Here is a 72,089-nt window from a genome sequence, read left to right on the forward strand (position 1 = left end):
TGCCTTAGAGAGTTTGCAGCCTGGCTTCCTCTCAAGAGGCTGCTGGTGTCTGCCTCAGGGGGGAATCCAAGCATCCTGTTCTTACGGGAGAGGAAGGGACCTTGAGCGACATCGTTTCTTTCAGGTTGGGGACGTGATCTTTTGGACAGCTCAGCCATAAGCACCTGGAAAATGCAGGCAAATGCATCCCCCTTTACCCCCCAACCAGGGAACTGTATTTTGAGGCTTAGTAATTTATGTCATCTCCCCCACCTTAGTTTAAATATTTTGGAGATAAGTTCCTTTGCTTTTATTGAATCATTGGAAAACAAGCAGAGGCAACCCATGGTTATCACATCAATGGAATTCTGTTAAGCTTGAATAGTATCTACGCCAAACTGGAGAACAACTGACAATGTTGATTTCCACTAAAAACTGAATTCTCTGGCTCTTTACTATTCACACACACACGTGGGTATACACATGCAAGTGTACATATACATGAGTGTGTGTTGTATGGTAAAAGGGACCCCTCTCCTGAAACCTTCTGTTTGGTTTCTATTTTGAACGGACTCTCAACATTGACCAGCAAAGGTGAGGGTATGCAGCCTGCATCCTTCCCCTGGCTCTAACATCCACAGGAAGCATTTTCAGGACAAAGGTCAGTTCCCCGCCTTGCAGAGAAACCACAGGCACCTTGAGATTGTTGGGATTCCTGATTCCCGAATTTGGTTCCATGTCCCTTCAAACACTCAGATCCCAGGAGATGCTCTAACTTGTATGCTCCTTAATAAGGTTCCCCACGACTTCCTTTGTCCCCTCCTGAATTATACCCACCGGAAGTCTCATTGTACCCGTGGGAGGCAGCCTGCTGTGTGTGTGTGAGAATCACCCCCATATCAAGTGAGGTTCCTCCATTTCAGATATAAAATCCCCACTCTGTCTGGAACGCTGAATATCCAAAGGGAGAGAAACAATGAAAAATATAGGAGGAGCAGGGCTCTGAGGGACAGCTGTGTATCAATTAGTGCATCAACGGCTCTCTGGCCCCAAACAGTTGGTTTCGAGCTACCTCCCCATCAAGCGCTTTGAAAAACAGAGGTTAACAGAGGGGCTCTTCCTATAGGGTGTCAGCCATCTCTTTGCAAACCCCTTTGGAAGCTGATGCCTGGGCCTCTTGGCTTCATTCTCCAATCAAACAGGAAAATTGGGGGAACCTCACCAACTTCCATTCGCATTTAAGACACAAGAGCCACTGAACACCTGCCTCTGGAGGTCAGGCAGTGCTGTTTATACATGTACTGTAGTCCTGTGGGCAGGGGACACATGAGGAACTCTGTGGCTGCCATGTCATGGCTGGAGGAGGCTGGTTGTCATGCTGCTGTCCATGGAACCCTATAAGGGAACCACTGAATGCTTCCCTTTTGAACAGCCCAGTCATTCAAGGAACTGCTTCCATGCTTTCTGCAGGACCTTGCCACATTGGGCCTTTAAATTTCTATTTCTCTGGGATACAAATGGCTCAAGAAGCTTGGAGGGAGGCATACTCATCCAGTGTCTGTTCTTCCAGCTATTCCATCTTTATGCTGTCACAGTTTCCTAATCTGAAACACTTACTTTGCTTGAGGCCAGGCATGTTGTTCTATGAAAAACATTTCTTATTTAAACATTATGCAGGAATCAGGCTTTTTTTTTTTTTTTCCTCCCTCTCTCTCTCATCACTTTGATTTTCCAATAGCTATGGTTTTTCATCACAACTGCTTCTCAAGCTTCTGGTATAGTCATTTATTTTATGAATTGGGGGTAGAGCATGGGGGAGGTGGAACCCATTGCTTTTCTCCATCAATGCAAACCTCATATAGGTTTTATCTCTGCCAGAGTCATGGCTGAGGAGATACACATATGTATATATATATATATATATTTGGTGTGTGTGAGGGGGCAGGGATTATCATATGGATAGATTTCTACGTATTGCTAAGTTGAAACATCATTTCGCTTATGGTTTTCAAAAGTTTTGTTCTGGCAAAAGAAAAGCTTAATCTGAAGGTATGTCCTATGCGATTTCCTTTCTGTGCATATCATTTCTAGACTGTGATTTCCATTTGGATAACAAATGGTGCGGACCACAAAGCATTAGTACAAATATGACAATAGGGAGGACATTTTTTTTGCCCTCAGAAGCACACTCCAGGAAGGAGTTCCTTGTGACTCCCACAAGCAGAAGATAAAAGTAAAAGTTCATGGTTCACAAATTTGTTCCAAAGTTTTTAAGCGTCATGTAGAAAACTGTCAAGAAGATGGCCCTCCCTCACAGTATAATAATATTTTTAAGTAAAATCCCATGTCCCCATCTGATACAAGAAAGTTCAACAACAAAAAGAAGGAAAGACGGCGTGAGGATGAGCTTCTTCGATGTTGCCCCTTAGATGATGAAACGCGGAAAACTGGAAAAGAACCTGAAATCCTGCACAGACACCCAGGAAATAACATGGGTTATTTAACATGGGGTGGCAAATCTCAGTGACTAAAACTCATAGGGAAATCCAACCGATCTCAGAGAAAAGACTGAAATTTCTTGCCTTCATGTGTCAAAAAGAACTGCAGAGGTCAAAGGAATGAGGTGCAGATGCAAAGAGATATAAAAATAATGAGCAGTGCTCATAACAAATATGGGCGGCTACATTCAGCATCTTTCGAGTATGTCCAATCTCAGGCCAAGGGCAAGAAATGTCCACTGTGCTTTAAAAGGTCTAGGAGTAGAAAAAATCAAACCTAAGTCTTTCCTAATTCCACACGGCCGTTTTGTCATGAGATGACTAACAATGTCTGTGGGGTCAGGTTTATTAGATTTGTATGGAGCTAGTACCAAGCGGCAGATAAAAACTGTGGTCTTAGGATTTCTCCCGGACCTACACGTGGCCGATTTGGAGATATTGCCTGGCTTGAAACCCAGCTGCCTTTGCTCTCTCTGGGACCTGTTGGAAAGGGATCCCCGCCAGACCTCCACAAATGAAGCTTTGTTCCCTCATCCGCTATTGCTGATCCAACTCACGGTTCCACCGTTCAGAAAACAGAAGGCATAAAGGTGAATACAAACATGAGAAAGGAGTTCACATCTGGTCTTGCAGCCTCTCCATGTAGTCTCTAAAGCCCTGGGACTCCCCCAGCCCCATGTCTGGGCAGACCCACTGGATGCTGTCATCGCTGTCAAACAGGATGGAGTTGGTGTAGGGGCCGCCGTCCTCCGGGAGGATGGTGGTGTAGGAAGTAAACTTGACCCTCTTCCTCTTTGGGCCCGAGGAACTCAGAGGTTCGTTCTTAAGGTCTTTCTCGTAGACATAGTCAGAAGGTCGGAGCAGCTGACTATGGAAAGTCTTCTGGGACCCACCGTTCAGAAGGAAGTTCCTCTCCTCGAACGGCAGCCCCCTGTCCACCATGGTCGTGCCCTCCTCCGACGGGAGGGTCACGTCCACGGGGTTCTCCAGAAGTTCCACGTCATTCCCGAGCCAGACCCAGTCGTGGGAGTGGGGGATGTTGCCTTGCTCGCTCACAGCAAATCTTTTGTGTCTGTATTTCCAAGCAAATGCCACACAGTTGATCAAGAAGACCAGGATGGCCAGGCAGAAGACACAGAGCAGGGCATACATGCCAATCTCCAAGTCGGTCAACCCCCTGGAGGTCACTGTGAGGTCGCTCGGATTATGGAGTTCCGGTAACTTCCCTTGAGTGGGGAAGCTTGTGAAGGTGTCTGGACCCCTACTCTTGAGCAACTTCTTATCCTTTCCTTCCACGGGAGACAGGGAGGTTGTGCTCTTGTTGGCACCTTCCTCTTGGCCAACAGAGGCGCCATGTTGGAACCATTCCTGAACTGCTCTCTCCTGGTTTCCTTCACGCTCTATGGTATTACTGAGGTGGTCTTTATATTCCCGGTTTATGCCCTCAATATCGTTGGTACCTCCTTGGTGCTCATCGATACTCGGTTCAAATTTGACCTTGACGTTCCCTTTACCCACAGCAAGAACACTCTTCCTCTTGGTCTTCTGACAGGGTTCACTGATCATCATTTCCAGTTTAATCAAGGGCCCCTGCCCTTCACCCTCTGCAACCACAACCGGCCATTGGGACTGAAGGTTTGCCTGGACAGACACCACCATTTCATCCAATGAGGAGACAGTAACGGAAAAATCCTTGGGATCATAAATGTCTAAAGGTGTCACCGATCCATCACTGAACAAAATCCAAGAACTGGCTATTGCTTCCTGAGAAAAATGAAACCACAGTATCATGTTATGATCCAGTTCCTTCAAACTTGCAATCTAAATGCAATTTCCTATGTAATATTATTAAACACAGAAACTGAGAAAAATAAATATTTATCCTTAGGAACAGCGCTGGGCATGCCTTCAACCAGCATCAATGCCAAGCTACAGCCCCACGGAAGTGAGAAGCAGACAATATACTTTAATGAAGGCATTAGAGTGTATATTAATTTATTGCATGCCCTATGACAGAATTTGACTTTGACCTTTCTAAAAACATTCTGAAAGATCAGGCAATTTATCTGAATCAAACTCAGGTGCAACTAATCAGGCTCCTGCTCAAGATGATATCACTTTGAACATTCTTTATTAGGAAGCCACTGCTGATGAAGCAAAACATGCACGGGTTGGAAGCACTTAAGGAAGGATGCATTAGGAGACCAGCTGGCTTGAAAGGCACACTGCCCTGGGATCTCTATAAATGACATGTAAAAGTTGAAAGAGGGGAGAGAGTTTTAGAGCTGGCCATAACTGTCCACAGTAGCGACTGGCCACCTATTAGTTGAGCTTATTGAGATGCCAAAATGGAATTTTCAGTATCAAAAGGTGCTTGCTTTGGCAAAAGGAAAAGCCTGCAATCCTTTGGTCAAGGTCTAGAAGCGGAACTTTGGAAAAGACAGTGCAGTTATCCTGGTATGAATCAAGGGAAAGAAAATGGACCAAGATGATGTGTGTAAAATTCCTTCACTTGGAGAGGGTAATTGAACAGGAGTGTAAGGCTAGGCTGCTCTAAAGTGTGTGGCATAGGAGTTCCCGTCGTGGCGCAGTGGTTAACGAATCCGACTAGGAACCATGAGGTTGCGGGTTTGATCCCTGGCCTTGTTCAGTGGGTTAAGGATCCAGCGTTGCCATGAGCTGTGGTATAGGTGGCAGATGTGGCTCGGATCCCACATTGATGTGGCTCTGGTGTAGGCCGGTGGCTACAGCTCCAATTAGACCCCTAGCCTCAGAACCTCCATATGCCGTGGGAGAGGCCCAAGAAAAGGCAAAAAGACAATAAATAAATAAATAAATAAAGTGAGTGGCATATGAACATGTGGTTAGTGGATTAGAAGCACAGATGGGTAAATGTCTCTAAGCCACTGAGGATTGGACAAGGCGCAGGAAGAAGCTTCAAGAACCACCAGTCCTAGCTAGGTGTGCTCTTCGGATTTCTTCTGCAGCATGTGACAGTGAGAGAGTGGTCTCCGTGGACCGTGGACAGAAGGACTCTGCAATCTTACCTGCTGTGGGGCTTGAAGAACATCCTGGGCAGCCACTTTTGAGATGATGGCCCTTCTGTCCGCCCTGTGAGGCTGCAGGGAAAGAGACAAGCCAGCCACCAGCTGCACCCCCAGGTCGGAGATGGTGACACGGTCATCCAGGACAATCACCGTCTTCTCAGCCAGGATGGAGTCGGAAAGAGGCGACAGGACCTGTGGGGTCAGTGAGAAAGCTTAGTCTCTGCCCCAAGCACCGTTCAGAACTCCTTAACTTTCATTTCCACCAAAGTGTTCTCCCAGTTTCCTGCGACGTGAGTGCCTTTACAGAAACTGCGTACGTGAGCCTTACGCTCCTGTTCAATTACCCTTTCCAAGTGAAGGAATTTTATATACATCATCTTGGTCTGTTTTCTTTCCCTTGATTCACACCAGGATAACTGCACTGTCTTTTCCAAAAAAAAAGGATTGGTTTATTTAGAGGTAATACTAAAAACCACCCATCTTGGGGACAAGGCATCAAAGGGTAATATTTTCCCAGCAGCTAACGAATATTTAGGTGCCAAAAATGGCAGAATTGTGACAAAGCCCTTTAAAAGGCTGGTGCTCAGTCCCCTACTGCTCTATTCCTGCTGGTGGGTAGTTAGATGTTGACTATAGACCACTGATCACTGCTGTGTGGGCTGCAAAGCCATCATTGGTTAAGCCAGGTAGGTAGAGTGGGAATGAGAATCTTTCCAAAGAAACCATTCCTTCTTATTAAGTGTCCAGCTTGCAGTCGGAGGCAATTCATGGATGGAGAGAAATAGCTAGTGGGCAAAGTTTCTAGAACTGCATTCCCCCACCCCACCCCAAAAAAGGTCCTACCTAATCTCTCTCTCTCTCTTTTTTTTGTCTTTTCTAGGGCTGCACCCATGGCATATGGAGGTTCCCAGGCTAGGGGTCTAATCGGAGCTGTACCCACTGGCCTACACTATAGCCACAGCAACACAGGATCCCAGCTGTGTCTGCAACTTATACCACAGCTCACAGCAATGCCAGATCCTTAACCCACTGAGTGAGGCCAGGGATCGAACCTGCAACCTCATGGTTCCTAGTCGGACTCATTAACCACTGAGCCACGACGGGAACTCCCTACCTAATCTCAAACCTGTGAGTATGGTGATAAGTCACTCCTCTGATTAAGTTATAGTATGTGGCACAGTTGGCTTTAAAATAGGCAGATTATGCTGGATCAGCCAGGAGGGGCCGATGTAATCACATAAGCCCTTACAAGTAGAGCACTCTCCCTGGCAGGTGGAAGAAGGGAGTCAGAGAGATCCAGAGAGTGAGAAGGACCAAACACATCACTACTGGTGATGGAGGGGCCCCGGGAGAAGGGAGGCCGGTGACTTCTAGGGGGAGAGAGTGACCCCTGGCTGACAGTCCACAAGGAAACAGGGTCCTCAATCCCATAGCATGAGGAGCCGCATCCTGCCAGCAATCTGAGCTGGGTTAAGCCCAACCTGGCCAACACTTTGATCACAGCCTGTAGTCCCCCAAGCACAGCCAAGCTCACCCAGGCTCCCAACCCAAAGAACTCTGAGTTACTAAGTTACTGGTGGTTTAAGTTAGGACCTCTGTGGTGATTTGTTACACAGCAACAGAAAAGTAATACAGGAGTTCCCTGGTGGCTCAGAGGGTTAAGGATCTGGTATTGCCACTGAGAGGCTTAGGTTGTGCTGTGGGGTCAGTTCAATCCCTGGTCTGGAACTTCCACACCTGGTGGGTGGAGCCAGAAAAAAAAAGAAAAGAGAGAGAAACATAACAAAGTATGTTGCTCTCACTAACTAAAAAAAAAAAAGTAATACAAACTGTAATGTTGACTCCAGCTTTGTCAAAAACTAATTTGGACAACATCTAAAATATAACTTAATTAGAGTTCCCATTGCGGCTCTGTGGAAACGAACCCAGCTAGCATCCATGAGGGTGTGGGTTCAATCCCTGACCTTGCTCAGTGGGTTAGGGATCCAGTGTTGATGTGAGCTGTGGTGTAGGTCGCAGACAAGGCTTGGATCTGGCTGTGGCTGTGGCTTAGACTGGTAGCTACAGCTCCAATTCAATCCTCAGCCTGGAAACTTCCATATGCCACACCTGCAGCCCTCAAAAAAATAAAATAAATAAAATAGAATAAGACAATTAACTATGAGCAGTAACATTTTAATGTGTTATTAAAAAATATGCTGCACTATTTCCACATAATGATCCTGTCAATGTTGGCTAGAAAATACTTTTCCTATTACTATAATAAAATGGCCAGTAGTTTTTATTATTTTTAGTGCAATACATGTTTTCAAAAATGCTTTTGTTTTCTGTCTAAGACTAAGTGGTTAACTTTCAAGTTTAGAAGAGTAAAACTAGCTTTTTTTTTTTTTTCCCTGGTTTCACCCTTGACATGTGGAAATTCTGGGGCCAGGGATACAATATGCTATACTATTGCTATACTATAGTATATGCTATACTATAGCATAGTATAACTGACTCACTTTGTGGTACAGCAGAAATCATCACAACATTGTAAATCAACTACGCTTCGATAAAACTTTAAAAAATGGAAAAAAAATATATTTTCAAAGGTTAACCCTACTCCAAAAAAGAAAAAAGAAAAGCTTTCCTGGGTTCTACCATCTTCTATTACAGAAATGGGAAAAGTAAATTATTATATTGGGGAAAGATTGCTTCCTCTGTGAGTTTGACTGGTAAAAGACATGAAATACTTTCTTCTCTACTTTCTCTAAAATGCACATTTTGAGTTTAAGTTGTTAGAATTGACGAGCCCTCTGTTACTGCCTGTGATTCTCTGAGACCTGTGCACACACCCCTGCAGGACAGCACCTGCCTGGACCCTCGTCAATACAGGCTGGGGTTGGGTGGTGGGGTAGGCATGGGGGTGGGGAGGTGGGGCTTTGGGGTGAGGGGTGGGCATGGGGGTGGGTTGGGGGCAGGGGGGAGGGTGAGGTGGGGAGAGGGGGTGGGGTGGATTCGGGGGTGGGGTGGTGAGGTGTGGTTTCCCTGTACCTGCACGGTGGTGATGCCTGGCTCCCGACCCACCAGGGTCCTGCCATCCTGTAACTGAGCAATTCTCGGCTCTTCCACCTTCATGAAGTCCACCACGAGGTCGGTGATGTCAAACTGCCAGTCAGGGCCCAGCATGTAGCTCAGCTGACCCAAGTCGGGCGCCTCGGCCACGAACTGGGTGAGGACGCGCACCAGGGCGTGCTGGTACTGCAGGGAGCACCCCCTCCCCTTCTTCTCCTCGTCCTCCTCGTCCTCGCTGTCTCGGGTGGGCCTGGGACACACACACAGCAGAGTACACGTCATCGTGGTCCAGAAGCTCCTTGCCTACCTCCTTATCCAGATTCCCCGTGACTGCAGCTTGACGTGAACTAGACTTTCTCTGCTCACCATCGGTTCATTCTGCTCCGTCCTTCATTCAATGGGCACTTTTGGGGGAGTCCTTGGGTGCCACACGTGGTGTCATGTGCTCAGGACACAGAAGCCCAGCGCGGCCCCTGCCTCACCTGCCCAATGCCGGGGAGAACCAGCCCCACGCTGCACGAGCTGTGTCTCCATCCCCGTGTTCCAGACATGTGTGATTGCAACAGCTCCCCTATGTGGGGATGATGCAGAACTCGGTCTAGAGGCAGGAACAGGAGGCCTGGGGTCAGAAGAGCCATGTGGGGCTCGTGTCCACTCCTCCTGGTTGGCCTTGAGCTAGCGGTCAGCCCCTACACGGGCCAGCGCCTCATCTTGGGAGGGGGAATGAGGCTGCTGCCCTGACCTCCCCGCAGGTGTGGGTGAGGAGCAGCAAGGCAGCTGTGATGACACGTGAGGTTGGCCCTGGTGAACCATCACTTGGGGTAGTTTCCACATCCAGCCCCCTCCCTGGATAAGCCCCTTTAATCTCTACAAAAGCTCAGGGCCCTAAAGGTGAAGAGGACACCTCCCTCCACCCCTCCCGCCCCCCATCTAAGAGGCCTGTTTTTCAGGCCGCTGAAACAACTGAAAGGGGTCTGGCACCTGCGTCCTGGTTTCTCCCTCCTTCCTCAGCACCCCAGCCCTTCTTCCCGCTTGCCTGCCCATGATCTGCCCCGAGACACTCTCCCCGGCTCAGCTGTGCCAGAACTTTCTCCTCCAGATGAACCTGCCTCGTGTCCTTCATGTGAGGACCTGGTTTAGGAGCTGCTGACTGGTCTGTGACCATCAGTGGGCAGGGACTTGTGTCAGGGAGGAGTGGACAGTGACTCACAGGCACTGAGTAGGACCTACTATGTGCCTGTCTGGCCCTACATGCTCACGAAAGGACAGGAGCTGACGTAGATGGATGTGAGCCACATGCCAGCCACACATACTGCCCCTTGTCATCTGCATGGCCCCCGAGACATAGGTGTTCTATGACCCTGATCTGGCCAGTGAGAGAACCAAGGTACAGAGGGGAGAGGCAGTTGGACCAGGGCCACCAATTTGCTACCTAGAAGCAGGGTCCAAGCTAGGCTGCCGCCCCCCTATTGTATAACAAAACTCCATTTCTCTTCACGACAGCTGTGAAGCATGTTCCTATTTCCACGTGAAGAAATCAAGACTCCGAGTGATTAATATGAGGCCCAGATAGGAGTTCCCACGGTGGCTTAGTGGGTTAAGGACCCGACGTTGTCTCCGTGAGGATGTGGGTTCGATCCCTGGCCTTGTTCAGTGGGTTAAGGATCCAGTGTTGCCATGAGTGGTGGTGTGGGTCGCAGACATGGCTCGGATCCTGTGTTGCTGTGGCTGTGGTGTAGGCCGGCAGCTGCAGCTCCAATTAGGTTGCAGCCGTTAAAAAGGAAAGAAAATGAGGCCCAAACAGCTGGTCATTGCAGATTTGGACCAAGCTCCTGTCACTTCAGAAAGCCACTTTCTTAATGTCATTCCACCTCCTCGAAAGGTTCACCCTCAAGGGTGCAAAAGTAAAACTAGCTTCCACTGGTTCTACCATCTTCTATGAGTGATATATAAAAAGTATATGATCTCCTTAGAGGAAGAGGGTTTAGGCTGTGTGTTTTATTCAGTCTTGATAGGTCAAAGACATGAGATCATTTTTTTTCAACATTCTGTAAAATTCAAAAATTAATTTGACTTTATATTACACAGGAAACATTTTCACCAGCACCTAGCAATTTGGGTTTCCCAAGGTGAGGGGCAGATAGCCTTGCTGGTGAGATTGTAGGTGACGAAGTGACAATGCACTAAAAAACACTGACTGACATACCAAAGAGTTAGTCCCATTTTATTTTTTTACTCCTTATTATGTCACAGGGACTGTCCCTGTTGGGTGCCAGATGGTCTTTAAGAATTCTCTGACATGTGCCAGTCTCTACGGCCCAATAAAGACAAACTCAGACAAACAATACTATCTACTCAGCATTTTATTTTCTTTGCATTAATTTTTATTAGCTGGCTTTTTTCCTGCACTCATGACATATGGAAGTTCCCGTGCCAGGGATGGAATCTGAGCCGCAGTTGCGACATATGCTGCAGCTGCGGCAATGCTGGGTCCTTAACTCACTGAGCCAGTCAGGGCTCAAACCTACAACTCCGCAGGAACCCAAGTCACTGCAGTTGGATTCTTAACCTACTGTGCCATAGAGGGAACTCACAGTAGGCTATTTTTGATAATGATATGACGTTTCCCTTAAATAAATGGATAAAACTAAAAAAATAATATTAAGTACATTCTAGGTAGTACTCAAAAGCTGCAGTATCATAAAAGTAGTGAGTGAATAAAGGGCATTTATAAACACAATTAATAAAAACAATTGTCTTCTATTATTTAAAAAAACTTAAAATTTTTAAATCTACAAATTCATTGAAAGGGTTTTTTTGTTTGTTTCTTTTCTTTCTTTCTTTCTTTTTTTTTTTTTTTTTTTTTTTTTTTTTTGCTTTTTAGGGCCACCCCCATGGCATATGGAGGTTCCCAGGCTAGGGGTCGAATAGGAGCTCTGGTGGCCTACACCATAGCCACAGCAATGCAGGATCTGAGCCGCATCTTTGACCTGCAACACAGCTCACAGCAACGCTGGATCCTTAACCCACTGAGTGAGGCCAGGGATGGAACCCGAAACCTCACAGTTGTTAGTCGGATTTGTTTCCATTGCGCCACAATAGGAACACCCCTTGAAAGTTTAAAAATTGTCCAGGGAGGTCCTGGGCAGGGAACATCTTGTCTATTGTACAATGTCCAGACAGCAAGCTGACATTGGTACAAAACACAGAGGTTATTCCAACGTCAATAGCTAAATGAATACGTGTGTGTGTGTGTGTGTGTGTGTGTGTGTGTGTAGTGCTATGTGATTTTGTCTCATGTACATTCAGGTAACCATCACCATAACTGAGATACAGGACTGGCCCATCGCCACAGGGGTGTCCCGTGTAATATATACATTACCCCCAACTCATGGCAACCACTAACCTGCTTTCCACTTCCTATAGCATCATAAATGTACCACACTGCAGGTAAGCTTTGAGAGGGCGGGTGAGGATTTGGAGTAATGGGATGACTAACACCGTGCTGGTGGGAATGAAAATTGGAAGAGCCTCTCAGGAAAACAGTTCGGCAGTTTCGTCTAGAACAATAGGCCCTTACCATAAGACCCAACAATTGCACTTTTGAGCTTTTTCTCCAGGAGAATGAAAACTTATATTCACACAAAAAACTTAGACATAAATTGTCATAGCAACTCTATTCAAAATAGCCCCGAACTGGAGTTTTCTGCTGTCCTAGCTGTTCCTTGGTGATCTGGCATTGTCATTGTTGTGGCATGGGAGTGATCCCTGGCCTGGGGAACTTCTACGTGCCACAGGCACGGTCAAAAAACAAAACAAAACAAAACAAAACAAAACAAAAACCCAAACTAGAAACAACATAAGTGTCCTTCAGTGGATGAATGATTAAGCAAATTGTGATAATAGCTGCCATGGGATACACTCAGCAATATAAATAAATGAACCATGCAACGACTTGGATGGATCTCAAGGGAATCATGCTGGATAAAAAACATGTCTATATTTAAAGGTTTTGCATTTTATGCTACCATTTATCAGCTGGAGAAAACTTTATGCTCTCATAGGGCTCAACTTGGGTCAGGCCCACCCCCATCCCTACCCCCCCGCCAGATAATCTCCATATTTTAAGATTAATGGATTTAGAAATTTTTTTTTGTCTTTTTGTCTTTTCTAGGGCTTCATCTATGGCATATGGAGGTTCCCAGGCTAGGGGTCTAATTGGAGCTGTAGCTGCCGGCTTATACCACAGCCACAGCAACATGGGATCCCAGCCGCGTCTGAGACCTACTACACCACAGTTCACGGCAACGCCGGATCCTTAACCCACTGAGCAAGGCCTCATGGTTCCTAGTCGGATTTGTTAACCACTGAGCCGCGAGGGGAACTCCTGGATTTAGAATTTTAATTACACGTGTAGTATCTTTTCACAGCAGTACCAGGCTAGTGTTTGATTAGATAACTAGCCAGACAGGAATCTTGAGGGATGTCATCTTTAGAATTCTGTCTACTGCAGGATGTATCATTTCATTGAATTATTGGGAAAACTCTATTCAGTAACTCTAGTGTCATCTCCAATTTATAGATGAAGAAATAGGAACAGAGAGGTTACATAACTTGTTCGAGGTCGCACAGCTCTATGGAGGAAAGTCAGGGTGAAAACTCTGTGGCCTTATTCCAGAGCCCACAACTTAGCTATCGCACTGTGCTCCATAGATGATGACTGACATTTACAGCAGGACACTGAAAACAGATAATGTAGGAAACAATCATAGAGAACAGATTTGTGGTTGCCAAGGGGGAGGGAGGAGTAAGTGGGATGGATAGGGGCTTGGGGGTTGGTAGAGGCAAACAGTTCCATTTAGAATAGAGAAGCAATGAGGTCCTACTGTACAGCACAGGGAACTCTATCCAGTCTCTTGGAAGATAATATAAGAAAAAGAATGTTTATATATGTATGACTGGGTCATTTTGGTGTACGGCTGAAATTGACACAACACGTAAATCAACTAAACTCTAATAAAAATAAAATAAGAAAAATAGTATGATGGTTCCTCCAAAAATTAAATATAGAAACCACATGATTCAGAAAAAAAGAATAATAGGGAAGCAGGGAATAAAAAAAAAAATAGCTATACCCTAAATGCCAGGCCTTGTGTCACGTGACTTTTATGTGTTGCATCATTTTATTGAATCCTAGCAATTATCCTATGAGGTAGATACTATTATTCTCATTATAATTTCCTCATGTCAACGTTAAGTACACAAGTCAGATCCATATGCACCCCAACCTCATTATTACCCACTGTGGATGCAGCATTCCCGAAGCCTGGGTCCCTGGGGACCATATGCCTCAGAGGTGAGCCCCGGAGCCCCAGATGCACAATCCTGAGGGTCATCCCCCGTCCCCTACCTCTTGGTCTCTCACCTTCGGTTGGAGGCCACCGGGATCCTCCATCCTTTGACCTGGCTCAGCTCTGTGTCCGAGATCTCCACCTGCAGTGGGAGTCTGGGCGCCCAGACCGTGACCTCTAACTGGGAGGTGAAGTGCTGGTGGGTGAAGTTCACGATCGTGTCCACTTTGCTCTTCATCTCCTTTCCGTTCACAAAAATGGAATCGCAGCCATCGGAAACCTTATTGGAAGGGGGGCGGGATAGGGGTTAGAATCTTCAGATCCATCAGCAGGAAGAGCACACGCAAAACCTGACAATGAAAGTTCATGAACTGCAACCGCTCTGATTGATGGGGGCTCCGAGACAACCTGGAGAACACGGCTTGAACAAAAGGTAATTTGTAGGCACTAATTAGTGACAAATACTGATAAATAGACTCCAGGAAAGCCATTTTGTATTACGAAATCCTGACAACGAAAACCATAAACATAATTTAATGGAGTTGCATAACCTTTGTTGCCTTTTCTTCGTGGTTTTTCCCTCTATTTCACCTCCTTTATGTACTCAAACCACCACCAATCAAACCCCAGGTGTGACATATTTCACTCTTGCGCTGTATCTGAAGATGCTTAAAAGGTATCCATATGTTACTAAAGCAACACTATTCGCGCCGTAAAGAGAATTTTTTTTTTTCTGAAAAACGAAGTGAGCTTTGCATTAGGTTAAAATCCTTGTAGGAAAATACTTCTGAAATGCACCAGAAATGTGGATTTAAGTACTTTTGTCTCATTACACTGTAATGTTGCAGAATGGTGGTGAGGATTTGGCATTTCGTTTTGGACTTTTGACTCATCATATGGGGGCCTCCTTTTAATGTACATGTATTAGCAGGTTAGGGAGTAGACAAGGTGAGCTCATTTCACTTCACGTCTTCCAGAGAAGCAAGGAAAATGTTGAGGACTTTCTGTCCCAGACCACCAGGAAGATGTCACTGATGTGTCTGGGTCGGGAGGGGGAGGAGGAAGCAAAGGTCACTTTATGGGGAGAAGACTCGAAACGGACAATCAGTTCAGCAGCAAATCACAAAACTGCCAGGGGTCCACGATCTCATTTTACAAATGAAGAACCTGAGGCCAGCTATTTGCCATAGCTGGTTTAAGTTCACACACTACTTTTAGGGTTTCGGCATGGGACTGGCTGCTGGCAGTGATCCCCGATTTACCCAGAATGCCACAAGGAAACCTGTTCTCCAAGCCACAGAGACTCACTCTTGGCCTCTTCCCTGCCTGAATCAGTACCAATTAAAGGTCCCCTTTCCAAGCTCCAGATGTATACGTTCAACCTCCTCCTTGACCAGGTGACAGCTCAAGAGCAATGTCAGCAGGGTCCATTTCCAAACTCAAAGAAGGAAACCCATATTGTTTGAGACAAATTATCATCATCTCCACATCCCCCCAAAAGAGCATGAATATGAATTTGCTCCCATGAGAAGGAAAAGATGAGCCTGGTTCACTGTAGAGTGAAATCAAAGACCAAGGAGAAAATAACTAATGTGATGCTTAAACCTCTCCTGGCATCAGCATTGCAGACAGAATCCTTGTCATTTCTACCTCACAATGTTGTCAATGTCTTTAGGAATCTTTAAGCATAATTCAGAGGCCACTAACAGGAAGATGGGCTGAAATCACAGGGACCCTGACTCAATAACCTAGGGCTACCGAGCAAAGAATAGGGCTGCTGGGGGGTGACTGTGCTTTGTCAGAACTTAGCCGTCCAAAGTCCCCTGCCCTCCAGGCTACACTAGTCTGAGCCTCAAACCTACCCTCAGAAGGCAGTGGAGAATGGCAGCTAAGGTCTTCCCCACCCCCCAAATTCCAGCAGGAGCTGAAAAAGACATTTCAATCATTTTTCAAAGCTTAAAAGAATCTACTTTCCCATCCCTCTCTTTGTCTGCTTTACTTTTTAAAAGGGAGAAGAAAAATGATGAACCAAGCAAATCAGCTATCTTTGAGGGCATGTTTGAGTGACGTAAATCTGCATTATTGTGCCCAGGATTGTAAAGAGAGCAATCAGAATGAGATTTTCAATTAGAGCAGAAAATGGAATGGAGGACTGTGTTCTTATTTTAAAATCCTGTGATGCTGCCACAATGCCAAGCCTGACTGCCTTTCCTTAGGTACTTAAAAAGGGGTGGGAGAACCGTTCTAGAGAAATCCTGCCTCTCCTCCAGAGCGCTGCACTAGGAGACATTGAGTAAGACCCCCTATACACCCCTGGACTCAGTGGCAATATGCAGACCTAACACAAGAGAATAAGGTTCCTTACAGACAACAATGTTGCAATGGATGCATTAGAGAGCTCTACCCTCAACTTCTCCCAACTCAGCATCATCCATTGCTAGAACCTGCCCCCACCCTATTTCCAACAGCATAGACCTCCACTCTCCTGAATTTGCAGGATTATTATAATTTACATGAGATGTGTGTGTGCATGTGTGCGTGTGTGTTATTTCCTCTAGAAAGAATGGTTTAATATTTGCTAATTCAGTGTTTGCGGTGGCTTTATAGAACATAACTACCGGAAATAATGAGAATCGATTGCCATAGGTATCTCTTATTTGTATAGGACCTCACTGACTGCAATTCCCTTCCTCCCTCCTGATGCATTAATCCAGTAATAGCTCTGTGCCGCCGGCGCCATGATCCTCATTCTATGTGGACTGAATCCAGTGTAGAGAAAGGAAGCACCACTTCCCCAGAGCTCTACTTGTGTGTGTAATGGTGCCAGCCAGCCCGCAAGACCGCTGACACCTTGGCCCAGTGCTCTTTCCCCCGACTGCTCATACCAGCCCCCTCCAGGGACTCCCCATGGTCCCAGGACAAAAATCCAGACTCCTGATCACATTTTAAGGATCTGGCACTGCCTCCTTCTCCAGGCTTACTTTGCACTGCCCTCCCCACCTCTTCCATAGGTTCCCCTCTCCTGGGGCTTCTCTCCCTTGAGCTTATCCCTAAACAAAGGCCTTGCCATGATCTTTTCAGACGGAGACCTGCTTATCCCTCAGGTCTGAGGGAGATATAACTGCTTGTCTACTGGTCCCCCAACCACACAGCAGCACGATTTCTCCATCACACGCATGTGCACATCTTCCTCTTCTCCAGTCATTTATTAGAACCCCGAACTCCTTGCCAGTGATTGGCTGAGGGAAAGGCATGTGGCACAATTCTAGCCAATCAGGTGTGAGGAGTCGTCTGGGGGTTCTGGGAAGGATCTCTGGCTCCGAGATGCAGAAGAAGTGGCACCTGCTTCTTCCGTCCGATATTATCACACCAGGGATGACAACAGGGACTGCAGCAGCGATCTCAGAGCCTTGGGGTGGGGGGCTGTCCAAGAACCGGGCTGACACTGTGAGCATGGAAGGACAGAAAGACGGAAGCAACCACGTCCTGTGACCTGGATGGACCGCTGGACCAGCCTACCTGGAACCAGCTGATTTTTCAAATTCTTATCAGATGACTTTCTTTCTGTTGTTGTCAAAGGCATTTTGGTCCATGGATTTTTTGGTGGTGGTTATTATTGCTTGCCACCAAAAGTGGCATAAATTATGTAGGAACTCAGCTCAGATGTCACACCCCAGAAAGGATTCTTTGAGACATTTCTAATTTAATCTTGCACCCCCTCACCTGGCCACTCTCCACCAATAGCAACTATTTATTCTCCACTGAATTTACTGTCTGTGATACTATATTTACGTACATTCTGTTTACGGTATTTCTATCTTACTGATGGTTTATTACCTACACTGTTCATATTGCTTATATCATATGGCTTGCACTATATCAGTTACACTGGGTTGCTCTGTGTTGTATTTTAAATTTTACTTCTCAATATCTATCACTCTCTGAATGCTCCTAGTTGTTTACTTGTTTCTTATCTCTGTTCTCCACTTGAAGGTGATCTGCTTGAGATCATGGACCTATCTCCTCTAATCCACTGTAGTACAGGGATGACCCATAGAGAGTGTTCAATGAATAGAAGTTCAGTGTGAGTAGGTTAACAGTTTCCTCTGGGCCCCATTCATTCCTGTGCCCCAGGAGTAGCCTGTGTCTGGGTAAGAAAGGGGAGGAGGTGGCTTAAACAGGGATTAAGTTTAGGATACCATGAAAGAAGACAGACCAGTATGAAGAAACATAGTCTAAGTGCTCAGGACGTTTGAGATCAAAGAACTGATAAATTTGGATTCCCAGGGGCAAACGTGGCTTTTTGGCTGCAAAATGAGATCTGTGTGTCATGTCACACAGTGAGGCCATGTGTGTTGTGGGCAGGGACAGGTAGACATTGCAAGGTAAAGATCAGAGTCAGGCTCCCACCACTCACCCAAAGAGAGCTTCAGGGCTCTCTGGGCCCCCCAAAGGGACAAGGGACACCAAATGCTGGGAATCCTAATATAAGAATTGTTGAGGACAGGAACATGGGGATTGAAAATGGCGGTTTGTGCCATGTTCATCTGAAAGCATGTGCGAGATGGCTCGTAAATGTCATCTTAGGAAGGCTGCCCTTAGAGGTTAACTGTTTTACTGTCAAATCACACTTTTGCAGCTATAGTACTTTAGAGTAATACAGGCAAATAGGGGTCTCCCGATGCAGGTGCGTTTCCTTTGGGGCTATTGTAAAATATATCATTTGCTTCATTTTCTATTTAGAAAAGAAGCAAGACTTGAGTCTATGTATCAGCACCCTCCCTCTGAGTTTGCTGACACATCTGTCTGCACTGATAGATGCTGCCCCTGCTTTATAAGGCTTCTCTCCTAACCCCTCCCCCATCTCGAGAAAGGTGTTAAAAAAAAAAAAAAAAGCTACATAACCATGGCAATGGCAGCAGTCTAGCTCCTTGGCAACTTGGTAAGAGCAGTTTAGGAAGTATGTAAATAGTGTTTGTTTAAGGTGAATAAAATGAAGCGTGCCAGAGTTCTGCTTGTGCCTCAGTGGTTAACGAATCTGACTAGAAGGCATGAGGCTGTGGGTTCGATCCCTGGCCTCGCTCAGTGGGTTAAGGATCCAGCATTGCTGTGAGCTGTGGTGTAGGTCGCAGACATGGCTCAGATCCCGCTTTGCTGGGGCTCTGGCATAGGCCTGCGGCTACAGCTCAGATTAGACCCCTAGCCTGGGAACCTCCATATACCACAAAAGTGGCCCTAAAAAAGATAAAAAGACAAAAAAAAAAGTGTGGCTTCTGCAGTGTTGTTTATAATGAAAGTAACAGTTTTCCATACTAAATGCCAGTGCATACAAATGAAGCACTATGAATCCTAAAGTAAACTTAAGTAGCATTTAAGAAAAGGGAAAAATAATCATGATATAACACAGTGAAAAAATGATGAAAAGATTTAGATGAAAAATTATATGGACACACTAACCCTAATTTTATAAATATATGCTACATGTGTTTGCATATTAGTAAAAAGATTTGATCACAAATTTCAAAGCTGATCTTATGGTTACCATATAAGAAACTGTAGAGGGGAGGTAGGAATTAGGAGGATGGGAGTAACATATATACACCGCTGCATATAAAAAAAAAAAATGAGTAAAAAGAACCTACTGTACAGCACAGGGAAATCCACTCAATAGCTTGTAATAACCTATATGGGAAAAAAAGAATGGATACATACGGATGTATAACTGATGCATTTTGCTGTACACTTAAAACTAATAAAACATTGTAAGCCAGCTATACCCCAATAAAACTTTTTTAAAGATTTGAATTAAAGGGGAAAAAAGCTATATAACCAAGGAGTATGTTTCTCACAGATTCACAATAAATGCTGAATTCCATATTAAGACAGGCAGAAAGAAACTGTGTAAAGAAAAAAACTTTGGATATTCATTTGCCATCAAATTAAAAAAAATTGTCTTTTTTACTAAGTTTAGCAAGTTCATTATGTCTGAGGAGCAGTGGGGACTCAAAAAATACTATTTTACCATGAGTTTTTTTCTATCTCCAAATACAAAGAGGAATAATAATAGCTAGTATGTATTGAATGGTTACTGTGTATCATGCATTCTTTTTTGTTTCTTTTGGTTTTGAGGTTTTTTTAATAGCTGAGGAGGAGGCATATGGAAATTCCCAGGGGCCAGGGATTGAATCCAAGCCGCAGCTGCAACCTATGTCACAGCCAGATCCCATAACCCACTGTGCCAGGCCCAAGGATCAAATCTATACCTCCACTGCAACTTGAGCTGCTGCAGTCAGATTCTTAACTCACTATACCACAGCGGGAAATATTCTAGCCTTGGTTTTTTTGGTTTTTTTGTTTGTTTGTTTGTTTTGTTTTGTTGGCTTTATTTGAAAAAAATGTTTTATTAAAGTATATTTAATTTACAATGTTGTGCCAACTTCTGCTACACGGCAAAGTGACCCGGGTGTTTTTCAAACTTTACTTAGAACGATAGCCATTCAATCCTCTAGATATTTTGTTTGTTAAGGGTTTCATCTCTATACTATAGATGGGAAAACTGAGGCCTCAGAGAGGCAGCTCATTCCGGGTTCACAGCAGGTGAGGGGCAGAGCAGGGACTGCACTCAGCCCTCTGAAAGGAGGGGGCAGAGCTCCGCACACTGTGTGTCACTCCTTCCCGGCAAAAGGATGGCCTGATTGGGAAAAGCTCGACATAAACACACACTGGGATTTTCATATGAACCTCACTGAGGTGTAATTTCTGTGCAATATACCAGATACAGGTGGATGAGTTTGATGGTGTGTACCCCATGAGACAGACCACTACCACACTCAGACACAGAGCATGCCCAGCATCCCCAAAGAGACATGTCTCCTTCTCCTTTTCAGTTCATTGCTCACTCTCACCCCGACCCCAAGCCACCACTGAGGTGCTTTGTGTCATTAAGCAGGAGATACGCAGGAAGTCCCCTTGTGGTGCAGAGGGTTAAGGATCCGGCATTGCTGCAGCTGTGGCACAGGCCGCAGCTGCACTGGGATTCGATCCCTGGCCTGGGAACTTTCACATGGTGAGGGTGTCGCCAAAAATAAATAAATAAATAAACATGAGGTATGGATTAGTTAGAGACTAGCTTGATAGTTAGTCCTCAAGCCCAGGAAGAGGGAGGAGGAAGCAACAGCTCACTGCCCCGGGTGGACGGCCAGGAACCTGGATCCTCATCCAAACTCTTCCTCTCATCAAGCCTGAACAGGTCTCTCCCCATCTCTGGGTTCAGTTTCTGCATCTGCAAACTGGAAGGTAGTCCAACTTTCCAGCATGGACACCTTCCCGTCCTATCATTAGAGGATGGAAAGAGGAGGCTCAGAGTCTGGGTCTGTTGCCATGGCTCTGCTCTGCCTCAGATCCCTCCTCTGTACAATAAGAATGAATCACTCATTCATTTAATAAGTATTTATTTCAAGTCTACTATGGCCCAGGAACTGTCCTAGGTGCTGGGGATAGTGATGCACATTACAGACGCCGCCCTTATGGGACCGATAGTCTAATGGGGGAGACAGACAAACTCAATCCACGCGTGGATATAAATGTCATGTCATACTATCAGGTAGTAAGATAAGCTTAAAAGGAAAATCAAGCAAGGTAAGAAAGTGGACAGTGATGACAGAGGGGGCTGTTTTAGTTAGAATGGGAAGGGATACAACCAGTAACAGGCAGGTCTATGAGACCCTCACCAAGACTGAAGGTTGTTCTAAGCCCCCATTCCAAGGAGATGCCCTCATTCAGTCTTTCAAGGTCTGATCATAAAGCTTTGATCTTCAGTTCTTTTATTCTCTCTCTCTTTTTTTTCTTTATTTCTTTTTCAGGGATGTACCTGTGACATATGGAAGTTCTCAGGCTAGGGGTTGAATCAGAGCTGCAGCTGCTGGCCTACACCACAGCCACAGCCACACAGGATCCTTAACCCAGTGACGGAGGGCAGGGATTGAATCTGCATTCTCATGTACATTAGCTGGGCTCTTAACCCACGAGGCTCGGGTCCCACATTGCTGTTGCTGTAGCTGTGATGTAGGATGGCAGGTGCAGCTCTGATTTGATCCCCAGCTTGGGAATCTCCATATGCCTCAGGGTCAGCCCTAAAAAAAGAAGAAAGAAAGAAAGAAAAAAAAAAAGATGGTCAGATCTTGCTGGCTGCCTTCAGTCCAGCATACTTCAGCTCACCTTCATCTGAGATGCCCAGGACCTTCCCTCACAACAGACCCCTGACGCTCCCACCCGGCCAACCTCACCTCTCCCCTCATCAGCCCAGCACAGACAATTCCTGCATCCCTCAAGTTGGGCCACCTCCATGGAGAAATAACAACATTCTGGCTGTTTTCCACCAGGAGACAAATCCCTGTCCACATCATATTCAACAAGGTTTGCTTGTACCTTTACAGACAAGGGCTTCCAAAATCGTGCCCCCTTATCAGAACCACACCAGCAAATTAGGTCCAAGATTACAGTTTGTTGTAAAGTTTAGCGTATGCTTCTCTGCAGAATGTTTTCATTTTTGCTTTTCATCCCTTGACATAGGGAGATTTTCAAAAGCACCACCAAAGCTTGTTAGTTTAGGAAAAGATCCAAACACTTGGGTATTCATCCAACGGTGCCCCCAGAAGGGATTAAGGGCTGTTTATCTGCTGAGAGCCCAGCATAAGGCGCTGCCCAGCTTCCTGCACCAGCCCTGCCTGCAGACACTGAACCTGATGGAGAGAAGGGCTGTTAATTAGGCTTCTTTGGCACAGATGCTGGAGTCACAAGCTTAGGTGCTCGGGGTTTGCACATAAATTAGTCACATAAAAGAAAGGCATTTTGGCAGGATAAGCATATTCTCAGGGGAAAGAGAAATCTCCAGGGTGCATGTTTTCCAAACTTGTTTTGAAAGTACTTAGAAAATTTCCCAGAGAAAATAAACTTTTCTAGAAAAGAATGCTGTGAGTTGTGAACTTAAGGGATAAAAACCAGGAGCTGAGAGGCTGGTGTTTTTTTGTTTTGTTTTTTGTCTTTTTGCCTTTTCTTGGGCCTCTCCCACGGCATATGGAGGTTCTGAGGCTAGGGGTCGAATCGGAGCTGTAGCCACTGGCCTACACCACAGCCACAGCAACGTGGGATCCGAGCCGCATCTTCGACCTATACCACATCTGACGGCAACACCAGATCCTTAACCTACTGAGCAAGGGCAAGGATCGAACCCGCAACCTCATGGTTCCCAGTCAGATTCGTTAACAACTGCGCCACGACAGGAACTCCAAGAGTGAGGCCGTTTTTCTTTGTTTGTTTTGTTTGTTTGTTGTTTTTTAATCTCTGAGACTCCAGGGGAAGGAACAAGAAAATGCAAAGGATGACCTCATCATCAATTCCTCCAAAATCAGGATGTAGAAAAGAGGGAAGCTGAAAGGCCCAGGAGGAGAAGACCTGGCAGATTGGCTCGGTGCTGCCAGGAGAAGCCTGGGCATCTAAACTCACTCTCAGCGGAAGATTCCCAGGAAGGGAACAGCCAGCAAATCAGCAAATCAGAGCCAAGCCAGGCTGAGCCAGTGACAGAGAAAGCACAGCAACGCCCCTGGGCAGCATAGACGGAGTCCCTAGAACCCACCGCTTCCATCAACTCTGAGTCCTGGCTAGTGTGGTGTAAGCTAATTGGAATCCTGGATATAAAAATTCCAGGCTGGGAAGTTACTGTTGTGGCTCAGCAGTAAAGAACCAGACTAGTATCCATGAGAATGTGGGTTCGATTCCTGGCCCCGCTCAGTGGGTGAAGGATCTGGTGTTGCCATGAGCTGTGGTGTAGATCACAGACAGGACTTGAATCTGGCATTGTTGTGGCTGTGGCATAGGCTGACAGCTGGCAGCTCTGATTCAACTCCTAACCCAGGAATATCCATATGCCACAGGTACGGCTCTAAAAAGAAAATAAAAATAAAAAAATAAAAATTTTGGTCTGAACAGCCTGAGAACCCCCCAACCCCCCAGTAGTGAAATTACAGTGGTTCTGACATTCAGTGACTCTGCCTTGTGCCCCATCTCTTCTTACGTTAGCCAATAAACAACATCATTGCATCTAACATATTGGTCTCATACATCTCACGTACTGCGACTAACTTACCTAATATGTTTGTAAGAGAATTCAATTCAGCCCTCTTTTATTCAGCACAACTGGCCTGGGATGGAGCTGCCAGGGGCTGCTCCTGGGAGTTGGCTCAACAACCAAATCCCTTCCAGCCCAGAGAGGCGATGTATGTAAACGAGGGAGGCCGATCGAATGATAGGAGGCTGGGGGAACTGTGAGCACCCTGAACCCCACTCAAAGGCGACAGCCGCTACTTCCCAGAGCCCATCGCTGCCACGTGGCAATGTTGGGGCCATGTTCAGAGATCTTCTGACTTGGTGAAAGGAATGGGAACTCCAGGGTCCTGGTGACATCTGCTCATTTAGTGTTGGATGTGGGTGTCTAAGTAGACATTATTTAGTTTGTTAGTTGGCCACCCCTGTGGCATGCAGAAGTTCCTGGGCCAGAGATCACGCCCTCACCACAGCTACCCAAGCTGCTGTACTGATGAAGCTGTGGATCCTTAACCCACTGCCCCACCAGGGAACTCCTAAGTGTACATGTTTAAAATAATTTGCTGGCCAAACAAAGCATGTCTTGAGGGCTGTATTTGCCTCAAGGTCTATCATTTTATGACCTTTGGCCTAAGGACAAGCTGATATGTGTAACAGGATGCCATGCAATGGCACAGAAACGTTGTGGAGACTTTGCTTGTTTTTTCTTTTTAGGGTCAGAGGTACAGCACATGGAAGTTCCCAGGCTAGGGGTCGAACTGGAGCTGTAGCTGCCAGCCTACACCACAGCCACAGCAACTTAAGATCCGAGCTGCATCTGTGACCTACACTAAAGCTGGCAGCAACTTGGGATCCTTAACACACTAATCAAGGCCAAGGAAGAAACTTGCATCCTCATAGACACTATGTCGGGTCCTTAACCTCTTGCACCACAAAGGGAATTCCTGTGCTTTAGTCTCTTTTTTTTCCCCCTCCAATATATCAAACTCTGAAGTCCACAGAATAACCTCAGAGTCTCATGACCTTCATTTTTTTTGGGGGGGTGGTCTTTTTAGGGCTGTACCTGTGGCATATGGAGGTTCCCAGGCCAGGGGTCAAATCAGAGCTGTAGCTGCCAGCCTACAAAAACTCGGGATCTGAGCCTCATCTGCAACCTACACCACAGTTGATGGCAATGCCGGATCCTTAACCCATTGAGGGAGGCCAGGGATCGAACCTGTGTCCTCATGAATGCTAGTCAGATTCGTTTCCACTGAGCTACAATAGGAACTCCTCATGCCCTCTGATTCTTATGAAAACTTTGGCTAGTCCCCTACAGACTTTACCAGAGACAGATTCATCTCACTCGCTAATGCAGTTCACTTCATAGCTGCTGCTTGAGGCACCTCTGCTCAAGAAGGAATCTGGGCTGTGGAAGGAGGGAGTGCTGAGGTTGATTGGTCATGTCTGGATTGACAAAAACTGGGAAGGGTGTCCTAGCATACCTTTTGTTTCTTCTATATTCTTGATATTCTATTTGTGAAACCAAAATCCTTTGGTCCAATGTCCTTGACCAAAGTGCCCTTTGTCCCCAACCAGAGCCACAGTGCAAGCACTGGTACTGGACCGTGTACAAGCCCATGAGTCCTTGTGTTTTGAAGGAAAAGGCTTTTCCTTGAGCCTCCCAGGCCTCCCCTCAGTCTCCCCTCACTCTGACTCAAGAGTGAATGATGAGGAAAAATTGATACAGCGAAAACTAGTTAAAACCGTCTCCATGATGTATTATGTCCTGCCTTGGCCCCCGAACTGACTCTACCCGGCTTTTCACAAATGGTTTCTTCCTTGCTTCATTGCTCTCTTTTACTAATGCTTGCTTTCTGGTTAGAGTTATATGGCACCCGGTGTTTTCTTTTCCTTTGAAACACTCCCCACACCCCCTTCCTTTTGGGAGCAACCCTCACTGCAGAGAGAAGGTCAAGGTGTTACAATCCCAAAGACCACCAGCAACTGCCACCCAACCCCCCGGACTCTGGCCTTGATGACTTTGGTTTTGATTTTTGGTCTGTTTTTCTTTTCAGGGCCACACCCACGGCATACAGAGGTTCCCAAGCTAGGGGTTGAATTGGAGCTGTAGCTGCTGGCAAGATCCTTAACCCACTGAGCGAGGCCAGGGATCAAACCTGAAACGTCACAGTTCCTAGTTGGATTCGTTTCGGCTGCGCCACGATGGGAACTCCTGGCCTTGATGACTTTGAAATAATCTATGGAGGGAGAAGAAGGCAGGCACCCTAATTCTTGTCAACAGTCCTGTTTTTTCAAGTTAAACCTATAAAACCCCTGCTGCCCCCTCTCAGGGAAGGGACACAGTTTTGAGTGCATTAGCCTGCTGTGGCCTCCTTTGCCTGGCAAAGCAATAAAGCTGTTCTTTCTGCTTCACTTCAAACTCCGTCTCTGAGATTTAATTGGTGCCCGCATACAGAGGCAGGTTTCAGTTTCCGTATCAGAGGGGAAAATCCTTCAAGAGTCTCGGTCTTAGTCTGTCCCTCAAGGAGGCTATCAAGAAGGGCACGTGGAAATCCACTGTCCCCACAAGTGGCCCTCAGATACACAGAGGGTTGCAGCACATGGCCACTGACTGCTCTTCCTACAACTGTGCTCATAGGAAAAGAAGTCAGGGTGTCACCCAAATATTTCTTAACCCTCAGACACACAGGATGTCAGGAAGTTGTTGATAAATTCGTCTCTCTGAACAGATCCCCTGGGGAGAGACACGGTTGAAATCCTTGATGATGGGAACAACTCAGTTGTCCAGAGCATTAAAAGATGACTACCTTAGGGCAATCGCTTGGAGCTGGAGCCTTTACTTTAATTAATTAACTAATTAACTAATTTAGTCTTTTTAGGGCCACACCCATGGCTTTTGGAAGTTTCCAGACTTGGGTTTCAATAGGAGCTACAGCTGCCAGCCTACGCCACAGCCACAGCCACAGCCACAGCAATGCAAGATCCGAGCTGCACCTGCAACCTACATTACAGCTCATGGTGATGCTGGATCCCCAACCCACTGAATGAGGCCAGAGATTGAAACTGTATTCTCATGGATACTAGTCGGGTTTATAAGCGCTGAGCCACGAGGGGAACTCCATGGGGCCTTTAACTTTAAAAAGAGCCTGTTAAACTGAGCATTAGACAATGGGCAACGATATCTGAAACATTTGGAGACGGGAACCTTTAAGAAGGTTAACCCAAGGCTGCAGGGATGAAAATGGACCTCAAAAGAAGTGCTTGTAAATCCGAAGTCTCCTCTTAGCATTTCAAGGTAAACTGGAAATGTTTCCATGGCAAATTAATCCAAGAGCAGTTTAGAAGGTGGAATCGCCAAAGCCTGAATACACTGAGTATATGAATACAAAGGATGATTTCCTATAGAAAGCCCGTTGCTCTTGAAAACGGATTAGAAGAGAGAAAAGCCCATTTGTTTAATAGGTGGCTGCATAATGCAGTCCATCCAGTCCCAGAAAAATCTCATTCCATTGTTTTCAACTAAGATTTTTTTTTTTTTTAATTTAAGCAGCCAAATCCAGGGCATATGGAAGTTCCCAGGCTAGGAGTTGAACTGGAGCTGCAGCTGCCAGCCTCAGCCACAGCCGAGCGTGAGCTGCATCTGTGACTTCCACCACAGCTCACTGCAATGCCAGATCCTTAACCCACTGAGCGAGGCCAGGGATAGAACCTTTGCCCTGCGGCAAAGAGCAGCTTCTTAACCTGCTGAGCCACAATGGGAACTCCAAGACAGTGTTTCTATTTCCACCAACTGCTAAAGGCAGCATTGCTTTCTCAAAGTTCATCTCAGCCTAGTAATATGTATCCATAAAGCCCTCATAAAATGCTCGTGCAAAACCACCTGCAGATTCAGGGGGAAATGCAGGAGATTTCTAGAAGGTTTCTCTCAAATATGCCCATCCCGTCTCTGCTATACAAGTAAATTTTGGCGGAAGAAGTCAGTTCTAGATCTTCTTTGGGGGATTTTATTTTGTGTACACCATTTCCTGACAGGAGTGAATCTCCCTCTAGACTCTCCAATGTTTTAGGAAAAAAAAAAGGCTACAGGCTTATCTTTGGAAGTGACTCTCAGAATATGCATAAAATAAATTAATATGGATAATCCGAAAGTATCGGGAAAGAGGCCTGCCCCTCAAATAAGCACCCAACCACTCCAGTGGGGGTACGTTCACTGTGAAATTGGGGTACTCTCTCTAAAGTAGGGGCAGCAAGCCTAGATTCAGAGTCAAGATGCCCAGGGTACAACCCCAGCCCTGGCACTGACCAATGGGGTGACCTTCATTTCAGCAACAATACTTACATGTCCTGTGCGACACTTTTCATAGGGAGTTGACTTCTAAAGTTCATTTAAATGAGGGGGAGGGGCATATAGGGGTTGGGGAGGGGAAGGTACAAACTATTTAGGGTTAGGCTCAAGGATGCATTGTACAACATGGGAAATATAACCAATATCCTGTAATAATTGTAAATGGAAAGTCACCTTTAAAATTGTATAAGATTTTTAAAATAAATCATTTGGAGTACAGTTGACTTGCAATGTTATGTCTATAATTTTTTTAGGGCCGAACCTATAACATACGGAAGTGCCCGTGCTAGGGCTCGAATAGGAGCTGCAACCAGGGCCTACACCACAGCCACAGCAACGCTGGATCCTTAATTCACTGGGGGCAACCAGAGATTGAACCTGCGTCCTCATGAATACTAGTCGGGTTCTTAACCCACTGAGCACAATGGGAACGCCTGTGTTTATAAATGTTTTAATTTTTTAAAATAAACTATTTAAATGATGTGAGTTTCTTTAGGAAACACAATGAATTTGAATATGAAGCTGATACATCCCGCCCGCCATCGAAGCTCATGGCAAGAGTTTAAATTGTGAACCAAGCACCGTAACATCAACCAGCAAGGGTCCCCTTCCCTCCATTTGAACACAAAATAAACGTGTCCCCAGAAAACACAGTCATAGTGGCCATATTTGACCCTGTCTGATATTGGAGACACAGTCACAGACCCAAGACCCCAGTGACCCCCGATCTTGCCCTGAGGGCGCCTGATGGAGAAGGGCGGGTGGGAGGAGCCAGGAGAGGAGGAGGAGGAGGAAGCCCGGGGCTCTGTATCCTGAGGGAGCGAAGCACAGACCCACCCGGGCTCATCCCAAGATTTCTCCGCATGACGCAAAAACAATTCCAGAATGTTAGTTCTTCATTAGCGATGCCAAAGACAGAAATGAACAAAATGCCTAATTAATATTGAAATCGGAGTGATGTTGATGGGAACAAAAGGTTGGCGACGCAGCCGTATCTATCCTGTGGCCAGCAGGAAATATACGTGCAACATGTCTCCAATTAGAATGGAACAATAAAAGTCCAAATTACCAGCATAAAGAAGGACAAAATTAGGCAATAACATCCAAACTGCCTGACAACTTATTCTTAGCCTGGCTCCTGGTGATGGACGAAGGGAAGGAAATGCATGCCCAGAAATAGAAGAACAGTGCTTTCGGTAGGAATTTTCGCCAAGCATCGCTCAAAGAGAAAGAAACGGGCTTAACCCTCTTTTGGATTTCGCTGCATCTCCTTCTAATCAAATTAGGCTCCGTCTGAGGGTTTCTCCGGAAGCCCGCTGGAGCCCACAGTGGACAAGGCCCTTTTGAGATAAGTCGGCGCAGAGGGACGGTGCTGAACCCACTTACCCACGCTGTGGGGTCCCCACAGGGTCCTCAGTCCCACCCCCACCCGGGGCTGGGGCTCCGCCTTCATTAGGTTCACCTGCTTCTGCGGCGCAGGACCCACCGGGAAGGTGAGACCGACGCCCCCCCCCGGAAGCCGTGTTTGCACATCTCTTTCTACAGGATGACGTGCCCACGTTGAACAGTCCAAAATCCTGCTAAAAAACCTGGATTTTCGGAAACCTCTGTCTTTAATTGTCTTTAAATGAAAGAAGAAACAGGAAGGGACTGTTTGTCCACAGCTCAGTGCTATGCATTTGGACATGCAGTGGATGAATATTTATTCACAACTCACTGAGTCCAGACACTTAAACCTCTCTGGGTCTCAGTGTCTCAGGCTGTGAAATGGGGATAATACTGGTACCTACTCTTTGGGGGATACTGGGTGGGTCAGATGTTGCAAAGTGACTAAAACCAGGGTGACAGGGGTCACTGTGAGCTGTGGCTCCTTCTAACAGACCCTGGGACTGGAAGAAAAGTGACGTGGACTTGCCCTCAAGAGGCTAAGTTGCCCCCTGCATAAGGACTCACCACATGCTGAGTCCCTAGTACGTGCCTCTACCCAGGGGATGGAAGAACAGAGGGGAAGACCCAGGGTGGGTGTGGGGGGGGGCACGATGGCAGGAAGGAGGTGGCTGCTCAGAGGAGAGGTGCCTGAGCAGAGTCCAGGGGAAAATCCAGGAAATGGGATTTTCTCCAGGTACAGGGAGCTGGGGAGGGACACTGGGCCCAGGGAACAGCACGTGCATAGGAAAAAGATGTGGAAACCACACAGAGGAAGGCAGAAATCAGAGAAGGAGGAGTTCCTATTGTGGCTCAGCAGGTTAGGAATACAATTAGGATGAAAATGAGGGTTTGATCCCTGGCCTTGTTCAGTGGGTTAAAGATCTGGCATTACCCTAAGCTGTGGCATAGATTGCAGTTGCGGCTCAGATCCCATGTCACTGTGGCTGTGGCATAGGCCGGCAGCTGCAGCTGCAATTCAACCCCTTGCCTGGGAACCTCCATATGCCACAGGTGCAACTAAAGAAAAAAAAGAAAGAGAGAAAGGAAGGATGGAAGGAAGGAAGGAAGGAGGGAGGGAGGGAAGGAAGGAAGGAAAGGGAAAGGAAAATAAATCAGCAAAGGAGAGAAATCAGGTCCAGATGTGCCTCTGGATCCCACCTCACCTGAAACCATCATGGCTCTTTTAGTTGCCCAAGTCAATACATTTCCCCATTTTGGGCTTAAGACAGTTGGGCTTGTGTTTCTATGACTTGCAACCAAAACAAAACAAAGCTCACCAGTGCAGGATTTCCTCGAAGGCCTGCAGACCCCACTGTCTACCACACCTGTCCAATCCCCTCCACCTGAGAGTGATGTCTCTTGTTCGATGACGTCAGCTCATGTGTGCTCTGAGGACCAGGTTCAGGATGCACCCACCTTCCACCTTATCCTTCTGGGAACCCAACCACGTAAGGAAAATTGGGTCACACAGACTTTTGCTGGTGCTGTGTGGTAACCTAGGAAAGGCAGCTGCTGTCTTGAAGCTTCTTACATCCTCCAGAGGTGACATCAGGCTCTGTTAGTCACCAGTCTCCATACATTGCTCAGCAAGCAGCAGAAAACGTTATGTTTTTTTTTTTTTTTTCCCTGACAGCACATCCACTGCCTACCCTGGCCCTTTGCAGACCAAGTTTGGAAAGAAGGACCTTCCCTGGGGCAGAGAAGGCTTTGAAATATTAATACTCTTTGATGAGGCCTTTAGCATCTCATTATTGCAAATCCAGCTGATACCAGAAGGCTGGAGACTCAATTACTGTAGCCAAAACTTGGAGGGCACCATCTTCAAGACCAGCGTGAGTTTGTATTTATTTCTCACCAAGTGCGAGTGAGTTCATCCCCTGCTGGGATGTAGGACTGGTTTCTGTGGTTCTGGAGACCACAACTCACTGACAAACAATGCAATTACCAACATAGAAAAACAGGAGGCCGTCACTTCGCAAGACAGACATTCAAAGATTAAATCATAATTACAACTTGGAAATTGCATTTTTCCTCCTTCCTCTGAGGACCTTTGAGGAAACTTAGCAAAGAAAGGAAATGCGTCAGAGTTCCCTGGTGGCCTAGTAGGCTAAGGATCCAGCGTGGTCACTGCAGCAGCTCAGGTCACTGCTCTGTGGCGTGGGTTGGATCCCTGGGAACTTCCATATGGTGCGGGTATGGAATGGAAGAAAGGAAGGTTTTAAAGAAAGGGGGAAAGGAAAGACAGGAGGAAGAAAGGAAGGAGAGGAAAGAAAGAAGGAAAGAAATGTGTTGTTGGGAGTTCCCGTCATGGCTCAGTGGTTAACGAATCCAACTAGGAACCGTGAGGTTGCCGGTTCAATCCCTGGCCTTGCTCAGTGGGTTAAGGATCTGGTGTTGCTGTGAGCTGTGGTGTAGGTTGCAGACTCGGCTCGGATCCCACGTTGTTGTGGCTGTGGCGTAGGTCGGCGGCTATAGCTCCGATTCGACCCCTAGCCTGGGATCGGCCCTAGAAATGGCAATGCTCCATATGCTATGGGAGCAGCCCTAGAAATGGCAAAAAGACAAAAAAAAAAAAAAAAAAAAAGAAGAAGAAGAAATAAAGAGAAAAAGAAAAAAAGAAATGTGCTGTTGCTGGCAGTATAAAGACTCCTAATGCTGTCCAGATCCTAATCCTCAGAATCTCGGAATATGGCACACTGTGAGTAGAATTATGGCCCCAGAATGATATATCCAAGTCCCAGCCTCCAGTACCCATGAATGTGATCTCATCTGGAAACAGGGTTTTTGCAGATATAATTAACTTAAGGGTCTTAAGATGAGATCATTCTGAATTAGGGTGGCCCCTAAATCCACTGACAAGTGTTCTTATAGGAGAATAAGGCCACACAGAGATGCAAGGGCAAGACCATGAGAAGACGGGCAGAGACTGGAGGGAGGCGGCCACAAGCCAAGGAACACTTGGAGGCCCCAGAAGCTAGAAGAAAACAGGAAGGACCTTCTTTGGAGCTTCTGAAGGGAGAGTGGCCCTGCCAGAGCCTTGATTTCAGACTTGTGGTCTTCAGATCTGTGCAAGAATAAACTGATGTTGTTCTAAGCCACTGAGTTTGGGGGAATTTATTACGGCAGCTCGAAGAAACTAACACATGTGGCGAAGGTCTCTGCAGATGTAACTGAGATGGGAGGACCTTAAGATGAAAGGAATACCCTGGGTTAATCCCAGTGACCCTAATGTCATCACAAAGGTCCCTAATTAGAGAGAAGCAGGAGGGTCAGCATCAGAGAAACAGAGATTATGATGGAACCAGAGGTCGGAGAGAGAGAGAGAGATTTGAAGAGGCTAAGATGGATGCTGACTTTGAAGAAGGAGGAAGGGCCACAGCCAAGAAATGCAGGCCCCTCTGGAAGCTGGAAAAGGCAAACAAAACAAAACAAACAGATTCTCTGCTAGAGCTTCCAGAAGCAACGCAGCCCTGCCAACCAGCCCATTTTAGGGCCCTGAACTCTAGGACGCCAGATAATATACGTGCATTGTTGTAAGTTACTAAGTTCATGTTGATTTGTTGCAGCGGCAAGAGGAAACTGATACACATGCTTTCCAGGTGTTGAGGACCTGGAAATGAAAGTCCTTTGCAAATTCAGAAAAACTCTGTTATTAACTGACTCCCTGATGGGAAAAGCAGAGGAAGGATACTTTGCTACTAGCTCGTAAAAATGCTAAAGACCTTCAAGATACACAGAGGCTGCAATCTGGAGCCCACCTGCCTAGGTGGGAACTCTGACCCTGCCTTCAGTGCTTGAGTGAGAGACTTCACCCATCTCTGTGATGGGTTTAATATTTATTGATATGGTACAGATCAAGCACTATGTGACTTCCTTTATTGAATCATCCCCCAAACTCCATGCTGGGGGTTTAATCACACACAGATTTCACAAACAATAATTCATTTATCCAGAGTGCCTACTGTGGTTCAGCAGTAGCGAACGTGACTAGTATCCATGAAGACACAGGTTCAATCCCTGGCCTTGCTCAGTGGGCTAAGGATCTGGTGTTGTCATGAGCTGTCGTGTAGGTCACAGATGCAACTCGGATCTGGCGTTGCTGTGACTGTGGCGTCGGCTAGCAGCTGCAGCTCTGATTCAACCCCTAGCTTAAGAACTTCCATATGCTGTGGGTGTGGCCCTAAAAAGACAAAAAAAAATTCAATTATCTGTACTTAGAATAACCTTAAATTGCCATCTGACCACACTTCCATGAGAAGACATAAAAGAGAAGAATAAGAGAAAGGGAAATGTATCTTATTTTTGACTACCCCCCCAATCTAATTTATCTAGACTCCCCCCCAACATTCCCTTGAAAACTAATCCTTCGCTATAATGCCTCAGGATATTTGGCTACAGTTCAAATGCAAGGAGAATTTTTTTTTTTTTAATGGCCTTGAGGCATATGTAAGTTCCTGGGCCAGGGACTGACTCTGAGCTGCAGCTACGACCTATGCCATAGCTGTGGTAATGCTGATCTGCTAACCCATTGTGCCAGGCTGGGGATCAAACCTGCACCTCTGCTTGACTAGAGCGACTGCTGTCAAATTGTTAATCCACTGTGCCAAAAAAGAAACCTTGAGAATTTTTTTTTTTTTAAATATCAACTGTCTTTTGAACTTTTTGAACCCAAGGGTTCTCTGAAGAATTTTCAAAGATTATTTTGATTACTGGTAGTTCTGTCTTATACAGTTTGAGAACAAATCTCTACAGAAGGTACATTTTCACTGTATCATTATCATTCTCACTTTAGAGATAAGGTGACTGGCTCAGAAATGTTGAGTAACATGTCCGAGGTTAAACAGCAAGAAACGTGGAGTCGGGGTGGGAATTGACATCACCTGCCTGAAAGCTTACCGCAGAAAATCCCTTCCTCTGCATTTTTTTCCTTTATATCGAGCTAGAGTGGATCCCTTCTGACTTCTACTCCTGGAATCCAAAAAGCACAAATCTACTCCATATTCCAGGGGCCGGCCTTTGAAAGACTCAAAAACAGCTGTCGTGTCTCCCTCTTCACCTCTCTCTGGCCCTTTTCTTCTCTTCACCAGGCTAAACACTCACACTCCCTTCAGTTATTTCTCCTGTGGTTTCATTTCAAGGGCCCTCAGCCCCTCAGATGCTCTTCGACAGAATACAGTCCAATCTCCAGTGTTCCTCTTATGCCTAGAAAGGCACAGAATTCTCCATCAGAGGGACCGAGTGTCATCTAGCATTTGTGACTTATGGAAACAAGAAATAGCTCACTTTCCACTGAAATCTACTATCAGAAAACCAGCAGCACACGTGCGATGAGAAAACTCAAACGTCCCTTCACCTCCATGTGGGAGACGAGAGGGAGGGGTGGAGACTGCGGTCCTCTGGAGGCACAGCCTCATCACAGGGGCATCCGCTGGTCACTTCCAGGGAGAGGATCGGGGAAAGCAGTGTGGGCCCAGGGCTACTTGACCTTGTATATTTCCTAAGAAGCTGGAAATCCAGATTTCTACATGATTTGCCAATTTTTACACAATGGCAGCACATTTAATAAGCATACACACACACACACACTAATAAGCATACACACACACACACACAAATAAGCATACACACACACACACACACACACACTTCTGAACCAGGTGCAGCCTGCAGTCTGCCTGCATGTGATCTCTGTTCTAAGTCCACACACTCATTAATGCCAACAAACTTCATCACTGCGGCAGCCTCTTCAAGCAGGTTGTTCCACGGGGAATTATAGCCATTACCTTGTAATAAATTTTAATGGAGTGTAATCTGTAACCGGATCCCTATACTGTACACCTGAAACTAACATAATATTTTAAATCAACTCTATTTCATTTAAAGAAATGGTGGGTTCATTAGAGCTCACTCTGAACAAAAGTGCCAAGGTTTCTCTCTCTCGTGTGTGCGTGCACACACACACACACACACACACGCCTGCGTATGCACATTAATAATATGGATCCTCTACATGTTTTTTTTAACATAGAAGTAGCTGTTCATTGAAAATGTGACAAGCAGCCCTTCCAGTCTAACCAAGTTTCCAGCCCTTCAAAATCCTTTATGTCCTCAAGCTCAGTTCCCCGAAGTCATACGGTCCCACGTGAAAGAAGCCCATTTGTATATCACCACGTCCTAAATTCATACCTCTGCCCTCACCGACATCACGGTTCCAATGCTCAGAATTTCCATCAAGTGACTGTATTTGATGAAACCTGCAAGACTTTCCCTGGGGAACCACACAGGATTCTCTGCACTGTGAAGAAGTGACTGGGCAACAACCCCACACCCCAGGGGGCCTCTCCCTGGGGTGTGTATGAATGAATAGCCACGTGTTTGGTCAGCCCCTGCGGGATGCCGTGGCCAGCAACAGCTCTGTGGACAGCATTGTACATCCTAGAGTTGTAGCCAAAGGTCTGGCACATATTAACTCGAGAGCCGTGACTAAAGCATCCCAGCCAATGAGTGAACCCCCTCCACTGACCCAGGCCCAGGATTTGCAACAGAGCCTGGGCTCCCCTAGCAATGTCCTCAGGCAGCTCTGAGCTTGGTCATCTGCACGCTTTGCTTCGCTAAGATCAGGTCATACTTTGCTAGAAGAAGAGGCCACGAAAGTGACAGCTGAGCAGAAAAAACCCTACTGTCTTCCAAAGCAATTTCTCCAGCAGTCTGGGCAGGGGCTGCCTTTGGTATATTTCCGGGAAGGAGAGACAACCGAGTATAAGGCAACCGGGGAACCATAACCTTGGACTTGCCTCTATAAGGTACAGTTTTCCAGGAGAGCAGAGCTGGGCCCCCACCCCAGAGGGTCCACACCAGATTCTGCAGAGGTGAGCCATTTGTTTGATCCCACGGTGGCAGAATTACCCAGATGCCATTTCCATGTGCTGTGACCAGTGTCTCCCTTCTGGAATGACCCAGGGATGGTAAGTAACATGCAGTGTCAAAGACAATCAAGGGCAATGAATCACTCTTTTTCATTCTGTGCAGTTGAGTTTGTATGGCTTGGCTCAGATCTTCCTAGACTCTGAATATAGAAAGCTTCATATTTGTTTAATCAAACCTGCCTGCAGAGTCCAGGGCCTGCCAGGAGCCCCAGGGCAAGGCTGTGTGTGCTTTGAAGCCAGTCCACCTTCTGTCTCCAAGGAAGAATTAGCATTCCAAACCCAGGAAGCAGGCTATGCCAAATTTGGGTTTCCTAAGGATTTTTTTTTTTTTAAATTAGGCCTCACAGACACATCAATTCTTCCTCATGGAGACCATCGCTGGCTTAAGGCACAGCCTCCGGAGGGTCACAAGAAGGAGGAAGCAGCCCCTCCACATCTTGCCCACCCCAGGGACCACCTGCAGGCTTTTCTGTTGGCCGCCAGAGTTCTTCAGACGGGGACCAAGTTTCATTTAACCTCTGAACATGAGCCGCCAGAGCGGAAAGAAGGCAGGACTCAGCGCTACAGTGTTTCTAAAATGAATGAAGACATAGGACCTGGGGGCTCCCTTAGCAACTTAAAGGAGAAAGGATCCTTCTAAAGACTGAAGTCCCTTCCCCCTGACCTCTCCGCTGTAGAAGGAAACTGCCAATCAGCGTGCCAAGAAAAAATAAGCAGACACCCTAAATTCGGTAATTCAAACAGACCCCTACAAAAATCTGAAAGAAATCATGGGCTGGTTCCCGGCTGAAATTGGAGGCGTACATCCAGCTAATTGCAATGGAGAACAAGGCACAAACCTCCAGGACCAGATTTCCCAAACCATGAGGTGTCTCCCACTGGCGCCCAAGTTAATTAAGAACATCGTAAGTTATGGTGGAACTTTTGGAAAGTTAATAGTCATTTATTTTAATATATATTAAGAAAAAATTAGTACCTCAAGAACATGGACTTCAGTGCCTCCTAAAGAGACTAAATTAGTATTTAAGATTGAAAAAGTGAGGCATTTAAAGAAACTCTATTGAATAAACTACATTTTTGGCACAGGAAGTTGATAAAAATTGAGACGATGGCAGGTAGAGTGCTAAAATGAGGGAAATATTGTCCTATGAGGAAAAGAAAGGGAAGAGAATTGTTTCTGCTCAAGGTCAAGGTCGAGACCTCCCCATCCTGGGGAAGGGAAGCAGCCTCTTCTGATCCCCTGCGAGTGCCCGGCATGCATTGCCTACTCCCTCCTCAGCATCCTATCCCAGGCCTCAGCCCTTCGGAGCCTTGGATGTTCAGAACAGCCCCCGGGACAGTGGAAGGGGAAGGACAGGACCAAACGCCTGGGGATCCAGAGGGAAAGCCCACGGTACCTTGACGACGTCTTCATCCGCAGACCTGCATTCCACAGCCTCCGACACGTCCACCACGGAACCATCCTCCTGAACTGCCAGGACCTTGACCGGGACCGAAACAGCCTTTCCGGTGAGAATAGCCGTGTTCAGAACCTCTGTGTCCTGCGCAGGAGAGAAGAGGGTGTGTGTCAGCCACAGACACACCCACAAGCCCTGGAAGGGTGACCCATCAGGCTACTTCCGACCTTAGTTCTTGTTTTGTGGTTTAAGAAGCTGTCTGTGTCCTGCAGACACCCCTCATACACAGCCTAAGGGTTTATGTTTTTGTCTTGTTTCCATTTTTGGCCACCCGGTGACATATGAAGTTCCTGGGCTAGGGATCACATGTGAGCTGCAGTTGTGACCTAAGCTGTAGCTGCAGCCACGCAGGATCCTTAACCAAACTATGTCCCGCCAAGAATCTGATCAGCATCCCAGTGCTCCCAGGACTCCTCAGATCCCATTGCACCACAGCAAGAACTCCAAGAGTTTGTTGATATTGGCCAAATCTTAGCTGGAAGTTCCTTTGTAAACCACAGCCTATTTTCAGAGCTTATTCACACAGGGAACACATCCTTTTTCATTCAAATTGAGAAAGACAGCAGCACATAAGACAGAAGAGACCTAGGTGGAGATTATAAACCTCTTCACTCGGGAGCTGAGCACCAGCACCTGCTTTCCCCCAACATCCAAGCACACCCAAAGATTCCCCACTCAACCCAAGTCATATTAAACTGACATCATGTTAATTTCTCTCCTCTGATGATGATCCCTCAAAGCTCTGTAGGTTCTGTCTTCCTAACTTATCTCCCATCTGTCAAGTTCTTGCCATCTTTTCTTTTTAATTCCATTGAAATACAAAAGAGATCATCTTTTTTATTTCAGTAGGATTCAGATTATTTCTCCCCTAGATTAAAACTCTTTGAAAGCATTCTACCATTCTTAAGATGAAGTCCAAACTCACTAATGTGGAGGGACCTGACTCTCCCCACCTCTCTAGCTTCCTCTTCTTGCCTTCCCTCTGCCCCTCACCACAGTCAAGCCTGGCAGAGGTCTTTTCTGTTCTTCCAACAGTGAATCTCATTCATGCTTTCTGATCTTACTTACACAGAGCTCTTGACCCAAGACACGCCTCCCTGTTTCTTCCATTCTTCAGATCTCAGCATAAGTGGTCACTATTTATTTATTTCGTGTTTATGTTTTAATCTCAGACTACTTGTTACATTAGATTGTAAACTCTCCAAGGTTTGGAGGTATTGTTGCCCTGACTTCCACTGCACCCAAAAACCTGGGATGGTTCTCTGGTGTGGGAGGAGCAGTGCAGAAGAGAGGTCACGTGCATGGGTGGGCTCTGGAGTGGGTTTGAAATTCACTGAGCCTCTGATTCCATGAGGATTGTGTGGATCTGAAGTTACTGAAGATCTAATTCAAGGGAAAACTCAATGCAAGGAGGACTATATCTACTGGCTTTGGTACAGTGACTCAAGAGGGCAGGGCTACCTCCTCTCTATAGCTCTCTTGGCCACTCCTTCAAAGTAGCAAGATGGCATCCATCACACCAGCCATTTCCAACCACTCTCTAAGCAGGGAGAAAGCTGAGGGGAAAGGGGTGACCTGCTGCACTGGCTCCTTTTTATCAGGAAGTACTTGGCAGCTTGTCACTTGGCCAGCCCACCTGCAAAGGAGGCTGGGGAAGTGGGCTTCTATAGTGGAGCCAACTGTGGAGTAGGGATTTGTAAATGGCTTCTTCAGTCCATTAACAGCATCTGCCACAAGATACTTCCCTCTGTGCTAGGATTTCCTGATCTGAAATACAGGGATAATAATAGTACCTACTGGGTGGTGACTGTACGAGGGTTTAATGGGTCAATCTGTGTACAAAATTTAGAACAGAGATGGCACATAATGAGCCACAAGAACCCAGTAAATATACCCATTACAGTGGATACTGCAAAAGATTTGCTTCATGAATTAGCGAACCACTGAGTAGGTTCGCAAAGGGGCTCTTGTAGAGATGCCACTTCTGCACTTGTCTGAAGAGAAAGAGGCAACTGAAGACACCGAAGGACACTGGGCAACACGACTCAGCAGCGAGAGTCACCAAACCCTCAACCAGAACGGACCAAACAGGTCATAATTTCAAGCGTTCCTTTCCCTCTTGGAGCACCTAGTCCCAACTCAAGTGTTAAGTGGGTCCCACATTTAATTTTCTAAGTCAGTCCTTCAATCTCTACCCTGAATCTGAAAAAGGGTAAGAGTTGGAGATAATGAAGAAGAAGGAGGAGGAGAGGAGAGGGGAAGGGAGGATGGAGAGGAGAAAGAAGAAGGAGAAGGAGGAAAAGGAGGGAAAGAAGAGGAGGAGAAGAAGAAAGAGGGGAAGGGGAGGAGGAGGAGGGGAAGAGGAAAGAAGGAGTAGGAATTGATTGCTCATTTTGTCTTCCCAACAACCCTCTTAAGATAATTACTAGTATTTTCCCCAGCTTATAGGTTGTGTTTCATTGGTTTCATTAAAGCTGCAAATAGTATCTACTTGTCAATAGGAAACATCAGCTTTGTAATGAATATTTGAAAATGATGCCTACCTAATCTAAGAAAGAAGAAAAAATAATGCATTGTTTTTCGATGTATTTCCTTTCTTCTGAATGTAATCTCTCTCTCTCTCTCTTTTTTTGTCTTTTGTCTTTCTAGGGCTGCACTCGTGGCATATGGAGGGTCCCAGGCTAGGGGTCCAATCAGAGCTGTAGCTGCTGGCCTACACCACAGCCACAGCAATCTGGGACCCGAGCCGAGTCTGACATACACCACAGCTCACGGCAACGCCAGATCCTTAACCCACTGAGCAAGGCCAGGGATCAAACCCAAAACCTCATGTTTCCTAGTTGGAGTCATTAACCACTGAGCCACGATGGGAACTCCTCTTTCTCTCTTTTTTAAAGGGCTGCACATGAGGCACATGGAGGTTCCCAGGCTAGGGGTCAAATCGGAGCTGCAGCTGCCGGCCTACACCACAGCCACAGAAATGCAGAATTCGATTCATCTCTGCACCTACATCACAGTTCATGGCAACCTGGATCCTTGACCCACTGATTGAGGCCAGGGATTCCACCCACATACTCACGGTTACTAGTCAGGTTCGTTACCACTGAGCCATGATGGCAACTCCTGAATGTAATCTCAATGAGATATGTCCAAAAGACTATAAATATAGTCTATCTTCCAGAATATCCCAAGGTCACCAAGGAGATGAAATTTATGTGCATGTACATTTAAGGTATGCAGCAAGAACAGGAAGCAGGGCAGAAGTTGAGATGAGGACTCACCGAAGGTGGGGTAATGATGTAGATGTGGGAATAATCCCAGTGTGTACAAAGAACAGAGATTGAAGCATGGTTCTAGAACACATGGCTAAATTCAAATCATGATACAGTTGGAAAAACCAGCATGGATGTACGATGTGTCTAATGGGCAGGCACTAATTTTGCCTGATGCACGTCCATGGATACTGCACATCCATCCAGCCTTCCATTTTTAATGACACTGCATTTTTCCTTTGGGTATCATCCCCGCTCTGCCACCAGTGAATGTGGCTTGGACGGCGCTGGCCCAGGTCACCAAATCAGGCTTCGCAAATGAACAGATGAACCAAATGTTGTCCAACAAGGTATTCCAGCCACATGTCCATACAAACTGATTCATGAAACCCAAACAGGAAGTCAGAGACAAGAGTAGGAGAAAAATGAGTTCCCATTGGGGCTCAGCAGGTTAAGAACCCGACATAGTATCCATGAGGATGTGAGTTGGATCCCTGGCCTTGCTCAGTGAAGTAAGGATCTGGCATTGCAGCAAGCTGTGGTGTAGATCACAGATGCAGTTCAGATATGGTGTTGCTGTGGCTATGGTGTAGGATGGCAGCTCCAGCCCCAATTTGACCTGTAGCCTGGGAACTTCCATATACTGCAGGTGTGGCCATAAAAAGAATAAAAGAAAAAAAAAGAGTAGGAGGAAAACAGATTCCTGGGAAAGATTTCTGGGTTCCTGAATCCAGCTACATCTACATCTGTTATCTTTGGAAATTTAAATACATAAAATAAATTGTTTTATTTAAGCCAGTTTTAATTGGGTTTTCGTCACTTGCAGTGGAGAGTCTTGACAAGTACACATGAGATTAGTTTAGGCAACATGCTGGACTCTAGGGAAATACAAAAGATGAAAAGAAACATCACTCTCTACTCTGAAGACGTTCACAGCCTTTAAAGAAGACACTACAATAATTTTCCCAAACTGAGTTGCAAAGGAGGTGATTTTATTTTTCATCACAACAAATCCCCACCTATCTCACTGTGTTGCTTTTTATCTCATATACATTTGCAACCATGTTTCCTTCTTTAGCTTTTTCATGTGTGGCTGAGGTTTTTGCAATCCTGTTCTCTGGTGTCCACCAACAGCCTCTTTCAAATCCCAAAGGCAGTTCCTACCTGCCTCTGGCGCAATGAGAAAGCAATTTGTCTTGTTAGAGATTATATTTAAATCATCTCCTGGTGCCACAGGCTGCTAAAAATTTATCATCTATCCAAACACTAATCTTTTATTCTGTTCCCATTCATGCCAGTTCTAGGTTTTATGTCTTGAAAGCATGTTTACATTTCTTTATGAAGATGAGTTTCCATTAATGTTGTACATTAGAGTGGCATCTGTGAAAATGGCAAAGTAAGGACATCTGAACATTTTCTCCTCTATAAAAGCAATGAGAACATTGGCCAAAAAAAAAAAGAAAAAGAAAAATTTTCAGAACTCTAGAAATAAAACAAAGGCTTGTACAACCAGGAGAGCATTTATCCAGGAAAATGGCTGCATCTTGGTAAAAACAGAGAATTTTGCAGCATTTTAACTAGATTTACTCCCATCCCCTACCCTCCAGCTCCACAGTAGCTTTGAAAAATAACAGCCCACACTCACAAAACACCCCCCCCCCCAACACACAATCTGAAGGCCACTGGAGAGAGCAGACGGTGGTCAGAGATCTTTCAAGATCTCATTCTCAAAGAATTGCCATTATTTGACTTGGCTGGTACTTCCCAGGAAGATCCCACTTGCAAAGCTGTCTGTATCTGACCTTACTCTGAACTCACCTAGTGTGAAAAGAAGATGTGGTATATATATATATATATATATATATATATGACAGAATATTACCGAGCCATAAAAAATAATGAAATAATATAAACCAATGAAACTGGAACATGCCCTCACACCATGCACAAAAACAAATGCAAATGACTTAAAGACTTAAACAGACAAGACACCATCAAATTCCTAGAAGAGAACATAGGCAAAACATTCTCTGACATCAGCAGTACAAATGCTTTCATAGGCCAGACTTCCAAGGCAACAGAAACAATGCAACTGACGAGGGCTTAATCTCTAAAACATACAAACAGCTTATACAACGCAACAGCAAAAAAACCAACAACTCAATTGAAAAAATGGGCAAAAGATCTGAATAGACATTTCTCCAAAGAAGATATACAGATGGCCAAAAGGCACATGAAAAAATGTTGAACATGACTAGTTGTTAGAAAAATGCAAATGAAAACTACTATGAGGTACCACCTCACACCTGTCAGAATGGATATCATTAACAAGTCAACAAATAACAAATGCTGGAGAGGGTGTGATGAAAAGGGTACCCTCCTACACTGTTGGTGGCAATGTAAATTGGTACAACCACTGTGGAAAACCAGTGTGGAGGTACCTCAGAAAACTAAATACAGAACTACCATGTGATCAGTAATCCCATTCTTAGGCATATATCCGACCAACACTTTCCTTTGTTTTGATACATGCACCCATATGCTCATTGCAGCACTATTCACAATAGCCAAAGCATGGAAACAACCTAAATGTCCATCAACAGATGAATGGATTAAGAAAATTAAGTATATCAACGGAATACTACTCAGCCATAAAAAAGAACAAAATAATGCTATTTGCAGCAACATGATTGGAACTAGAAACTCTCATACAAAGTGATGTAAGTCAGAAAGAGAAATACAAATACCTTATGATATCACTTATATCTGGAATCTAATATACAGCACAAATGAACCTTTCCACATAGAAGAAACTCATGGACTTGGAGAACAGACTTGTGGTTGCCAAGTGGGAGGGGGAGGGAGTGGGATGGACTGGGAGTTTGGGGATAATAGATGCAAACTATTGCATTTGGAGTGGATAAGCAATGAGACCCTGCTGTATAACTCAGGGAACTATAGATCTAGTTACTTAGGATGGAACATGATGGAGGATAATGTGAGAAAAAGAATGTATATATATATATACATATGTATATATATATGGGTGACTGGATCACTTTGTTGTACAGTAGAAATTGACAGAACACTGTAAACCACCTATAATGGGAAAAAAATCATTAAAAACATTTAAAAAATTAGAGTTCTCGTCGTGGCTCAGTGGTTAATGAATTCCACTAGGAACCATGAGGTTGTGGGTTCGATCCTTGGCCTCACTCAGTGGGTTAAGGATCTGGCATTGCTGTGAGCTGTGGTGTATGTCGCAGATGTGGCTCAGATCCTGTGTTGCTGTGGCTCTGGCTCAGGCCGGCAGCTACAGCTCTGATTAGACCTCTAGCCCGGGAACCTCCATATGCCACAGAAGTGGCCCTAGGAAAGGCAAAAAGACAAAATAAATTAAATAAGTAAAATAAAAAATTAAAAGAAAATAATGAAATAGTATCATTTTCAGCAACATATATGGCCCTAGACATTATCATACTGAGTGAAGTAAGTCAGGGAAAAATTATATGATATCACTTCTATGTGATATCTAAAAAATTAATAAAATGAATTTATTTACAAGACAGAAACAGATTTACAGATATAGATAACAAAACTGTGATTACCACAAGGGAAAGGGGAGGGGCAGGGATAAATTAGGAATTTCAGATTAACAGATACACATCACTATATATAAAATGAACAAGGGTTTGCTGTATAGCACAGGGAATTATATTTAATATCTTGTAATAACCTATATTGGAAAATAATCTGAAAAAATATATATAACTAAATTACTCTGCTGTACATCTGAAACTACCACAATATTATAAGTCAACTATACTTAAATTTAAAAAGTAATTTTCCTTATCCATATACACACAATCAAACAGAATTTTCATGTAAATCCCCAAGAAAAGATAATGGACTTACAAAAACATCTAACGATTTCTTAAATAAAGCTTCTCATCTCACTGTTAAAAAAAAGAATAAACCTCCATTGTCTTCAGCTACAAAAATCTAAGAGTTGCATATAACTTTTCAGCATATTATTTTGACTATATACTCTCAGGCTAAAGATAAAAATAACTGTAAACATATACTGATTTCTAGTTAGGTTTGTTTTCCACAGCAGTATGGGTTAGCAGCTCCAAAACTACTTTAGCATATTGTAGGATGGAGCAAATATTATATGTCGGCTAATGAGAGCTGGATTTCTTTGCTAGAGATGTGAGTTTAAAAATGGAAAGAAAAGTGAACCCTGTGGCCATGACTTGGAATTAGAAATACCAGCATGAACCCCAGGGGGAAGGTGGGCATAGCCTGTTTATATGTGTGTAAATGTACGTGTGTGCGTGCGTGTGTGTGTGTGTGTGTGTATGTTGTATATAGTTTTCCGAGTTCTGTTCACTAAGAGGCCTTAGACACAGATGATGATGCCTTAGCAATCAGCACAACCAGGACCAGATTTTAGTTCTACATACCATTCTCCAAGAAAGGAAACAGAGCTTCATAGAGAAATGGCTGATTCCAGATTTGAGGTCCAAAAAGTACAAGATAATGACCTTAAATATATTGTGGACCCCGAAGGTAACAAAGTGCTTGAACAAATGCCAAAAGGACATAGGAGACAGCTTGAAGGGGCTCCCACTGGCCAACCTGGGACAATTTTACTACACTAAAAATAATTGCAATTGCAATTGCAAATTATAAGTTAATATAACATAATATATAACACATTATATTTTATATAATATACATATTATATATAACATATGTAACATATTATATATGTAGTGTAATATATGTGACGTGTTGTATATATTAATACAACATAATGTGTGTAACTTAATATATGTAACAGATTATATATAGATATATAAGCTTCTGAATCCATACTGATACAAACAAACAGAGAAGGAAGGAACTTTCATCCTTAGGGTAGAATTCCAACTAATAAGTGTAAGACAGAAGGATGACATTAGAATACCACCATCTGGCAGCCACCACTTATTACTATAATTGCTTCAGGTGAGAATCATTATGGATGCTGCGAGTGATTAAAAGTGTGATAAGAAGGAGAATATTGGTAGAGTGTCAGTGTACCTCTGCACGAGAGACCTATTCATTTGAAAGAGAAAAAAATGTAACTTTATGATACCCCAAATATGCAAACATAGCATTATCCACACGATCAAAGATAATATCACTAGTAATGGGATAAAAAGACAACATATGTCCTGAAAAAGGATAGAGCATTACTTCTGAAGTGTCCCCCCCCCAAAAAAAAATGACTCTACTAATGAGGAAACATCAGACAAACCCAAATGATGGGGCATTCTACAAAATAACTGGTCTGTGCATTTCAAATACATCACAGTCTAAGAGACAAAGACTGAGAAACTTCCAGACTAAAGGAGTCTAAGAGACACAACCAATATATGTGTGTTCCTACATCAAATGCTCAAACAGAAAGAAACACCTTTCTTTTGCTTTAAGGAGTGTTAATGGGACAGTGGATGAAATTTGAATGCCATCTGGGGATAACATAATTCTTAGCATCAATATTAATTTTCTGATTTTGATCATTTCTCCTAAGAGCTTGGGAGAAACTCACACTGAAGTGTTTACAGATAAAGGACCATTGTGGGTATAATGCTCAAACATTTCATAAAATCAGTAATAATGTATGTTTGTGTAGAGAGAATGTTAACATTTGGGGAATTTGAGGAAAAGGAGTTGGGCAAATGCATTTATTCAAACTCATGGGAAATGTTAAAATAATGTGAAAAACCAGAAGAACCAATAATAGAAATAAATCAATGAATAAATGAATAAAGATACACAATATGGCAAGTGCCTAACAAACATAATTTGTCAAAATTAATTTCTTCTTCTTTTTCTTTTTTGCCTTTTGTCCTTTTTTTAGGGTTGCACCCGTGGCATATGGAGGTTCCCTAGGGGTCAAATAGGAGCTGTTGCTGCCAGCCTACACCACAGCCACAGCAACACCAGATCTGAGCCACATCTGTGACCTACACCACAGCTCAGGGCAATGCTGGATCCTTAAGCCATTGAGCAAGGCCAGGGATCGAACCTGCAACCTCATGGTTCCTAGTTGGATACGTTTCTGCTGCACCACAATGGAAACTCCTGAAATTAATTTCTTTAAACACTTAGGTAAGTGCCTGGCACTGTGCTAAGTGATTTACAATGCATTGCCTGTTAATAATAATGCTTATTTATAATGAATATAGTACAATATGCATGTATATCTAATAACAAAAAATAGCATACAAAACAATGCCTGGTACCCCATAAGCATTTGATAAATATTAACTGGTTTTATTTATCTCATTTAATCATCAAACATCCCTACTGAAAGATTATCGTTTTCATCCTCATTTTACAAGTAGGGGAAACGAAGCTGCAAAGGGTTCCTTAATTTGGCCAGAATCACTCTTCTGCAACCCAACCAGGACATGAACCAAAGCCTACCACCCTGGCTGCCAGCCTGTTAACCCATTTCCCAGCTCCTTATTTGTAAAATGGAGTTAACAATCCATCTCTTGGCCTAACTCAAAAGCTTTAAGGCTGTATAAGATAGATCTGTAGAGGTTTTGATTTAAAAACCTATAAAAAGATGTTTTACAAATGTGACCTTAAATTTTAGCAGAAACAGCCAAATAGCCCCAAAGCCCCCAAGCCATGACCACGTATGGCTTCTGGTATGTTCCATCCCAGCCTCTCTCTCAGCCTATGAAGTTCTGGGTCACGCCCCTGAGCCCTGGCAGCCCACATCCTCTGGTCCCTGACAAAGGGATACCAGCCTCTGAATAGGAAACTAATTCTGACCCTATTTTTCCACTCATACCCCTCTGCCCCCAAATTCTGACACCTAAAAGTTTCAAGACATGTCAACTCTGCTCAGAGATAAAGTGAGATGTAGGCTCTGACTGAAATAATAGTTTTCCAACCCAAAGTTTGTATTCTATTACTCTGAAATCAGCCCAGTTCTTCCCTACCTGATGGCTGTGTTGGGGATTCTGATTGTTTATTATCCACAAAGCAGTAGGTGATTTCAAAACTCAGCTTTTTAGAAATCCCGGAATAACAGGAGGAAAGTTATCTCCAACAGGATGGCACTCAGAGAGAGTCAATAAAATGTGAGTCTGTGAAAGTGCTACCCAGAGTGCTACCCAGTCTCCCGGGTGCTATCTGTGAGGAGAGAGGCAGAAGATGCTTAGAAGGAGGGTCTACTAGGCATCACCTGGTACCCAGGATGAGGTCATTACCACCTGCAACCATGAGTATGAGGGGGAGAATGCTATTGAATGGACATGATTATGGGTAGCACACAGGGAAGATGGTGGGCAGTGACTTTAGAGTCAAGTTTCTCTCCATGGCCAACACAAAAGGATATAAACAGGGGAGTCCCTACACCTCTGTGTAAAGAGGGAGGGTCTACAGCGAAAGGGGACCGAGCCAATTAAAGCCACCCAAGAGACAACACTCCATGAGGGCGGAGACCACAGTTCTTTTCTTCCTGTGCCTCCCACATTGCCTGGGGTACAGTAAGATCTCAGATGCCATGATGCTGAAACCATCCGACCATGAAATGAGGGTCAAAGATGGAGAACACACAGCCTTTGTTATGGTTGTTGTTGTTGTTGTTGTTGTTGTTATTGTTGCTGTTTGACTGAGGTGTGCAGTGGCTGGATGTAGGATCTTAGTTCCCAGAACAGTGATCGAACCTTGCCACAGCAGTGAAAGTGTTGAATCCTAACCACTAGACCACCAGGGAACTCCCAGAGTGCACACGGCTTTAGAACAAAACAAGAGAGAGAGGAGACAAAGAAAACAAGTCTGAATAATGCCAGTCAGCCAGAGAGAGAGTGAGATGGGGCAGAGAGAAAAACAGAGCACATGAAGCTGAGAGACACAGAGACAGTCATGGAGACGATGTGAGAGGCAGAGTGGGAGATGGCAGATGGACAGAATGCACAGAGATTGAATTCTCCTCCCGATCATTCCTGTTTCCTCTGCTTCCCCCAATTCAGGGGGGTCCTGTTTATTCACACATCTCAGCTCCAACACTGTATAATAATTCAATGTGTTTTCTCCAATTCATGCCTCTCCTGAACTATTAGCACTTCCGTAATTACAACTATAACTTGTAAATAGTGTTTCCCTGTTGTCTTGGAGGCGAGGGAGGGAGACACCTTCTTGAGGGAAATGGAAATTTAGCACAACTTCCGATTGCCAGGGCCCCAGCAGGCAGATGACTTCAGTTCAATGAAAATCAAAACCAGATCGGACGGCACTAGTGAGGGACATTGTTCCTGAGGAAAAGCATAGTGTTGTTGAAACCTGAGGCCACAGTAATAACCTGATTTTAATATGGATACGCTCCTCTATACAGTTTCCTGTGAACTGGCTGGTGCCTTGGTGACTGCAGTGAGGTGAGTCAGAGGCTTGGGCTGGTTCTCAGTGCTTCCGTCAGACCCCACGTGTGGATGGATGCCTACTGTTCATACCCTCTTACCTGTAAATAGGTGTCCTCATATTCAATGGACACACTCTGGGAGATCAAAGGGTTTCATTTTTGCTTTCAAAGCATTGACCCAGAAAACAATGCTTGGCCGTTTCCTAGAGAGAGAGGAGGCGTGTCAACTCAGCTGTCCTCAGGAAGCTCTCGCTCCTCTTCAATGGTGCCAGAGGCACACATGGCTCTTAAACATGCCCCTGGCTGAGATGCAAGGTCTGAACAGATTGAGACGCTGAGGCACTGTTTTATAACACCCTGCTCAGGCCACGTATGGGTAAGGGGGTTACCAAATTGGGTGGATGGTGGGATGGATGATGGTTCTACGTGCCTCCCCAAGAGGAGAAAACTGAAAATATGTCAACATGAGAGCGATTTCCTACCACATGCAAATTCCTCTAAGTTCCTTTTGAAAAGTGGGTGAGGGGTCAGAAGAGCAGTTTTCAGCATTTGATTTGAGCGAATCCTGTTACTAGACAAAGGAAAAAAAAAATCTATGCCTTTACTTGACACTTCCGTTAAGGAGTTGTTTTTGATATTGGGAAGGCAGGTGAAGCATGACGGAAGCAAAGAGACAGTCAACCTAGTCATTTAGACAGCGTAATGTTCACTGATGCCAAGACTTCATCTAATTTCTACATTTACATGTATAATGGACTCTGGGAATTATTTTTGAAGGGCCATCAAAACCCCAAAGAGAGAGAAAGAGAGGTCAGAGTGAATTCTTATTTCAGGAAGTGCCACATGAGCCATTCCCAGACTCCTATGGTCAGTTAAGCTAAGGCCCCAGGTCCGCTCGGATTCTGTTCCCTCCTGGGAACTTGACCCACAACCCGTCTCAGACCCTGTTCTTCCCGCAGGGCAGATGCCACCTCTTGTCCCAGAAATGCATTCTGGGAGTCAGACCTAGAGCCAATCATCATCTGGCATTCCTCTACCCCAGGGATTGGTTCAAGGACTGGCACAGGACCCCGGCTGGTCCAATCAGATGAGGCTTCTGTGAACTCGCAAACAGCTGCCTCCTGGCTGATCCAAAGCCTTTACTGACGTGACTTTAAACCACTCGTGCGTCTGCGTTGGGACAGACGTCCTTCACGTTGTGTGTGAGAAGCTAGCAGGTCTGGAATTCAAGTCCTTTTTGGTGGCTCCTTACAAACAGAGCCAACCACATGCTCCTGGCTCTTACCTGATTTGCAGGTAGACTCAAACGATTTAGTCAGTACTGGCCCCAGTCCAGTGACTGCCTAATTTAGGGAAGAACTGTCACTTAGGAAGTTAGTCCCCATTAAAGACCAAACCAACACTCCTGTGCATAACAGAGCCCCAGGGCCACCATGCTGTGTGCACAGTGGGCTCTAATCATTTTTTTCGTCCTAATTACACTTGACACCTCCCTCCTCTGAAAGTAACCAGAATGTCACTTTCACAGCACTCCATGCTGTTTACACCGCTTTTACATCAAGGGATTCACAAGTTCCCCAGGAGGTAAGCAGGGAAGGTAGGACAATTTCCATCATACAGAGAAGGAAACCGATGCACCAAGAGGGCACCAGAGCTACTTATGAAATCTTCCCGGAGCAGGAACCAACTATTCTATCTTCGAGAGAAATAGTTCAACTGGGGCTCTGTGTGTATGTGTGTGTGTGTGCACGCGCGCATGCGTGTAACGCTTATTTCCACATTTTTTCGCATTACATTAAGCTGGGAAGGAAAAGACAGGTTCTGTCTCTCTGTTCTAACAGGTTCTAACTGTTCTACATTTGATTCAGTGTCAGAGAAGGTTGACCACTGTGGCTGGGGGCTGAGGTAGGGGGAAGACAGGCAGGAAACAGTCATGGATTTGACTGTGGAAGGTCCAGGGCTCCTATCCAGGTACCTGAGAATCACATTCCAGGTAGGAACATGATGTAGGAAGGGGAGCCCACAGCATCGCTTCATAGGTGGGGGGCTGGTACTGGGGAGGTAGGAGGTTAGCCTACCTACCTTCTGAGAAGTTCTTGTCCTCCGCTGTGTCCCAGGATCCTGTGAAGGACCTCTCCAAAAGGACATGGCAAGGGTTTGCGCCTTGCTCTCTGGTTGGCTTCATGAATGGTCCAGTATAAGTTGTGCATGTTTATGAGCATCTGGAGACGTTTTCTCCAGCCCCAATTTGTTCCCCTTCACTTGAGATGCTCTTGATGCTGTGTGATAATTCCTCCTCAACTCTTCACATTCAACGAATTCCCGTTCTTGTAGGAAACTCCTGATCTTGTGGTCACTCCAAGGTTTCACACACTGGTCTGAGGGACTTTCAGCTCCCTGGGTTTCCTTTACCTTCTCTGCTTCCTCTGGGGGTCTCGCAATTTCAGCCTGCGGTGCCACTTTCTCCATTTTTATTCTTGAGTTTTCTCTGAAGTGGCAGGGCCGAATTCAAGGGCTGAAGCAAGCTGGCACTTTCTCTGCCTTGCTGGAATTCAGATCAGGGGGTCTCCTGAAATATGCCTGCTCCTCTCAGCTTCTGGCAGTCTCTAAAGCATGTTTGTTATTACTTATTTGAATAAGGGATTGGATATATTGCGGTGTGAAACTGTAGTACAGGGAAAACTGTGGGATCTTTCTTGACCTGGAATCCTGGACTTTCCATTCTTTGAATGGACTTGAATAAATGACTTATTTTCCCAAAGACCCAGCTTAATGAACTTCTGCCTACTTATTCTATCAGTTATTTTGGGAGAACTGTTAAAACCTCCAACCATAATTGTAGATTTTTCTGTCTTTATTTCTCCTCTCAGAGAAAATTTTGCTCATGTATTTTGAAGCTTTGTTTTTGAGTGCTTTTAGCCTTTAAAATAAAGAGGATTCTAAGTGTGAAGAGTGGACGCCCTAACCTGAGCCAGATGATACAGATAAAGTTGCAGACAGGATTCGAAAATGCTGCATCTGGAATTCCTGTCATGGCTCAGCGAAAACGAATCTGACTAGCCACCATGAGGACGCAGGTTTGATCCCTGGCTTTGCTCAGTGGTTAAGGATCCAGTGTTGCTGTGAGCTATGGTGTAGGTCACACACGTGGCTTGGATCCTGTGTTGCTGCTGCTATGGCGTAGGCCGGCACCTGTAGCTCTAATTCGACCCCTAGCCTGGGAACCTCCATACACTGAGGTTGTGGCCCTAGAAAGAAAAAAAAAGAAAAAGAAAATGCTGCATCTTTTTGTCATAGAGAAATAGTCTGTCACTCCTCTCTTCCCTGAGACTTTGGCCATGGAAATGCTCAAAGAGGAAAATTCCTAATTGCAACAGGAATGACCTAGTTCAAAAAGAGAGAGATGGATAAAAAATTCAACTCAATTTCTTATAGCTCCACAATTATTTGGAATCAAGCACCCCTTCCTTCTTCACAGACACTAAGTGAAATGCTTCAAAGGATGTGTTAACAAATGTTTGACAACACCAAAACAATGGCTTTTGAAGAACCAAGGCCAAATGCTTTTTCAAAGGAAAAAAACTTTCCATAATGGTAAACAGTCCACCCAATTTTGACATGTCAATGTCTGAATTTCCCAGAAAGAACCATGGAACACTGAACCTGCTGGATGCCTAAGAAATCGATGACTCCACAGCCCACTTCCCCTTCCCCATCATGTTGCCAATTGTCAGGAATGACAATATACAGTACCGGCAAAGAGGAGACACAATGGAACCTTTCATATACTGCTGATGGAAATGTGAGCCTAGCAATATCATTTATAATTAACAGCCCACAATTCTTTGATCCAGCATCCCAATAATAAGGATATGTCTAAAATGTATTTGTTGCAGTACTTTTTTTGTTTTTGCTTTTTAGGGCTATATCCGAGGAATATGGAAGTTCCCTGGCTAGGGGTGGAATCAGAGCTACAGCTGCCAGCCTATGTAGCAACAGCAGAGCTGAGTCTGCCACCTACACCACAGCTCATAGCAACACCAGATCCTTAACCCACTGAGCAAGGTCAGGGATCAAACCTGCACCCTCATGGGTAATAGTCAGATTTGTTTTTGCTGTGCCACAACGGAAATCCTGTGTTGCATTACTTTTTGTAGTGCAAAAATGAAAGCAAGAAAGAGAGAGAGAAAGATTTATTATATAAATTTATGTCCACGCTATGACATATTATGTGGCTATTAGGAAGGAAACACGTTTGGGGTCTCTATATATCAACTAGATACATCATGATATTACAAAGAAATGTGCATAGAATAATCCCGTCTTTCCCGGTATGGCTGTACCCTTAGATCATGCAAGTTGGACAAAGGGATGCTGGGAACCAGTACCTAGATTTGCCCAGGACAGCCTTGTAGGTGGTATTTAAGGAAGAGAGTTGAGAAGGCCATCTCTATTCCATGAGACATAACCTTAGGGAACACAACCACTCCTGTGTTCAGCTACTGGTACCCAAGCAGCATTTCCCAAACTATAGTCCTTTATACACAATCCTCAAAATTTCTGCCCCATAGTCACCCACCATAATCAATATTTCTTTGAATCAATTCACATTTTATAGGATTTCACTTAAATATACATTTTTTGGGGGGGGAGGGGGCTGTGCTCGTGGCATGTGGAAGTTCCAGGGCCAGGGATCCAACCCACGCCACAGCTGCAACCTGAGCCACAGTAGTGACCACACCTGATCCCTAACCTGCTGCAGCACCAGGGGACTCCAAAGTTTAGCTAAATGTATATATTTTAAAAAGACATTTTCTGTAACATAAATGGAAAGGGTATTACTTGCCACAAATAAAAAAACTTAAAACTAAACAACTAAACATTCAGAACTATAAATGGAACACAACCTTTAAAAATTGTGAATCATGGAATTCCCGTCCTGGCTCAGTGGTAAACAAACCCGACTAGGATCCGTGAGGACCCAGACTCGATCCCTGGCCTCACTCAGTGGGTTAAGGATCTGGTGTTGCCATGATCTGTGGTGTAGGTCAGACGCGGCTCGGATCTGGCATTGCTGTGGCTGTGGCGTAGGCCAGCAGCTGTAGCTTCAATTTGACCCCTAGCCTGGGAACCTCCATGTGCCAAGGGTGTAACCCTAAAAAGACAAAAAAAAAAAAAAGGATAAAAATTGCGGATCACTGTGCTATACAAGTAAAACTTAGGGAATATTGCACATCCACTATTCCTCATTTTGAAAAAACCTAAGTATACAGGGAGTTCTTGCTTAGCAAGTTTCCACTACACACAGATGTCAGTTACCAAAGTTTAGCTAAATAACGTGAATCTCCCCTGCAACGTGGTTCAATTTTCAGAGATCAAGTTCTACTCTCTTCATAGCAAGTGAGTGTATAAAATACGAACTTCTAGCTAGCTCTTCAAATTTGCTGGCTCTTCAACTCACAAATTCTACGTAAATAAACAGATGGACAGTGTGACGAGTGACCAATCACATCAATTACTTCATAATCTGTTGGTGAATGGTAACCATGCATCTCTTATTCAGTTCACACCCAGACAGCAAAGTATAGAAGTGTGCTGGCCCCTTGTCTCTCAGGGATAAAACCACTTGCCAGAACAGATCATCAAAAGATGGTATGGGCTGACACAGATGAAAGTGCAACAGAGAAATGAAAAGTGATGATGCTGAAAGTAAAATTAGAATTAAATGTGAACGGAATCATTGAAGAAAGCTGGCTGGTGGAGGAAATGTTGACACTACCACAGTCAAAAGACTATAGAGAAGCAGTTTGAGGAGTTTAATAAAGGTGAACTTATCAACATAAATGGGGGGAAAAAAGGTTTTAACAAAGAGATTAAAGATGTCCCAGAGGAAATGACACCAGCCACCTAATCCCACATTAAAGAAATCCTCGGAGATCTTTCACGACATTGAAAGCATGAAGGAGAAAATGTGGGAAGCTGGTCCAACATCTAAAGGGTGTGACAATCTGCCAAAGCACAGAAAAGATGCTTCATATTATGAGTTAAACAATGAGAAGAAGATAAATGCTGTTCAAACTGCTCTTGATAAGTTTTACACAAAAAAATAAAACCCTTTTTAAATGTTGCTACTGTTTTCAATTACCATATATTCAATCAATATTAGTTTTACTGGTTTTTTTTTTTTTCATTTCCCTCTATGTTTTATAATCAACAGTAAGAGAGTTTTTCTTGTTCTGGCAAAACTTTTTAAAGGTCACAAAATAAACACAATTTTTCCCATTGATTAGTAAGATTGCTTTGCATGGTTCAGGTTTGCAGGGTCATTGTCATAGTCCGAAACCACCATGCGAAGCCGGGGCTCCCTGTAATTAAAACAAAGTATTATAGGGAGTTCCCACAGTGGTGCAGTGGGTTAAGAATCCAAACATAGTGGCTCAAATTTCCTGCATAAGTTTAGGTTTGATCCCTGATCCAGTGCAGTGGGTTGAAGGATCCCGGGTTGCCACAGCTGCAGCTCAGGTGCAGTCCCTGGCCCGGAAGCTTCCATAGGCTGTGGGCACGGTCATAAAAAAAATAAAACAAAATAAACAAAGCACTATTATTAAACTACATTTGGATACTGTTTCCTGTCCAAGGCTTTGGCAAAAGGCCCACTATTTCTAAGCAAAAATAAGCAAATGTTAAAAAAGTGTTAAAAATAGTAGACCGCAAGTGTGCCTCCATCCTTGACTGAATCAAAAGATTGAAGAGAATTCAAAGGAGATCATTTTCTCCCTATGTTCTTTGGTTTTATTCGACAGTGTTCATGCACTGCATGAGCTTGTCATACTTGCTTGGGATGTGCCTCCAGGAAACCCTCAGCCTCTACAGCTTTCCTCCCTCTCCCCCACACTGTCCACCCTCACCTGCCACCATGGTCCTCATCAAACTTCAAAGCCTCCCAGGGGCCATGAACCCTCTGTTCATGGTTGGTTCATGCAGCTCTTCACATGCTCTCATTACACCCCAGACTTGCCTGTTAGAGCACCTGCCGCAATTGTGATCACGTAACCAAGCAAGCCCTTGGTTGTTTCATGTCTGAAACTGGTTATTTCCAGTTAGAATGTAGGGGCTAAGCTTTTTGTTCCTTTTTACTCTCCATTGCATTCCATGGCCCAAGCCCTGGGACTGGTGTATAATAGGTGCTCAATCAATATTTGGTAAGTATTAAATCAGTGACTGGATTACTGCAGGAAAGAAAAAAAAACATTCCAGGCAAAAACGCTATTGTTAATCCATACAGAGCCAAAGGAAATTAGAAAATGGTGCCTCCCATCCCTCAGAAAATTGTCATAATACACCGATTCTGTTAGAACAGGGCAGTTTATTGCCATCTGCTATGCAACTGTCCTACTTAATTCCCAAATCTACAATGTCCGGGATGTCAATGACATAGCCTTGGACTTGCCCTTGGGCAGTGTGCAACCTGGACAACCTTACTCAGCAATCCAGAGCATGGGTAGGCTGGAGGCCACCAGGGGAGAGCAGAGCCCGAATCCTCTGCTGCAGCCTGGGTCACCATGTGCTCCTCGTCTGACCTCTCACACAAGAGTGTGCATATCACACCCCAGGAAATAGAGTGGCACCATCTACTGATACACTGCAGAATCTTGTGGTGGTGGTGCGGGGTAAATTAGGAGTTTAGGATTACCCTATACACACTACTACATATAAAATAGATAAAATGGATAGCCACATGGCCCTAATGTACAGCAGAGGGAATTCTACTCAATATTCTATAATAACCTATACCGGAAAAGATTTTGGAGTTCCCACTGAGGTGCAACGGGATTGGCAGCGTCTCTACAGCACCAGGACTGCAGAGAAAAAAGAGAAAGGAAGAAAGACAGAAAGACAAAGAAAGAAAGGGAGGGAGGAAGAGAGAAAAGGGAAGCAGATTCATCTTCTAGGACCACTCTGGGCACAAGGGAGGGCCTGGGAGAGCAATGACGTGGTCGGCTTTTGGGTGTGTGACTTTTGGTTTTCTTCCAATGGGAGTACACTGACAAGGACACTTGGGGACCCAGTTACACTGTGCTGTCTGGACTAGAGCTCTCCAACATGCTGATAACATGAAGTGGTTTAGAAAGAAGAAGGCAGGCAAATGACCAGGCCATACTGACTCTCATCAAGCCTCTGTCCAGAGGTCCCCTCTCTCCACCTCTGCTGAGAAAAGTCCAGTGTCTCCCAGGAGACCAGTGAACCTCCAGAGGCCCAGTCACATGCATTAACCCAGGCCGAATTTGTCTTTTATTGTGTGTGTGTGTCTTTTTAGGGCTGCACCTGTGGCATATGGAAGTTCCCAGGTTGAATTGGAGCTGTGGCCACCAGCCTATGCCACAGCCACAGCCACAGCAAATCCAAGCTGTGTCTGCAACCTACACCACAGCTCAGAGCAACACTGGATCTTTAACTCACTGAGTGAGGCCAGGGGTTGAACCTTCGTCCTCATGGATCCTAGTTGGGTTTGTTACCACTGAGCCAGTATGGGAACTCCCAGTTTCTTCTCTTCATTTCTGCTTCTGCAGGAAGTTTAAGCTATTCAACACCATCATCCAGAGCTTAGAGCCCAGGTCGAATGCTGTGATCTAACAATGTCACCATTATTTTTTCCCCATAGTCATTTGTGAAAAAAAGGATACAGGTTATTTTATCCAATGGTGATTTGAATGAGCTCTGGTATTCATATATAACACATAGGGACAGGAGCTATTACTGGGAGGAAGTCAGGAGAGATTGAGAAGTTATTTTTCCTTGGCATGGAGGAGGCTGGGGCCAGAGGCACAAAAAGAGGTCATTTGTCCTCTTGTGGCAAGTGGGCCAAAGAAGCAGTGTTCTTGTTCGCAGCCCAGGCTGCAAGGCCCTGTATGCATTTCTGCTTGCCTTTTTTAAAAAAATTATTTTATTGAGGTATAATTGATTTAGAATGTTGTGTTAGTTTCTACTGTACAGAAAATGATTGTTATACATCAATATGTTCTTTTTCATATTCTTTCCATGATGTTTTCTCATAGGATACTGAATAGAGTTCCCTGTGCTCTATAGTAGGACCTTGTTGTTTACCCATTCTATGTATAATAGTATGTATCTGTTAATCCCAAACTCCCAATCCTTCCCTCTCCCACCCCCTCCCTCTTGGCAACCACAAGTCTGTCTGTCCTTGTCTGTAAGTCTGTTTCTGTCCTGTAGGTAGGTTCATTTGTCCTTGTCTGTAAGTCTGTTTCTGTCCTGTAGGTAGGTTCATTTGTGTCATATTTTAGATTCCACGTACAAGTACTATCATATGATATTTGTCTTTCTCTCTCTGACTTACCTCACTCAATACGATCATCTCTAGGTCCATTTATATTGCTGCAAATGGCAGGTGACCCAAAGGTACCCCAGATGAACTGCCCCCCCCCCGCCTCAGTCCAGCTGCCCCAGCTGCCCTGCTACTGCATGAGTGACCATAAATGACTGTGGTTTTAAGCCACTGAATTCTCAGGTACTTTATTATGCAGCCCTGGTAAACCAGGACAACTATAAAATGAAAAAAACAAAAAACAAAAAACCAACAAACCAAAAGGGTAAAAAGAAAAATGTGATCATCTCTTGTTAAAGACAAGATAGATGCATAGAAAAGAAACTGGGAATCAGATGTGTCACAACATGCCTCTAGGCAGGAGAAGAAAACATTATTTTTTATTTCCTTCCTTATCGAGGTCTCTGTTTCACAAATTCTCTATAATGAAAACAAATTTTTTGAAAAATGGAATTACTGCTCTGACTCAATTTCCTCATCACTTGTATGGAAGAAACAGAAAAGTTTCATTCTGTGCTAGAAAATGAGTTTAGTGGAAGAGAAATGTGGTTGGGGATCAAAAGCGCTGGGCTTGGTTTCCGCCCCCAACCCAGTCCTTCATCTGCTACAAGATACAAAGCAGTAAAATGGTCAAGGATGGTTTTCAGGACTAAGTGGGAAAATGTACACAGAAAGGCCGTTTCATGAAAAATCAGAGTAACTCAGCCTCTAGGGAGGAAGCATAAGAATCTACATTTTAATAAAATAAAGTCTACATTTTTAAACTAATGTCCCACATGCTTCTGAAAGTACAGAGTGAAGAACTCCCTTACTGCAAAGGACATCAGTCCGGGTGTTTTACTTCCTTTTACATTTTTGAGATAACAATGAAAAATTGGAAACTTTGTTCATTTTCAAGTTTCTGGTCTGTCATGGGCATCATGAAGATCGGGTCAATCTGGGTTCTGACTGTCACCAGAACTGAGTGCTGGCGCCCCCTTTCGGTGGAATGGGCCCGTCCTCCCGTCTCCATCCGCCCTCCTCGCTCTCACGCCCACCTCCCACCCAGCGGGATCCTTGTCCAGGAGATTCTGGTGTTAAGCCCGGTGACCCGCTGTATCAGCAGCACTGCTGCAAGCACCGTGGATCTTTATAAACGTGTGACTGTGCGCCTGTTCTCGGGGGTTTTAGGATCCCAAAGACCAGAAGCCTGTGGAGACAAAGGTGGGGGGACCTGGCCACCTTCTGTGAAGCCTACGTTTCCCTGTCCCTTTACCCCTGGGAGATGCAAACTGATGGCCTCATTCCTGGGGAGACGCCTCTTTATCACCAGCGGCTTCTCTTTGGCTCTGACGTGTAACCGCCTGGAGCCACAGTGCATCACCATGTGAGGAGGACGTGGGCACGATGGCCCAACAGCACAGGACACGTGTCCTCCCTCCTCAGGGGTCAGAGAAGCAGAAGGTCGGGGACACCATCCAGCTGCCTGCACTGGACCCCAGCCTTGCGCCGCTCCTTCTATGGTAGGACATCTGGGCGGCCCTGGGGGCCCCGCAGGGAGCTCGGAGGTGGACGCGCATCCCGGGTGGGCGCAGCCCTCCCCAAACTAGACCGCCTTCCGTCCTATCCAGTTTCTTGCTGCAGGGCAGCTTCTCCTGCTGATTTATTCCTCCACCTAAGAGCTCCCCTCCTGCAGAGAGGGCGGGGCCGAATAACCTTTACCAGCGGAGGGTGGACATTCCCCGGGGTCAACAGTGGTCCTGGGAAAATAGGAGAGGCGGCGGGCGGGCCGAGGTCCAGGGCATCCCTTCCCATCGTCTTTTCTCAGTGCCCTGCTCCTCTTCTCAGCAAAGAACCAGCACCGTCTCCAGTTGAGTGGAAATCAATAAAAGCGCAATTACTCCACCCAAGTATGTCAGTGTTTGAGCTTGGTCTTTAACCGTGGGATAGAGTATTTCATCCTTTGTTAAAGAAATTTCGCACACACAAAAAATTCTGTTCCTGGGCAGAAAGCCCTTGCTGACATCACTGATGCCAAGAACTGTTTCCTTCATCCGTCCTGGCTCCCACTCGGGTGCCTGGCACACAGGCCTCTGGCAGATGTGGGAAGGAATGATTGACAACCTACTCCTTAAATCTGAACAGCACTCTACAGTTTACCAGGTCTTCTAGGCCAGCATAGTGCGCTGACCATCGGTTCATCTCAACTCTCCCCTTGAGATCTCATTCGATGTGACCACAGCAATTTAAAAAGTGGCAAGTCCTCAACAAAAACAGGCCGTTGATGACAGAATGACAAAGATACCAGACCAGTGCTCCCTGGAATGGTGATGGAACAGGTGAAGTAAGCAGGGGTGCTTGATGAAGGATTTGAAGAAGAAATTAATATTAAGGTAGAGGCATTATATTCTACAATCAAAGACAAGTGCAGTAAAAATTGGCAGTATAACAATATACATAAAAATAATAAATATCGAAGCAGAGGGAAGTGGTAAGAAGTCTAAAGATGCTATTTATTCATCTGTCAAGGGAATCAATATGAGCCATGTCCCACAGCACTCTTCAGTGATAGAATATTCTAGATCTGTGTTGTCTGATACGATGGACACTAGCCACACTTGGCTACTGAGCACTTGAAACATGGAGAGTGCAACAGGAGCACTAAATTTGTGCTGTTTAATGTTAATGCATTTTAACTTAAATGGCCCATGTAGCTAGTGGCTACCATATTGAATAGCTCTGATGCTCACCAGTCTCAAAAAGATATCTGCACCCTTCTGTTCACTGCAGCATTATTCACAATGGCCTAGATACAGAAACAATCTAAATGTTGACCAGAAAATGAAGGGGTAAAGAAAATGTGATACACAAGAAGGAAATTCTGCCATTTGTGACAACTCAGAGGAATCCGGACATTGTGCTAAGTGAAATAAGCCAGACACAGAAAGACAAATACTGCGTGATCTTGTTTATAAGTGGAATCGAAAGTAGTTGAAGTCATAGAAGCACAGAGTGGCCAGGAGTAGGGGGAGGAGGAAACGGGGAGATGTTGGTCAAGGGTAGCAACTTTCAGTTGAGATGAGTAAGTTCTGGGGCTCTAACTACAGCATGGTGACTATAATTACCAATTGTGTAATGTATACTTGAAGTTTGCTAAGAGGGCAGATCTTAAGTGTTCTCACCACACACACACAAGGTAGCTATGTTCCGTGATGGATATTAACTTGCTTAATTGTGGTAATCATTTCACAATGTAAATGCATATCAAAACATCACATTATACACCTTAAATACAGACAATTTCTATTTGTCAGTTATACCCCAATAAAGCTGGAACATATTTTAAATAAGTAAGAAGTTAACTTTTTTTTTAACAAGACGCTATGCTAAAGTAAAATACTGGTATCCAAAAGAGTGAAAGCAGCAGTGGTGCCTATGATGGTAATGTAGTAATAAGAATAAAAGAATGACTCTAGTTATTGACTTGTTTTCACCATAAACCCCCCCATCATAGCAAAATATTTTAAAAACCAATAGCTTTCGTAGTGATTAATGTTTTTTGAAGTTCAGACCTTTCACATTAGATTCTTTGTTTAAGGATAAGTAAAAAGGGGGATGATATAGTGCTTCAAATAGCAGCAGGCAACTATGATCTCATTGCTATAAAGTATGATTCCATCTCTGTCCAGCCAGCCAGTTCTCTGCATATTCCTGGACTGAGAATACATATGGTCAAATGATAGTTCTACAATATTACCCATCATCTTTATTGGGGGTGCTGGGCTTTTCATTTATCCCTATGTTTATTTAAAAAATTTATAATGCACCTTTTAAAATAAAAACAAGAAAGCTTTTCAAGAAAAGAAGGCAACTTAGGCATCCATCTATCCGCAGGGCGGGTGGCAGTGCTGGCTAAGAGGCAACACCTCTCCAAACTGAGCTGCAAGCCAGGTGCACTTCAGGTGCTTCTCAGGTGCTGTGCTAAGCACTGTTGGGGCTGTGGGAGGGGCCTCCATTTCTCATACCTGAGGAAACCGGGAATCTCAGGTGAACAAAGGGCTTGATGAAGCAGTCGGTGGACTGGGGAAAAGAATGGCCCAAAGGGCAGGTGTGTTGGGGAGCCTTCTGGGGGAGGGGAGCCCAGGGCCAGTGCGGACAAGAGCTGGTCGGTCTATGCGCGCCATCTAGTGGTCACCTTGGGGACTGTCGTCCGTGAGTCCCTCCCCTTGGAAAAGAGAAGTTCGAGCCAAGCAAAAACGCCATTGTGGCAGCTGGCAAAATGAAAACTACTTAGAAAAAGATGGGCTGGACTCCACAGTAAGCTATTGGAAAGAAAGGAAGGAAGAGGGAGGAAGAAAGGAAAGAAAAAGAGGTGCATTGCAACATTTATTTGCTGTTTCTCTCGGGGCGGGGCTGATGTACAGCTGGTGTACCCTGGGGGGAGGGGAGGGGCTGCCACAATTACTTACAGACCGCATCTATTCAGATGGGTCAGTGACCAAGCCACCCTGTTAGTAAATATGTTTAATTTCACCACCATTCTCAAGTGTCTCCCTTTAATCGTGCTGGCATACTAATAAAAAGTAGTTGATGCCATCTATCATATGCTTACTTTGTAACGAGAACTGTGCATATCGTTGCTTCAATACTCAGAGTTACCTGTAGGATACACTAGTAAGAATTGTATTACTTCTTTGGCAGATAGGATGACTGAGCTCCAAAGGCAGGCTGTGCTGGAGATCACAGAGCTTAAGTAAATGGCAGGTTGCATTTGCACTGTGGTGGCTTGACATCTCTTAAGCACCAAGCCTCCACACTTCCCCAGCTGGGGAGAAGGGGCTGTCCCTTCACTGACCAGCACAGTGGCCATTTGGTTTGCAAGGACTCTGGTTTGCAATTTCCAAACAGGAGTCTTAGTCTCAGAGGAAGCACCTAGAAGTCTCGGCACACCTTTGGATAACTGCAGCTCGGAGCTGTGATAAATAACCCACCCATCAACAGTACAAGCGATTTTTTTCAAAAAGAAAAAATTACGCCTTCAGAATACAGCCTCCTCATGACTTTACTGCCTTTCAGGGTGTGAAAAACAGGAGCATTAAAACCCCTCATGTAACTGCTCTCAATTTTGCCATTCAGGGCTCTCCCCAACAAAACAGAAAAATTCCCAAGCAAGAGTCTTTAATGGATGCTCCCCCAATGGATTTTTTTTTTGGGTCATAAATATTAATCATACTGATAGAGCCTCAGAAATTTATCATGTTACATTCCTGCCACAGAGACACCCAGAATTCCATCACTTTCTGTCCGACTGACAGCCACCAGTTTCTTTGCTGGACTTGCTTCCTGGGTCTATTTTTCCCACTCATCTTCAGAAATTATATATCAGCAAAAAAGACACAGATCGACAGAACCAAATATCTTAAAGGGTTTTTTCCTTCTCCTTTTCCACTGAGCTGACTCCAGTTCACTCTCCAAGAGCAATCCTTTTGCTACTATTTTTAAAATATAAGTTAGGAAACGACATAACATCTACATCCAGCTATGGGGCCACTGTGGTATTTGGGTCATTGAATCTGCTCACTGGCATCCTGGACGGGAATAACACTTAGCTGTGGGGAGCTGACACACAACTGCCATGTTAGAAGTGTTAGAAGCAGATGGTGGCACTTATGAAGGGCGTGGCTTCATCTCATCTGACCAAGGTGGTTATTTCTGGTCATTTTCAAAGTCTTTGCCTGCTGGACTTACTTCTCCTGGACGATGTAAAATTGTTCCTTTCTTTCTTTCACTTTTTTTTTTTTTTTTTTTTTTTGCTTTTTAGGGCCGTACCCGCGGCATATGGAGGTTCCCAGGCTAGGGGTCTAATCAGAGCTACAGCAGCTGGCCTACGCCACAGCCACAGCAACGCCAGATCTGAGCCGCGTCTACAACCTACACCACCCATGAAGCAACACCGGATCCTTATCCCACTGAGCAAGGCCAGGGATTGAACCCGCAACCTCATGGTTCCTAGATGGATTTGTTTCTGCTGCGCCATGACGGGAACTCCTAAAATTGTTCCTTTCCACTGTGAACAGGTTGGCTCAATCAGGTAAAACCATGTCTGTAGAACTAAGGTCATGGTTGTCTATAGACCAATTTGCATTTTCTTGTATGTGAGCCTCAAAAACAGAGCTGAGTCAGGTTTATTGTGGATACCTACTGCAAAATGTTGTATGCAGTCTCCAAGAGGTAATTACACTGACACACATGTTTTAGTGGAAGAAGAGATATGCAGGTCTTACGGCTGGACTTTTGAAGTTAGGATTCCACAAAAATAATTTTCAGAGACATTGGAATCTTTTTTTCTTTTTAGGGCCACACCTGCGGCATATGGAATTCCTTGGCTATGGCTTGAATTGGCGCTGCAGCTGCCAGCCTACATCACAATGGCATCAACACCAGATCCCAGCTGCACCTGTGACCTACACCGCAGACTGCAGCAATGCTGCATTCTTAACTTATTGAGTGGGGCCAGGGGTTGAACTGCATCCTTACAGACACTATGTCGGGTTCTGCTGAGCCATAACAGGGACTCCTGGAATCTTTTTCTTATTCTGGTAAAGGGAGTCTAGTCAATACTACTGGATGTGAAGTCTTTGTAGCTGAGTTAGTGACAAAGACCTAATAGCCCTTTAGCGACCTTATCCAGAACATCAAATCTCACTGGAGATGTTGAAGGTATAGGGCAGGTCTGCCCCAAATGACATCCAGATTTGGCATGTCTGTGGCATATACGTAGCCCCTCCCTGCTTGCTGCACCTGTAGTGGGTTAAATTGTGCCCACCCCCAAATTCATGGCCACTGGAATCTCAGAATGTGACCTTCTTTGGAAAGAGGGAGTATGCTGAGGTAATTAGTGACAGTGAAGTCATCCTGGGTGAAGGGGGGCTCTAAATTCAATGCCTGGTGTCCTTAAAAGGAGAGGACACACATAGATGCAGACACACACCTTGTGATGATATACGCTGAGATGGGAGCCATGTGGCCACAGCTGAGGAATGCCTGGAGCGACATGGGGCTGGAAGGCAAGGAAGAACCTAGAACCTTCAAACCATCACAGGGAACAGAAATCATGCTGACATGATTTTGGAGCTGTGGCTTCCAGACCTCTGAGAGAATGGATTCCTATTGTGTTAAGCCATTCAGTTGGTGGTAATTCTTGACGGCAGCCCCAGAAAACTATGTAGCAGCCAAAACAGAGTATTGACTGTTCACCATCCTTGTGCCTGCCTCTAACAGCAGCTCCAGGATGCTACATTTGGTACATGATATAAAACCCACTTTCCATCCCCAAACCAGATGGAGTTTAGAAAAAAAAAAAAAAAGAGAGAGAGAGAGAGAGAGAAATGGAAACCACCTAAATATTCACCAGCATGGAAATAAACTTTGGAATAGCCAACCACAGAATACTATAGAGCCATTTTTTTTTAAATGAATGAGGAGCTCTCGTCATGGCTCAGTGGTAATGAATCCAACTAGTATCCATGAGGACGCGGATTCGATACCCGGCCCTGCTCAGTGGTTAAGGATCTGGCATTGCTGTGAGCTGTGGTGTAGGTCAAAGATGCAGCTCAGATCCCATGTTGCTGTGGCCGTGGTGTAGGCTGGCGGCTACAGCTCCGATGCAACACCTAACCTGGGAACTCCCATATATGGCAGGTGTGGCCCTAAAAAGACCAAAAAAAAAATTTTTTTTAAATAAAAAAATAAAATGAATGAGGCAGCTCTTTTCACATGGGTATGAAAAAGCCTCCAAGATGTATTGTTGCCTATGAAGAATGCTATACATGGCACAATGCCCTTTGTTTTCAAACACAGCCACGCACAAGGCCATGTGTTTTCTGCAGCTACATATCTGTGTACAAAGATAGATACAAAATTCTGAATGAAAAAATAAAATAATAAAATGCAGTTGATTTAGGGGAAAGGGTTGGAGTTTCTAGCAGTCAATGAATACTTCAGTCTTATCTGTTAAGGTTTTAGGAGGATGCATGCAAGCACTATTTAGATTCTTTTAAAGTTTTTTTTAGTTCTTTTTTTTTTTTTTGTCTTTTTAGAACCACACCTGCAGCATATGGAAGTTCCTGGGGCCAAGAGTCAAATCAGAGCTGCAGCTGCCAGCCAACACCACAGCCACAGCAATGTAAGATCTGAGCCGCATCTGTGACGTATATTGCAGCTTGTGGCAATGCCGGATCCTTAACCCACTGAGTGAGGCCAGGGATCAAACCTGCATCCTCACGGAGACTAAGTTGGATCTTTAACCCACTGAGCTACAAAGTGAACTCCAAGGGTTTTTCGGTTTTGGGGTTTTTTTGTTGTTTGTTTGTTTTTTAAGTTCTTTTTAAGTTTTAAACAAAACAAAAGACAAAGGACACACACACAAAAACAGCCCCCCCCAAAAGAAAAAACCCCACCTCTCGTTCACAAGCCTTCAAAGCTTTCTGAAATACCCTCATGACTTTATTACTTAAGACCTCCGGGTTCTATAACAGAACCCAAGAGGCTAATGTGATGCCTATTGGACCTTCCTTGGGGTGAAACATCCCTCCTCAGAGCTAGGTCAGGATTGGAGGCATCCAGGACAAATGCTGTCCCCCTACCCCAAGTCCCAGCCGCATACAAAGCAACTGAGCAAAGGAAAAAGAGACACAGAAGGAGGGAGACAGAAAGCAGAAGCTTTGCAAGATTTAAGTCCTCAACTGGTTTGAACTATTAAGCACCATTGTCCCAAGAAAATACAGGGCAGGAGCTTCTGCTGTGGCACAGTGAGTTAATGATCCGGCTTGTCTCTATACGGTTGCCGGTTCGATCCCTGGTCTAGAACAGTGGGTTAAGGTTCCAGGGTTGCCAGAGCTGTGGTGTAGGTCCAAGCTGCAGCTTGTATTCGATCCTGGGCCTGGGAACTTCCACATGTTGCAAATGCAGCTGAAGAAGAAAAAGGAGAAGGAGGAGAAGAAGAAAATACGGGGCGTGCAGAGTAGTTGGAGTTTCAGCAAGGCAGGCAGAATGAATCGCAGCTTCCTGGACCCTTAGAGCAAGGTAGAGGAGTGGCGACAAATCAAGTCAAAACAGTATCACGTGGCTTTGCCCTTGGGGGGCTGGGGGTCCCCTCCCTCTCATGAGAGCCAGAACCATTGAAAAGGAAAGGGAAACAGACCTTTCAGAAATGTAACCCCCCAACACCTCCAAGCTGAAGTCAACATGTTTACCAGCCTGGGCTCCCCTGACAGGGTTCCCCTCTGCTCTGCGAGCCCCCACTATGATAACTGACCTCTACCCATCACACCTGCATCTTGCCCAATCCAACAACCAGAAAATACCACCGTGCCAGAGGTCCCTTCTCTTTTCCACAATGCGTGCAGCTACTGTTCTGAATGAACGGCCAATGCTCCTGTTTCTTATGGCTATTTTTTTTTTTTTTTTTGCTTTGTAGGGCTGCACCTGTGGCATAAAGAAAATCCCAGGCTAAGGGTTGAATGAGAGCTACCGCTGCCAGCCTACACCACAGCCACAGCAATGCCAGATACAGGGCGAGTCTTCGACCTATACCACAGCCATGGCAATGCCAGATCCTTAACTCAGTGAGTGAGGCCAGGAATTGAACCCACATCCACATGAATACTAGTCAGGTTCATAACCCGCCAAGCCACAACAGAAACTCCTTCTGATGGCTAATTTAACGCCAGGTTCTATCCTGGCAATTCCCACATATGACTTCATCGCAATCCTGGCCAATTTCCCAGTGAGGAAACTGAGTCACCACAGAACACTGGAGCCACTCACCCAAGGTCACATGGCTGCTAAGTGTCAGAGGAGGGATATGAACACAGTTCCAGAGGCTGTGTTCCAACCACTGCACCACCTGACACTGACGGCTCCCCCCATATCCCAGTATCTGAGTTTGCCATCAATTCAGATCAATTGGAAACCCTGCTGCCTGTCCCACGGGGATCAGGAAATCTGAGTTATCATCGAAGGAAAGTGGCCCAAGGTCCCTGTCCATTGTGACTGTCACTGACCACCTCCTGGTCCAAGTCCAAGATAGACAGGGAGCCTGGGGAGTCTCCTCAAAGGCTGGGAAACCTGTGCCCAGGTGACAAGCACCCACTTCTCTGCCAGTTCCTCCCCCAGCCCCAGAGAAACAGTAGGGAGTGGAGTGGGTGCTCCCTACCCCTGAGAATGCATGTCCTCACCCCAGGATGGGGAAACCTCTTTGTTTCTGTCTCTGTCTCTTTCTCTCAGTCTCTCTGCCTGCCTCTTCCTACCTTCAAAAGCATCCCCTCCCTCTCCCAAGGTGTAGAATGGCAGAGATGAGGTTTATTTCCAGAAGACCCCCCAAAAGCCTCCATCATCTCCTTAGAGAGGATTTTCCCATGTCCGAGCGGAGATGCCAGAGCCATCAAGAGCTGGGGAGAGGGAATTCCCATTGTGGCTCAGCAGGTTATAAGATCCCGACTAGTATCCATGATGGTGCGAGTTTGATCCCTGGCCTCACTCAGGGGGCAAAGGATCCAGAGTTGCTGGAAGTTATGGCATATACCACAGATGCGGCTCCAATCCAGTGTTGCCATGGCTGTGGTGTAGGTCAGCAGTTGCAGCTCTGATTCAGCCCCTAGCCTGGTAACTTCCATATGCTGCAGGTGTGACCCTTAAAAAACAAACAAACAAACAAACAAAAAAACGTCAGGAAGAGAGAATTCCAGGAACAGGAGGAGCCTTGGCACAGGTCGGGGAGAGTTTGGATGCAGAGAGCAAAAAGGAGGGTGGGTTAGGTGAGGTACCAGGTGGGGAGGGGAAATACACTTCATTCTTAGAGAGCCCAGCAGCCTTGGAGGCTTTAAGCTGGGAGTTAGCCTAATGCATCATGCTGTCAACCAGAGCGCTGTCCATGGTACATGGAGGGTAGATGGCATGAGTTGAGGATGGAAGCAGGAGACTAAAAAGGCTCCAACAGGCACCATAGAAAGAGCTGGTGGGGACCTAGGGTAGGGGACCAGCAGTGAGAGCAGAGATGAGATGGTGAAGCAGGGGCTCCTCATGCCCATCCAAACCCCATCCTTCACTGGGCACCTGGTGCTGAGCTCCCCCGTTAGTCATGAGCTCCCAGAGGGCAGAGACCAGCATGGCTGTTCACAGGCTCCATCCCCCAGTGTCTGACGAATCAGAGTGCTCGGAAACTTTTGTTGACAGTCATGCTCTACAGTCTGAATTTCACTTTAATTCATGGGTGTTTTTAAAAATATAGGTTAGACCACACTGCCTTCCCCCAACTCATCCCCCATTTAAAACCATCAAGTAGCTTCCTGCTGTACATAAAATAAAATCCAGCAGGGTTTCCATCTACAGTCCACAGATGGAGTCTATTGTTAGAATTCAGAAGTCCATGAAATTGGATGAGAAACACACACACACACAACTATATACACATACACACCCCGATATATGCACACATACATGCACACACGGACACATGCATACAAACATATATACATGCACCCCTCCCCCACATGAACAGGCACATGCACATATATATACATGTGTATTCATTTTCACACCTAAACACATGCACATATACACATGCATGCACACACACACAGTTGTCTTCCTGATCAAACATACACGCAAATACACACAAACACACAAGTAGGCATGTACACATAAACAAACATATGAATGCAGACACTCATGCATACATATACACATGTACACACACACACACACAAATACACATGTATACATAAACCCAGCTTCACAGTATAACTAGGTGTGCAATTTAATGCAATTTATTTATTCTCTGTTCCTGTTTCATCATCCATAAAATGGGGTTAATATTACACTCCTATGAAGTTGCCATTGTATAATGGGTTGATATATCTAACAGAACAATGCCCCTCCCCCAAATGTCCACACCCTGATCCCAGAACCTATAACTAGGTGACCTTACATGGCAAAGAGACTTTGCAGATGTGATTCAGTTAAAGATCTTTTTTTTTTTTTTTGTCTTTGTAGGGATCGCACCCCTAGCATACAGAGGTTCTCAGGCTAGGGGTCGAATCAGTGCTGTAGCTGCCAGTCAATGCCACAGCCACAGCAACACGGGATCTGAGCTGTGTCTGTGACCTACGTCGCAGCTCATGGCAATGCTGGGTCCTCAACCCAATGAGTGAGGCCAGGGATCGAACCTGCGTCCTCATGGATGCTAGTCAGATTTGTTTCCACTGAGCCATGATGAGAACTCCTCAGTTAAAGATCTTGAGATGGGGAGATAACTCTGGGTTATCCAGGTGGCCCAAAGTCATCACAACGGTCGGTAGAAGAGGGATGCTAGAGGGTCAGGGTCAGAGCAGGAGATGTGGTGAAGGAAGCAGAGGTCAGAGTGATATGGGGCCACAAGCCAAGAAATGTGGGTGCCTCTAGAAGCTGGAAAGGGCCAGGAACAGATTCTCCCCTGATTTCCAAAATAATGCAGCTTCTCCCCCAAATCGTGCAGCTCTGCCAACACCTTGATTTTGTCCATCTCAGACTTCTGACCTCCAGAATGGTGAGATAAATTTGTGTTGTTGAAAGCCACTATGTTTATGGCCATTTGTTACAGCAGCAAGAGGAGACCAATACAGACCCTGAGAACTGAGCACTGGAAGGTCCGCGAAATGTTATTTGTTACTCCTGAGGTCTGCAGAAGCTGCCCCTGGCTTTGCCTCCCATCTTATCTCTTTGCCCTGTCCCTCTCACCTCACTGTCTACATTCCAACAGCCTGGCCTTCTTTAAGTTCCTCAAACACACCAAGCTGAATTCTGCTTGAAGATGTACACTGTTCCCTCCACCTAGAACT

General features: G+C 45.2%; 1 protein-coding gene across 1 annotated transcript; it reads right to left on the reverse strand.

Moving 5' to 3' along the window:
* Window positions 1-1,912: 1,912 nt before the first annotated feature.
* Window positions 1,913-38,258, reverse strand: TMEM132B (transmembrane protein 132B). The gene is made up of 5 exons (XM_047762252.1): window positions 38,130-38,258; window positions 14,004-14,209; window positions 8,558-8,828; window positions 5,525-5,716; window positions 1,913-4,241 (listed from the first exon to the last, which is right to left on the reverse strand). The coding sequence occupies exons 2-5, from the start codon at window positions 14,165-14,167 to the stop codon at window positions 3,093-3,095; spliced, it is 1,776 nt and encodes a 591-aa protein (XP_047618208.1). The 5' UTR covers window positions 14,168-14,209; window positions 38,130-38,258; the 3' UTR covers window positions 1,913-3,092.
* Window positions 38,259-72,089: the final 33,831 nt, after the last annotated feature.

This window comes from Phacochoerus africanus, chromosome 15, assembly GCF_016906955.1.
Source record: "Phacochoerus africanus isolate WHEZ1 chromosome 15, ROS_Pafr_v1, whole genome shotgun sequence".
Lineage (NCBI taxonomy): Eukaryota > Metazoa > Chordata > Mammalia > Artiodactyla > Suidae > Phacochoerus > Phacochoerus africanus.

What these genes read in the sequence shown, in the direction of transcription:
- TMEM132B (XM_047762252.1), bottom strand. Translation starts at nt 14,167, where the DNA reads ATGAAGAGCAAAGTGGACACGATCGTGAACTTCACCCACCAGCACTTC. An exon ending in CCGGTGGCCTCCAACCGAAG is followed by an intron (nt 8,829 to 14,003) that starts GTGAGAGACCAA and finishes TGTGTGTCCCAG; the next exon opens with GCCCACCCGAGACAGCGAGG. An exon ending in CAGGCATCACCACCGTGCAG is followed by an intron (nt 5,717 to 8,557) that starts GTACAGGGAAAC and finishes CTGACCCCACAG; the next exon opens with GTCCTGTCGCCTCTTTCCGA.